The sequence below is a fragment of the Bos mutus genome, chromosome 29 (assembly GCF_027580195.1).
Source record: "Bos mutus isolate GX-2022 chromosome 29, NWIPB_WYAK_1.1, whole genome shotgun sequence".
NCBI classification, from domain to species: domain Eukaryota; kingdom Metazoa; phylum Chordata; class Mammalia; order Artiodactyla; family Bovidae; genus Bos; species Bos mutus.
This window is the reverse complement of record NC_091645.1, coordinates 21729048-21801136: the sequence shown is the minus strand read 5'-3', so window position 1 is coordinate 21801136 and position 72089 is coordinate 21729048. Positions and strand designations below refer to the sequence as shown.

The following is a 72089-nucleotide window of genomic DNA, read 5'->3' as shown; positions in this document are numbered from 1 at the left end:
AATAAAACAATGTCAACAAACTAGTGTATAAGAGAAAGGAAATGAAAGCAAAGTAGCCCTGTGGCTTGGCTGTGAGGGGGGCAAGGTGGAAGGCTTGAGTTGAAATTCCAACTTTGCCATTGAACTGTGATCATATGAGTGTTGCTTGTTATTATTATTTTGATTGTTATGTTCACATTACATTTTGATTTAAATAATATCAATGAGAGGATGGGGGATAGCAAGTGTGTGCAAGTGAGAGGGAGAAAGAGAGGGAGAGATGTGAAGCAGAATTAAATTTAATAATTCCTCATCTTCCAAAGGAGAATGTCAAAGGACAAGTCAAAAGTTGAAAATCAGCCAACAGCAGTGTAATGATTTTAGTAGCTGACACATACAGTGCTTACTTATTCTGTATGAGGATTATCCTTTAACACACATGCACACACAGTCACTCATTTAATCTTCTCCATAAAAGTGGTGTCGGCTAGTAGCAAGAATTGTCAGTAGGTGAAATGAGTCAAAGATGGTGGTGGTGGTTTAGTCACTAAGTTGTGCCAACTTAAAAAATATAGTCACAATCTGAAAGTTAGAGAGTTGTTCTATTCAGTAGGAATGTTTAGGACTTCAAGCCTGGGAGATAGCTTCTCAAGTAGCCCTGAGAAACTGCTCTAAGAAGATAGGGGAAGGAGTCAGGTTTTATAGAAGTTTGCAACAAAGGGGTTGATAGTCAATATCAAAAGTAGAAAGTGTTAGTTGTTAAGTCGTGTCTGGTTCTTTGTGACCCCCGGGCCTGTCCATGGAATTCTCTCCACAAGAATACTGGAGCGGGTTGCCATTGCTTTCTCCAGGGTATCTTCCTGACTCAGGGATTGAGGTCTCCTGCATTGCAGGCAGATTCTTTACCATCTGAGCTACCAGGGAAGCAGTATCAAAGAATATCAAAGATTATTGTTAATTAAGGAAAATCAGATATCTCAAAGAATTTAGCATTTTGTGTATGGAAAATTTAGAATTTTGTGTATGGAAAGATCCAAGCTTCTGGGCTCACTGAAATCATTTCCTTCATAGGCATGTCAGCTCCCTGGGGCCAGCATCCTGCTTTTTCACATCCCCCATCTACAGGGAGTGGCTGTAGTCTGAGGGCTATTAGATAGCAGATATTTTCCTTCCTGAATTCTTTTAGGGCTTACTAGCTCACACCAGAGGGCTGCAATCCCTAATAACTGTGACGTCTTTGGTAACTGATTTTGGCAGGAAATACTCCATGACAGTCTTGTTGACTTATTGCAACCCCATGGACTCTATGTCCATGGGATTTCCCAAGGAAGAATACTGGATTGGGTTGCCATTTCCTTCTCAAGGGCATCTTCCCAATCCAGGGATCAAATCCAGGTCTCCTGCATTATAGGCGGCTTCTTTAACCAAAGCTAGACTAAATATAAAATGTATACTGCATTAGAGACATTTTTGTATTGTCTTACTTGCTATGATAGAAAAGTTCTTTAATTTCTGTTATTATCAAAATTTTGCTTTCCATGGGATCGCAGAGTCAGACACGACTGAGCAACTGAACAACAACAAGGATAGGAAATCATGAGCTGTTGAAAATTGCTCTCCTTTTACCACCTCTCCTCTTACCCTCTTCTGATCTATAGACTCTGAGGTAGGAAGTGCTGTTAGAAAGCTGAGTTCCAGTCAAATGGGGGAAACTTCTTTTACACACAACTTGTGTGTTCTGACATTGTTTCAAGATTCATTTCAATCCTGAGGACCTTCCCCAAAGGAAAAAGTACAAGTGGCCAATGAATGGGGGTTCATTTGTTCCCGAGTCATCTCAGTCTGAAAGGAATCAGCCACTTCAGATCCACTGTTAGCTACTTCTGTCCTGAGGATGAATTCTGTATATTGTCACCTTGCTTATTTAAATTATATGCGGAGTACATCATGAGAAATATCGGGCTGGATGAAGCCCAAGCTGGAACCAAGATTGCCAGGAGAAAGATCAATAACCTCAGATATACAGATGACAGCACCCTTATGGCAGAAAGTGAAGAAGAACTGAAGAGCCTCCTGATGAAAGTGAAAGAGAAAAGTGAAAAAGTTGGCTTAAAACTCAGCATTCAAAAAACTAAGATCATGGCATCCAGTCCCATCACTTCATGGCAACTAGATGGGGAAATAATGGAAACAGTGACAGACTTTATTTTTTTGGGCTCCATAATTACTGCAGATGGTGACTGCAGCCATGAAATTTAAAGACGTTTGCTTCTTGGAAGAAAAGCAATGACCAACCTCTACAGTATATTAAAAAGCAGAAACATTACTTTGCCGATAAAAGTCTACCTAGTCAAGGCTATGGTTCTTCCAGTAGTCACGTAAGGATGTGAGAGTTGGACTATAAAGAAAGCTGAGCACCTAAGAATTGATGCTTTTGAACTATACTGTTGGATAAGACTCTTGAGAGTCCCTTGGACTGCAAGGAGATCCAACCAGTCCATCCTAAAGGAGATCAGTCCTGGGTGTTCTTTGAAAGGACTGATGCTGAAGCTGAAACTCCAGTCCTTTGGCCACCTGATGTGAAGAACTGACTTATTTTCAAGACCCTGATGCTGGGAAAGATTGAAGGCAGGAGGAGAAGTGGACAACAGAAGATGAGCTGGTTGGATGGCATCACCAACTCGATGGGCATGAGTTTGAGCAAGTCCCGGGAGTTGGTGATGGACAGGGAAGCCTGGCAAGCTGCAGTCCATGGGGTCACAATGAGTCGGACATGACTAAGCAATTGAACTGAACTGAACTGACAAGGGTAGAAAAGTAAGAATGTTAATGGAAGGCATTTTACTTTGACATTTCCCTTTTCTCCACTCACTAAATAAAAGTGCTAATTTTTCTTTTTAATGTCTGGGATCATGCCGGGGTTGAAACAGGAGAGTGGGCTAGGGAGAAATAGAATATACTTTTTAGAAATTAAGTTATCTTACAGAAGCAATCTCCCAATGCCATTTGAGTCCACAATTTTCAAACTGATCTAAGCAAGTGTTCTAATGATAGCTGTTGTGTACTATATCCATGTGTCTATGGGTAATTTTTCCTCAATCCCTGAATGAGTTAAAAATCTGATGATAAAAGGGAAAAGAAGATTATTATTTTTTAATATTTTATTGGCTCACACACAACTATTACAGCAGTTACTTTCTGACCCTTTTGCTTTATCTTCTATCCATATACAATTCATCCTACCATTGCCTGATAAACTTCTAAGAAGATTACTGTGCTTGATAAAATCATAAATTTTTTCCAATTATTCATAAGGAAAAAAAATCTAAATTTCTTAATTAAAATCTGAGGTCTCTGAAAGAGACTAAGTATGTGTCTTATTTATTTCTTCTTCTGTAGTATCCAGCAAATGATTGAGCATGTAATTAAGACAGCAATATTAACAAAGATTTCATTGAATTAACTTGAAATTTAAGGCTTTCTTTTGTCTTACCCCATTCTGCTTTTCTAGTATTTTGTTCTATAATTACTCTTACATGACTCTTCCCTCTTTCTAGGGTTTTTAATTTGTATTCTAAACTTCAGGTTTGTCTGTCCATCCTTTTTTCATTCATCTGATTTTTCCATTCATAGATATTTTCAAAGATGATAAATCAAAATACTCTCAGTTGCAAGTAATGGAAAATCTAACTCCAACTGGCTTGAGTATTAATTAAACGGCATTGTTACCGAGTCCAAACTCCCTCTGCTCACCTCAAGATAAGTCAGTGAATCTCAGATGAGGTGTTGGGGTCATTAAGGGAGCTGGCTGACCCAGAAGATGGCAGCTAGCACCTCACAATAACCATCTTGTAGGGGCTGGGTTACCAGTTTATTTTATGGGTCAGAGATAGGGAGAGGTTGAGGGAACAAAAGACTATTCAAGGGCAAGCCTCAGGCAGGGGAAGATGTTAGTTTCATCTCCTTACAGTCCTTCACTGGTGGGAGGCTCAGATTATCTCCCTGAGGCAGGCCATTATGTATGCCTACAGTAACAACAACAATAACAAAAACAGCAGATGAGGGTGAAGTCACAGAAGCAGATCTAGCATAAATTCAAAATTAACCCTTCCCGATTACAGGATTCACTGACTCAAAAATTTGGAAAATCATTCTTGTCAGTCAGAGCAAAATGAATGACCGAAGGTATTGACACTCAGGACCTCAGTGAATGATCACAGTCTCTCCAATTTACACAGTAAAACCTACCCATTATGGTTCTCACCACACTGTAATGGTGAATCCATAGTTAAGTCATGTCCAGTCACTAAGTCATGTCCAGTTTCTAAGTCATGTCCAACTCCTTGCAACCCCATGGACTGCAGCCTACCAGGCTCTTCTGTCCATGGGATTTTCCAGGCAAGAGGACTGGAGTGGGTTGCCATTTCCTTCTCCAGGGAATCCTCTTGACCCAGGGATTGAACCTGTGCCTCTCATGTCTCCTTCATCTCCACACAGGTTCTTTACCACAGAGCCACCAATGGTATTTTTACTATTATTATAATCCAACTAGCAGGCACAAAAAATTGTGTAGATGGCATAGGATTATTTAACTATGATTTATCAGTGCCCTGCTATTCTTTGTACTAAGAGAAAAACCACACATATAAATATTTGAAAGACGTTTTCCTATTGACTTTCAAAGAATTAAAATTAACCTCCTGGTGTATGCCAGTTGCTCAGTCATGCCCGGCTCTCTGCGACCCCGTGACTGCAGCCTGGCAAGCTCTTCTGTCCACGGGATTTTCCAGGCAAGAATACTGGAGTTGAAGGAGGAAACAGAACAGGCTCTATCTTGAAAGCAGGAGTCCATCTTGGGCCGGACTGTGGCCTTTGAGCTATATGCCCAGTATCTATGGAAATAACATACCAACTGGAAAACTAGGCCCCAGGAAGGAAGAGCCCCAGGACTCCTACCTAGACTCCCTAATTATCTCCAATCTGTCTAACCGAATAGAATCATACATTCATTCTATTATGCTTATTGGGGTATGACCACAGGCCTATTGATAACTGTCCACTGTTAACTACCTAGGCTTAAAGCATATGAATCTCGGGTTAACTTTTATTGTATCTTTCTTTTTCTTTGTTCAGACTAGTTTCAGGAAATTTGGGGAGGTGGATTTGGGCACATAACTTAGGGTATATAAGATTTTCACAAAAACTGGTGAGGGTCCTTGGCTAAGAGGAGACTCTTCCTTGGGCCCGCTGGTGTAATAAACTGCACTCCACTCTCTGCAGTCTCTTTCTAAGTGAGTTTGTTTCCCAGAACGCGTGGTTACAACAGAGTAGGTTGCCATTTCCTTCTCCAACCTGCTGTTAGGTTAGCCCTTTTAGCGCAAAGAAAATTATCTATTTCAACACTAGAGGGCGGCAGTTAGAAAACATTAATAGACACCATTGCATTTCACTACATTTTTTGTTGTTTTTTCTCCAAAATTATGACCAGAGTATGCTTACAGCAGTTAAATATTGTATATTTTAAATATTCTACACCATTACCAAACTGTGTATTCATAATATTTACTTTGTAAAGTGTCACTTTAAATATTCTAAAAATGAAAGCTTTTCACCTTCTGCCACTCATAACTTACGTATCTTAGAAAGCAGAGTGAAGAAGTCAACTTGACAATCTCTAGTGTGTGTAGTCAAGTGGGAGATTTCAATAATGTTATATGCTTTCCTTCAAGGAATATAATGTCCCATAATCTGGAATGATGATGAAAGCAAAATAGCATCCCTATAGGACAGAGAGATTTCAATTAGGTAATATTTCATCAGATCACAAAAATATTCCATATTATAATACTTGTCAGTCTGTTTATTAGTCTGTAAAATACATTAAGGCAGGGTGTTCTCTGTTTTAGGCTTCTTCATGTTGAAGTATTTATTTTATTCTCTTTACAAGTGGCACCTCTTATCTACTAATTTTTCCCCAATTTTTTAAATTCAATCATACCTTTTACTTTAAGAAAAAAATGTTGAGAGTTTAAAGAAGCTAATGTTTTCAAAATCGTTTTGTAATATATCCCATTGCTCTATGTATATAGTATGGGATTCAAAACAAGGAATATGTTTCTGGAATTAGAAGAGCAATAGTTGGTCTTCATTCACTTTAACACTTGGATTTTTCCAAGGCACAATGCTGTGAAAGTGAATGAGGATTTTTTCCCCTTGGGTACACAAAGAAAGAAATGGCATAAAATGTGTATATCTTTCTAATGGTGAGTTATTTATAGAGAGTAAGATGCACATAGAAAAGACTAATATGTATTTTGGTAGTTTTTATATATATATATATATATATATATACTTGATTACAGTGTACATTTATTTAAAACTTCCTACTTCCAAATTTTTTATCAGACAGACCACAGGTAAATAAAAAAATAATTCATATTAGGCCATTAAATATAAAAGTGCAGAGTAGTTATATACACAGATGTGAGTAAGACAAACTAAATTATTTCTTCTATCTCTGGTTCTCAAGAAATTGTACCATAACTTACTGGTAATTTCTCTAAAGCTAACACTGCAAAGTAAAGTCAAATAAAGCTGAACTAAAAACTGTCCATTTAAAAACCCTTAGTAAGAAAAAGGTCACAGATGAATCCTAGAGCTTATTTGCATCACTTCAGCCTGAAAGAAGTATGTAATTAGAATGAACATGGATTAAAGAATGCAAAGTCAAATAAAGTCATACTATAAAAAAGCTTCTCAAAGCAGTTTTCTCTTTAAGAATATGCAAGCTGTACAACCTGCATAGAAAGCTATAAACTATACTAAGTCCACTAGTTTACTATACCCCAGGAAAGCACCTATCCCACAGTGGGTGCAATATTTGTTGGGTGAATATTTGTTGATAGTAAATAGAAACTATTGCATTCAAAACAGCCTCAGAATTAGTCTCCTTGAAATATTTTTCAAAATAAATTTGCTTTAAAAACACGTTACCAGTGATTGATAAATAATATTAATTATGATAAAAAGGAAACTTCTCAAACATTACTATTTCAAAAAACTTATAGTTATTACAACTTATTCTATTGTGAGTGAAAACATTAGCCCATTTTTACCCCCATGATTGCCATGTCATTTCTAAATCTTAACTGAGTGAAGTATAATGGCTCTTTCATTAACTGAAGGATTCCCAGACAACCAAATTATTTCTAAGGACTTAAGTACTTGGTCAGACAATTGCAAACATATTGCCCACAAAGGATTCTTCATATTTGTAGGTATAGATTTTAACAAGTACCAAAAAAGAAGAAGGACATGGGAAAGGAAGAGTAGAGAAGAAGAAGGGACTTCCCTGGTGATTAAGATTTTGTGCTCCCAAAGCAGGGAGCTGGGGTTTGGTCCCTGGTCAGGGATTCCCTGGTGGCTCAGACAGTAAAGTGTCTCCCTGCAATGCAGGAGACCTGGGTTCGATCCCTGGGTAGGGAAGATCCCCTGGAGAAGGAAATGGCAACCCACTCCACTACTCTTGCCTGGAAAATCCTATGGACGGAGGAGCCTGGTAGGCTATAATCCATGTGGCTGAGGCTGCAAAGAGTCTGACAAGACTGAGTAACTTCACTTTCACTTTTCTTTCAGGGAATTAGAACCCACATGCTGCCACTAAGACCTGCTGCAACCAAATAAATACATTTTTAAAAAAGGAAAGAAAGAAAGAAGGAGGAGAGAAAAAAGAAAGGAAGGAAAGAAAGAAAACAGTTTTAATTATTAATACATAAAGACAGTTGCTTCTAAATTGATAACATATCCTTCCACCAGAGGGCAACATTTGCAAGACATTTAAATGATCTCTCAAAAGCATTTCCTAACACAAAAATATAAACAAATGCAAACTTATAACACTGCTATTGGGTAACATCTTATGTAATTTTGAAGAATACAAAATTTGATGATGATGATAATTATTTAAACAGTTGCTTATAAAACACTACTTAGTAAAACACAAGCAATAAATTGACTTCTTTAAAATATAAGAAGATAGAACTTTCAGAAAGGAATATATTGCTCTATGTCATTGGACTTTTTTTTCAGTTCATTATTAGCCATGTAACTCAAATATAATACAAAAATTTTAGGGTAGAAGAAATGAAAAAATACTGTTCTACATCAATGAATAAATTAATGAAAAAGTCATAGAATTTTACATGTGGAACGGACGATAGAGATTACGTGCAAGCCTTCATTTTTTACAAATAAGAAATCAGTTTATTAAAACTAAGTAACTGATTCAAAGTTGCAGGGATGATAATCAGCAGAACCAGGATCCAAACACAGTCAGCTGATTTCACATTTTTTATTCTACACCATTGATATTCAAATTATGATCCAGGGGTGCAGCCCTGGAAACTTGTTAGAATTGCTGCACCTTGGTCTCCACTGCACAACTATTGAGTCAGAATCTGTATTTTAAACAAGGCCTTAAATGGTGAAAAACTACTCTAATCCATGCTGCTTCTTCATCACTGGTCTCATGACTTCAGGCAAATCATTAACTCTCATTTCCCTCCTCAGTAAACTGGAAATAAATTAAAAAAAAAAAGAAACTGGGAATGAAATTAGTTTGAAGAATCATTATAAAGAGTAAATGAGATCATGTAAATGAAATGAAAGTCATTATAAATTATAACACTACACACATTAGTTATAGTCAATGAAACCTCCTTTTATTGATAACAGTGCTTAGAAAAAGGGGACAATTCTCTTAGAAGAATTGTCTAATAATGCAATTCAAAGGCTAAAATTGGATGGAATATTAAGGGTAAGGGAAGGTGTCCAGAGAATGGAAGACTTTTTCAGTATTCCTAAATTAATACCATTTGTATAACTATGAACATTTCCTTGCATAAAATGAAAGCTGGTGATATTAAGATCACAAAGGTACATATTTAATGTTTGGATTTGGGGAGCACGAATGAAGAAAATATGTCATTTTCTTCAGATTAGTAAGTAATATCTGAATATATGTCTCTTATATTGGGTGTAGCTATTAACCTAAGAATAGCCTAAATGGTAGTCTAATACAATTCTTGTAATTTTTCACATACAACATTTTCCCCTTGTTTATGAATTTGCTCAAGATATCCCCTCAGCTGAGATCTAAGTGCCATCATCTTTCCCCACCCAATTTCCTGGACTGTCATCATTTTTATAGGACTAAATTTCTCTTCAAGTATTAAGACAGACAAGGAAACATCACTTCCTGAACTATTTTCTGTACACTTTCACTTCCAGGCTGGGTTACTTAACTTGTCCAATTTCACCCATAAATGGTTGTAATTGTATTTATGTGTCTATTTCCCATGCAGTTTGTGAGATCTTTCAGGGAACAGTCCCAGAACCTAGTGAAATTTTGAGCACTAATAATTATCTTTAAAATGAATAAATGAATATTAGCAGTAATTCTGATTCAAACACTTACCCTTTCATCAAGAGAATGGAGAAGAGAATCAAATGACAAAGATTTCAATGAGGTGAATGTAATTATTTTACACTACAAGCAATGCTTTTGTGTTGGATGTGTCTCATATATATGACACTCAGCAATCAGGCTTGCCAGTGATTTAGATCTCTAGTCATTTGGGCTGAAACTTAGGCAGGAATTCTTAGAAAAATCATTTTTTATATCACCATCTTAACTTCACAGATATTTATCTGACTTCTGTTTTGTATATAATTTTCTGGAACTTCAAGATCACTGAAATCTCTAAATGAATTAAATTTTATGAATTTGGTCATGAAAGATTTGAAAAACAGATACTTTGAAAAGCACTAGATGAGTTAAGTCCTGATGAGCTGGAAGAAGGTAGCTTGTTTGGAAGAAGGTAGTCTAATGTTTCTCCCCTTCTTTTTATAGTTGATCACCTTTGGGGATGGATACTGTTTTGAGGCATTTCAGAGTTTTAGGAAAATCTTGTTTGGTATACAATAAGTATACTTATTTTGATGTATATATATATATATATACTTAGTATCAAAATAAGAGAAAGATGCCCCCAGTATCCTTTTCTTTACTATAATTCTTAATAAAATATAATTTGATAAAGGTTAAATTTAATAATAGCAGATGGCTTCAGCTACTTTTGAAATTTTTCCACTATCCATTCAGTACATGCATATTCATTGTATTATTTGGCCTATTTGGGGAATATTCTTACATGATTCTGTATTTAGATCCATATTTCTGAGATTTGGTACCAAAATCCCTAAGAAAAATCTACTCCCCCTGTTGGTTTAAAGGAAATTCAAGGATTTTGACTTTGAGAATATAGTTCAAGGACAATCTGTTTTGTAACTATTTGCTTGAATTACATCTAAGAAGTTTGTGATTCATGTCAAATGCATTAATAATTAACATTAATCTTGCATAGTTTCCTCACTTTGCTTAATGAAGTAGATTCATTGGTGCCATACTTACATACCTGAGAGCAAATGTCTTTCATGAATGTCTCTGTAATTCTGCTTTAGAAGAAGATGTTACAAGATAAAAAATTTATATTTGAAAAGATTATAATTAATTTAAAATAAATATTGAAAATATAATCAGCAATAATTTGTTAAAAAGCACAAGGTATAGCCACAAATGTCCTCAATATATTGATATTTTTGTAGTGTGTGTGCTGAAAATTAGTTAAAAGTGAAGAAGCATACAATTCCAAGGAATTTATATTAAACTGCTTGTCTTTTATTTAGCCAGGATCACTGAGGAACAACTATTCTTTTTAAAAAAAAAATATTTCTCTACCCTCTCTCTCCCCCTCTCTCTGCCTTCTTCTGTCTCTATTATTCCTCTTTCTTGCTTCCTCCTTCTCTTTCTTCCTTTCTACCTTTTTTCCCCCCTCTTACCTATCAGGGGTTAAAACAAAATACATGAACAATATAATTATGCAGTTTGTATACATATAATTTATATTAAAGGGAGCCCAGGTGCCCCAAATTCCACAAACATAAGTAAAATATGTTGTAATCGTCCTTCCCCGAAACAGTCAGAGTTGGCATCAGCATGCTGGGCAAAATGTAGCAAACTAGAAGTAACTTGTCAATTTTTAATAAAATCCTTCTCCCTTGCAGAGCTAAATGCACCATTCTCCCTGCAAACCCTGGCGATGATGACATCTTCTCACTTGGTTTCCATAGCATCCATTCCTGAATCCCCAGTATGGTCCTTGGTCAGGGCCATCCTTCCAGTTCCCCTAGAAAGTTGGCAACCTGACTAGCCAAAAGAAACCGCCCCTTTTCCGAAGACTTACTCTGTCCGTGGTGCTGAACCATTTTGCCAAGAAGCGCCCAGACGGGCGCTGTCAGCGGTGCTGAAAAAAATCTTCCCTGACGCTGCCCAAATCAGAACAGTGTATCTGTTATTTACTCACGTCCTCAAAGAGCAGCAAGCTTTCTCCATCTTAATTCGACTCTACCGCAGAGCAGAGTTTGCGCTGGCGTGATGGGAGGAGATCATGGGCAAGAAGGAAAAACTAACAGCAGCATCGCTCACCTGAGACCTAAGATGCTCCCATGAGTTTCGGAAGTGCTCTGCTCCTTACAGCAAAGGTACCATTTTAAAAAGTACTATTCTTTTGACTTCGTCCTTACACAAGGGTTCTGTGATATTTCCACCCGCGTTAGAGAGGCCGAGGGTTTGTCAGCAACAAGGCTTTTAAAACCGAGGACTTATATTGTTTTCGAGTGGACTGACTTCCAGGACAAGGATTCATCTGCACCCGCTCAAATACCATGGCACTGCGTGCGCCCTTTGCCACCGGATCCTCCCCTTCCAATGAGACTTTCTGATTGTGTCTACCAACTCTCCTATTAGGAAACCCGTGGGTTGCATGCAGCTATTCTGTTGTATTCTCGTTCTCACTCTCCCTCCCCTCTCTCACTCGCACTCTAGCAAGAGGCACACCGATACCATTCTGCTGAGGAGGGGAAAAAAAAAAAAACCTACAACTACCTTAAGCGATTAAGACAATATGCGCAACTCTCGCCTTTCATAGCGATCTCTATGTAAATCTGGCAAGAGCCGACACCAAGCTTTGCAAGAATGGAGTCGGTAAAACAAAGGATTTTGACCCCAGGAAAAGAGGGGCTAAAGAATTTTGCTGGAAAATCCCTCGGCCAGATCTACAGGTAAGGGAAAGCAAACCTATGTTTGCCTGGGACTCAGCAGGAAAAAAAATCTGCAGAGCTATTTCCTTAAACCCTGGTTGCTTAGAGATTGTAATACGATCAGAAAATCTTTCTTTTTGCTCATTGCTGAAGTGAGGCTGCTCTGGAAACCTACTTATTAATTCAGGAATGTTGCACTAAATTAACCTGTCTGCTGTTTGTGTGTGTGTGTGTGTGATTTTTGCTTTGGTACCTGCAGATTCTTGTCCTTTCCTACTGAGGATTTATCCTTTTTACAATTGAGAAATGACCTGCACCTGTTCAAAGAGCCTTTCTTTTGTTGCTTATAGTGACACCAAATTAAATTCCTTTAATGCAGAAAAAGGAATAAAGAACACACCACCTAAAAAATTAATAAAATTCTGAAGAGTAGTGGCAGAAAGAAAGCTGGGTCTTAGTTGCAAAACCACTTGAGTGGAGAATCCCCCAGTGAAATCTTCCTTCTGTACTGAAGGAATAATCAAAATATATCAATAATTGATAGCAGAAGCAGTTCCTCTTTTTAAATCTGAAACAATGTATGTGTATTTTTAATTATTTGATCTCTCTTAGATGTCTATTTCTTGTGTGGGAAATATCACAGTGCTTTTAAGAAGAGCCATAATAATAATCAGCCAAATGACTTTGGAAGTATTAGAAATGATTTAAAAATTTAAATCCTCTCTGTAGTCACTGTACTATTCTGTAAATTTTATAACTTTAAATCTGTTCAAGAATATGTAACAAATGCACCTTTTATTAATAATAGGAGCAAAATCAAGAAGAAAGGGCAGAAACAAAAGGAGAAACGATTCTAAGAGAGTGCTAATCTTCAAACTTGATAAATTGAAGCCTTTGGAAATGTATAGGAAATGTAAAGAAAATGACCAATGCACGTCCCAGTTTTCCCAATCTCTCCAGCTCTGGTGGGCTTCTTGTAGGCACCATCATGCACCTATGCGGCAGTAAATACTGCAAGGGCCCTGCAGTTCCACAGATGCCCTGGAAAGAGCTATTCTTTCCCAGCCCAACTGCCATCAGTGGGGAGTTCAGGTGCAGAGTTTAACTTTGCATATATGAGCATATGAAGCCAATGTGAAAAAAAATTTCATTAATGAAACTTTACTCTCCCAAAATAAATACATTGCCATATGCTCTAATGCTGGAATTAGACTTTAGGAATAAGTACTAACATAGCTACAGTTAGCTTTATGATCTATTCCCCAGTTTATATTTTGTAGAATTTGCAAGTCTGATTTTTTTTCCTGGTAGCCTCAAATTGCTTAACAGCTGTCTCCCAAGCTAGGTATTCTTGAAATTGATCTATTTTGCTTTCTCCATGTGTATGAAAATGATTCTGTGTGGCAAGATACATGGTGGATTGGAAAATATCTGCAAATTGTAAACGGAGAGGTTCTTTGTTTAAATATCCATCTCAAAGGTTCACGATGTGTTACCCTTCACATTCCTCTTCTTTTTAATAGAAATTTCACGGATATACTGTGGACCAGAACAGCACTCTCAGCTTCTAGTTAAACCATTCCATCACTCTACTTTCCCCTTCCCCCAAGGACAAAGCCCAGAGCGATTGAATCAGAGGGGTGAAATCTTGTGAAACACTAAACAAGTTAAAAAAAAAAACACACAAACAGAAACATAAATCTGGTGTCTTCTACCTTGATGTGGGACATCTTCCTGGAGTTGATTTGGGGGCGCGTTCGTGTATCTGGGAGTCGCATTGTCTTTGGAAATGGGCCCAGGACATTTTTGGTGTTTGTAACTGAGATAGTAATGACGCAAGATTGTGAATAATTAATTATTCATGTTCTGGCAGTAGGAAGCTTTGGTGTCGGCCATATGCGGCGGAGGCCTTTGTTTCAAACTCGAGTAAAAAGAGGGAAAAGAGTAAGCTGTGTCACAGGAGAGTAAACGTTGAACTGGCATCCTGGGGTTAGAGGAACGGGAAGGGAGAGGGCATGACACTCACGGAGCGTTCGCAGACCTCCCCGTGGACACTGGACGGGACGGGCCTTGGTCCCCGGGGGCTCCCGGGCTCAGCCGGGACGGTATCCCGGCGTCCTCCGTCCGGGGGGGTTTAACTTAGCAGGAAAGGAAGGGGTACGCGGGTGCAGGAGTGTGCCTGGGCCCGCCGCCGCGGAGCAGCCCTCGGGAGACTGGAGGCTGTATGAAAGCGACTCGGGTAGAGCGCTGCAGTTGGGAGGCGTCTACACAGGTGCTGAGAAGGCACCGTTCGGGTCACTCTTCTTTTCCAAACTGCAGACCCCACAGGAAAGTCAGGCCCAGGCGATGGATATGAATCAAGGCACTGTGGGGTGAATCCCCGAGGGAAGGGGCATTGGCTGCCAGAGAAGATAAAATATTGAAAGTTGAAGAGATGCGGCCGCAGGGAGGGAGCTTGGGAGTCCCTGAAGTCTGGTGTGACCCCAGCTCCCTAATTCCTGAGGGTGGGGAAGGCGGTCCGGGCCCTCCTCCCCCAGATATGACGGGTTCCGGGAACTGGGAATGGTCCCGGCGTAGGGGGGGTGGGATGGGGTGCCTAACCCCCAGCGTCCTTGCCTCCCCACGCTGTGCCGCGCAGGGTGCTGGAGAAGAAGCAGGACGCCGGGGAGACCATCGAGCTGACGGAGGATGGCAAGCCCCTGGAGGTGCCTGAGAAGAAGGCGCCGCTGTGCGACTGCACGTGCTTTGGCCTGCCGCGTCGCTACATCATCGCCATCATGAGCGGCCTGGGCTTCTGCATCTCCTTCGGCATCCGCTGCAACCTGGGCGTGGCCATCGTGGACATGGTCAACAACAGCACCATCCACCGCGGGGGCAAGGTGATCAAGGAGGTACGCGACGGCTGGCCCGGTGGTGTCGCAGACCCACTTCACCTGTTTGAGCCTCGCTGTCCCCGCCGAATGCGGAGGGCGTGGTTGCCCCTTCAAGGCCCCCTCTAGCCCTGCCCTTCTAGATGGGGCCGCGGCAATGTTATCGATCCCTGTTTACGTTGGAGCACGCCGCTTCTGTTCTCTGGGCCTTCTTTTTCTCCCCAGCAAAGTGGAAAATAGTAAAGTGGAAAAAGCTCAATAGCTTTTTGAGGATAGAGATTTCATACAAAGAGTTGATCCTTAATACCGTCCGCAAAATCTAAATCGAACTATTTTTCTTTTACCCGGAGGAATAGAGCAGCAGATCAGTTATTATTTCCCCCAACTCCCTACAATTCTCGACCAACATTCTTAATCACCACAATGAAACAAAACCGAAAAACAAATCAAAGCAACTGTGCACACATATGGGCAGTTTTAGCCGAGAGGTCTTTAGGAGCCGCCCTGACTGGCGGACAAAGAAGAGCTTGATAGGCTCAGGGTCACCGGGAATCCAGTCCCGCCCGCCCGTAATCTTACAATGTGCGTTGAGTGGTGCCTAGAGAGAGGGTGGCGGGAGGTCAAAGTCAAGGTCACAGAAAGCCGCGGGTCCGGAGACTTCCTGTAAAGAGACCTGAGAGAATTTAAGTCTGGCAGAGCAAGGGCTGGGGGTTGGGATGATAAATTCGGGATGGGCTGTGGATGGGATACTGTGAGTGCTGATGGGCCCTGGGTTATTCTTGGAGATCCTGCGAAGGGCGTTTGGTTTCAGAATTTTATTCAAAGGGGCAGAAACAGGGTCTCCAGTTTCCCACGCCGAAAAAGGACCTTTTCACCTTTCCTGTGCGGATAGTTAGCCCCGGTTTACTGTAAGGTTCACCTTGGATGGCAAGCCACGCTGGCGAGGGCGGAGTTAGGCTCGGACCTTCAGACACACCCCTCTCCTGCTCTGCAGACTACCCCTGAGCGCCACCTCCGTCTCCACTGATTTCCCCGGTTTCCCTGGGCTTTTCCAAATCTTTCTGGCCCAGGCCCATCCCCACTTTACAGGGACCACCATCCTTCCCACTAGCTCTTCCGACTTCCGCGCGTTTCATCCCAAGCTCCCCACCCCCTCTTCCCTAGCTTTTTCCCAGTTGGGTTCCATTCTCCCAGCGATTCCACCGCTGCAGCCGAATACGTCGGCCTGGGCTACATGGACCCCCGTCAGATGTCTCCGTCCCCCGCCAGCGAACAGAATCTCCTCGTGGAGAGTCATTTCCCAAATTCAAGCCCTGCCGGGTCGTCGTTCATAGAGGGGATCCGACCTGCCAGACAGTTGTCGGGGAGCAAAATCAAGGCGCCCAGATTCGCTATGAATCCATTTCAAACGAGCACGTTTTTCAGTGAAAAGAGGCGTTTCTTCTCTGTAAGAAGGTATAGATTTAATTTTGTTAGGAAACGAACATTAAGCCATCTCCACGACCAGAAGTCAGGGAGTATCTCGGGCGGTGAGGGCCGTTACGCAGAGAACTCCTGATCGTGAATTTCTAGCCCAAAGCCCTGACTAAACGATCTCCCTCCACTTGTTTCTTTTTTCCCTACTCCATAGAAAGCCAAATTCAACTGGGACCCGGAAACCGTAGGGATGATCCACGGTTCTTTCTTTTGGGGCTATATCATCACACAGATTCCAGGCGGCTACATCGCTTCTCGGCTGGCAGCCAACAGGTAAAGCTCCGGGGCCCGACGGGGGCGCAGAGAGGTGGGATTTATACCCCCCGAGGGGTAGCGGAAGCTGGGGCCGGGGCGAGAGCTCCGCGGGACTGGGGAACTCCCGGACGAGGTCTCCTAGTCCCCTGGAATCCACTATCGGGGCTGGAACATGGTGCCTCCTTCCAGAATAAGGCGCCCTCAAGGATGTGGGTGCAGGTTACCGCCGCCCCCTCCCAGCGCGGGTGTAACCGGCTTCTGGTGAAATGGTCGACGTGCCCCGAGGCCTGGTAGGTGCTGAGGCCGGCCGGGGAGCCGGGCAGCTGAGACAGTGCCGCCCGGTGCACAAAGGGTGGGGGCGTCATTGCGCGCCTCTCCTCTCATCCCTCGGGTACCACGGCTCCGTGTGATGCTGACCTCCTGGCAGGGCGCATCGAAAGCCCGCCCAGATGGTGCTCTGGGTCTGCCGGATTTGTTTCTATGGAGCCAGGCGGGATTTCAGGCGCCCCGGGTGCGATTCCACCTGTTAATGAGCTCGGCGGAGTAGGGGCGGGGTGGGGAAGGCGCTCAGCTGCGTCCAGCGCCCTCCAGCCTGGCTGCGGTGGTGACGGCGGCCGGGGTCCTAGCGCCAGCCCTCAAGAGTGCCCCTGCCGGCACCTGCAGAGGCACCCTGAAATGCGAGGCAAAACGACTGATGGGGTGGGGGTGTCAAGGAGCATAGCCTGGCCCTCCGACGGTGAGAATCAGCTTCATTTGCTTCATTGTGTTCATTATGATAAATAAAACTAAGTACTCCTTAAATCTAAGTGTTAAGCTGAGAAAGAACAGATGCTCCTGCCTTTGCTGGTATTGCTGCATAGTGGTTGGTGGTTTAGTCGCCAAGTCTTGTCGGACTCTTGCAACTCCGTGGGGGATAGCCCGCTAGGCTTCTCCATCCATGGCATTTCCCAGGCAAGAATACTGGAGTGGGTTGCCATGCCCTTCTCCAGGGAATCTTCCCAATCAGGGATCGAATCCGGGTCTCTCATATTGCAGGCAGATTCTTTACCCTCTGAGCCAACAGGGAAGCCCATTCGCTGCATAGAGACCCCAAATAAAGATTTTGGGTCATGTTTCAGAGCCTATACCTAGGACTTCACCTCTCTCTCTCCCCACCAAAGTTTAAGTTTTCCTGGGAAGTAATCTAGAACTGGGCACCTCTCTAGTCTTGATCTCCTCTCTGCTTCCCTACACTGGTCTCTCATCCCTCAGTGACATCTCCCAAGCCCCTTCCCTGGCTTTTGTCACCTACGGTCCCATCCAGGAGAGGTGTTTTCCTGCCCCAAATTTCTCAGTCATCTCCAAGACCTAGGGAGAGATTCTTGGGAATTTATTTTCAGCTTAATGCCCCTAGGGTGAGGATTTTTGTTCTCAAAATGTTAAGAGGAGAGTGCAATAGACTAGAAATAATGCCTCTTGAATACTGTCTTTACCCTAACATTGTGATGGCTAATACAGGCTCAACAGGATAAAAAAAAATATACTTTTAAAAATGATATGAGTTTAAACTGAAAATTATTAACTGTGTAGAGAACCCTATTTTATGGATGGGATAAATTTTAAAAATTGACATAAGGCAGAAAAATTTAAAGGAATATTTTCTTAAATATTACTGGCAATAGATATGTTACATTTTGACTTTTATATCCCTAATGCAGTGCCAATAATTTTTTCCTAAAACTATTTTCCAAAACAAAATAAATTTCCCAGAAAGATACCCCAAACATACATATGTAAAATATTTTTCACTTCAGTGGAAAACCATGCATAAATTCACCAAAAAAAAAAAAAAAAAGGAAAGGAAACTCAATAAAAGGTGAAATAAAAATATAATGACTATGCCTTTAAGTTTTTTTTCAGAGTCAAAACCTTCAGCTTGCCAAATGTTAAAATGCTAACATTTTCCTGCCAGGAAAAAACATCAGGGATGCTTTAGCTTTCACTCTTTCTAACACTGGGAGGTCAGTAAACAGGTTTTTCTAGGTTTAAAAAAAATGCAAGCTCATTGCTATCACTTGTGTCATGTCTAGTAAAGAAAAGACTGATGCTGACTCAGGTTCTAATTTATTTGAAGATTTTCCTCAAGAGAAAATGTCCTGAAGTTTAGAATTTTTATTTGGATCCAAAACCACAGTATCTTTAAGTAGATATTTAGGAGAGAGGAACAATATTTTCGTATACAATGTTTTGTGTTCTCCAAGGCACAGAAAACAGTCAAAATTTTTTGTAAAATATTGTGAACAGATAAGAATGTGAACCTGCTCACTTTTTAAGATTTTGATTATCTGCTTTATTTTTAATATTTTTTAAAATATTATTAAAAGCATACAATGAGAAATATACACTGGAAACCTCTTGTGAAAACAGGTTTTAAAATGTATAACATTTTCTTTTCTGATTATAAAAGTGTTACATATCAAATAGGAAAAATATACTAAAAAGAAAGGACAATAAAAATCATACATAACTTAATCACCCAGAGACACTTTCATTGACTAGTTGGTAAATGTCCATTACTCCTGTACATGCTACATAGAATTTTATCTTAGAAGACTTTTTTTAACATAAAGTTTTAGAAATTTTTAGAATTGGCTTGAAAGATGTATGTTTCCATTTTCAAAACAGCAAAAGCAGCATACCAAGACCCATTTTCCACCTACAAGCATTGTGCACCCATTCTGCCTTCCCTACAGATCATTTAATAATAGAACAAGCTTTCCCTTGAGTGGGATGCTGGGGACAGAGTCCTTTCCCTCTTGGTGTACAAAAAGCTCTCTTTGGAAGTGTTTGCCATCACTGTTGTGGGTGGAACTGGAGTAGAGGAACTGACACATGTGGAGACAGCTCCCCTAGAGAGAAGTGCTTCTGGTTACACCTCCTGGCAGATTTCTCAATGAAAAACAAACAGCAATGATTTGGCTTCTCCATTTTATGAATTAAGCAAAAACAGCCCCACTCTTGGTCAGAATACAGATTTCTTGTTTGTTTTTTTTTCTGGTCCAATTCTCAGTTCTTGCTTTTCTGCTCATTGAGAAGAAGAGGTAGGGGAGTTGTGGGGGGAAGGAAACTGAGTCTCCAGGAAAGCTCCTGAATCATTATTTTCTTTACCTTTCCTCAAACAGCTATTGCACACCCTGGACAGAAGAATTTCATCAACTCCCTCTACAGAGGGTTTTAAAATGGGGAATCAAAGGAAGATTTCTTACAAAATCTGTAATGTTTTTAGATGAGAACATATTTAATACAGTGATTACAAAGTATTGGGGGCAAATTAATTTTGTCTTTAAACAATAAGACCGTAGGGCTCATGGTAACTCAGATACTTACAAATGTGAAATTACTAAAAACGATCTTTATCTTGTATTTAGAGAGTGATGAGGAGCGTGGTCAATGACTTAGTGGAAGAAACAACAAAATTTTTGCAAAGGCATAACCAAAGAAGGTCAGATTTATCAAAGAAAGTTTGGTCAACATTATGTTTTTAGTGGATGATGTTGTATTCACAGAGACTATTCTTGCCTCTGTCTAGGTGGAAATATTACTTAAGCTCTATTTAAAAACATTCCCTCTTCTGCTCCTGTCCTCCTGATTTCCCAACTCTGCTTTAATTTTTTATGTAGCACCACTGCCAGCTATCATACCAGTATTTTTCTTAGTGATCTATAACTAAGAAATAACTGCTTTTCTACAATAAAATGTAAGCTCCATGAGTGCAAGTAATTTTGTCATGTATTAACACCACTATATCTCTAGCATCTCAAAGAGTGCCTGGCTTATGATAGATACTTGTTGAGTAAATGAAATAACATCTCAACAAAGTGTTTCACACTTTAACTATAGATTTTAAAGCCAATAGGGTTGTGTTCAGACTCCTGAATATACTACTTAATAACCGAATGGCATGAAACATTATTTAAACTCTCTGAGCCTCGGTTTGTATTTCTGTAAAAGGAGTTAGTTAAACTATTTACCTGCTGGGACTATCATGATGCCTAAATAAGAGAATATGTGTAAAATTATTAAGCATGCCTGGTACTTAATAATTGCTGACTGTTACTTATTTCTAATAGCATTTTATATTCAGAAAAAAATGAAAGAAAAAAGCCCTGATCATTCAGTATCACTTGTGTTTAAATTTGCCTTAAGAATTAGTAATGCAAAAAGATTATTTCTCTTGTGGTAAAAATAGCTCTTTTCTCATATCAGATTTCTGCCTTTAAAATTATTTTCCCATACATATTATTCATAGTTAAAATTATTGTTTGCTGAAAGTGCCATAAGTCTCATGTAAAGGCTTGTAAACAGCTGTCTTAAAAAACACATTTAGCCAACAGTATATGGATTATAGAATTTTGGTATATGGAATCTTTGAATTCTAGCCAGGCATTATAAATGTGCTTAGATAAATCCATAAAAGTTTGAGGTTAGACTTCTCTGATAAAAATTAAAGATTATTTCCCATACCCCTATCCTTTATTCAAAGAGAGTTCAGTTCCTAGTGGAACATTTTATCTTTTCAGGTATTCTTGGGTTTCTAACTTGACTTTTGCTAAAGAGAAAACAGTTCTTTATTCAGATAACAAACTGACCATCACATGTATCTGTAGCATATAGTGAACTCCTGGTAACAGAAAGAACAGCAAGTGAAGAAGAACTAAAGAGCCTCTTGATGAAAGTGAAAGAGGAGAGCAAAAAAGTTGGCTTAAAACTCAACATTCAGAAAACTAAGAGCATGGCATCCAGTCCTATCACTTCATGGCAACTAGATAGGGAAACAATGGAAACTGTGAGAGACTTTATTTTGGGGGGCTCCAAAATCACAGCAGATGGTGACTTCAGCCATGAAATTAAAAGACACTTGCTCCTTGGAAGAAAAGCTATGACAGACCTAGACAGCATATTAAAAAGCAGAGACATCACTTTACCGACAAAAGTCCATCTAGTCAAAGCTATGGTCTTTCCAGTAGTCATGTATCAATGTGAGAACTGGACTATAAAGAAAGCTGAGCACCAAAGAATTGATGCTTTTGAATTATGGTGTTGGAGAAGACTCTTGAAAGTCCTTTGGACTGCAAAGAGATCTAACCAATCCATCCTAAAGGAAATCAGTCCTGAATATTCATTGGAAGGACTGATGCTGAAGCTGAAGCTCCAATACTTTGGCCACCTGATTCAAAGAACTCTCATTTGAAAAGTCCCGGATGCTGGGAAAGATTACAGGCAGGAGGAGAAAGGGATGACAGAGGATGAGATAGTTGGATGCCCTCACCGACGCGATGGACATGAGTTTGAGTATGCTCTGGAAGTTGGTGATGGACAGGGAGGCCTGGCATGCTGTAGTCCATTGGGTCGCAGAGAGTCAGACACGACTGAGTGACTGAACTGAACTGAGGGTTCAACTCATTTGATCCTCTCATTGGGAAAGGAAATAGAAAATCAGGGAGGTGGTGACTTGTTCAAAGTCACAAAGAGATTGTGACTAAAACTCAGATGTCCAGTAATACATGACTGCAACCTCTCTCTGCATTGAAAGTTGACATCTCTGCCTGATATTATATGGTTTATTGCAATATTCACTTTCAGTAGCAAGTTGAGCCCTCTACTCTCTGAATGAGTGCCTATAATCTATCATACCCTAAATCCAGGACAGAAATCCATGAATTAGAGAGAGAAGCCTTTAGCAAGCCCCAGGGATTCTTAGATTTCTGTGGCAGGAGAAACATACTATATCTGTGTGTGTGTGTACTGGCTCCCAAATGATTTAGCCATAACACAGTGATTCTGTTCTTTTCCCTGCAAAAGGCAAATACGTAATAATGACTTAGACAAATAGTGTGATTTTTCTGGAGGAAAAAGCCACGGTATTTGGAAGTTTTTCTACTGACCCAGCCCTTTGGCAGTTTGAGCTTCTAGAAGATTGTAGAGATTTGAGCATGACTGGGATAGTTTAGACCCTTTGTCTAGAAGAAAGAGGTTCTTGCTTGCAACTCTAATTGATACAGCTCAATTTGTACTACTGCTATAAAGAAGAGAGGATTAATACTTAAAAATTAACAAATTCTAATGTATGGATTATAGAACTGTTTACTAATGTGCATTTGCATTTATAAAAGTGGAATTTGATATACTTTAGGTAAATATTCTGGCTTGCCTGATTATGAAAACTCCTTTTGTGAGAATGATTTTCAGAAAGAGGAACAAAGATACTTTAAACACAATGCCTTCATACTTCAAGCCCAGAAATAAATAATGTTACTGGTACTATTCTGTCATTTTCTTTCACAAAAATAAAATGATGAAGATATTTATTATAATAAGCATTGGAAATAGATTCTTAAGTCTCATCACCTAACTCTCTCTGTCTCTCACCTGTCTATCATCTTTTGTTTTCTACACTTACTTAGCCATTGCAACACTGATTGCATGCAGGAGTTTCTTAACTCTTCCAGTGAGAAGCATCTACAAATTCCTTTTGGTGAGAAAATAATTCAGACTGTGACTATAAAGCCTGCTGCAAAATACCACCATCTTGCTATGAGGGAACTAGTTCATAGTGATCCAGTCCTTTAGGGCCAGAGGTGACTATCTCTATTTCAGTCATCTGGCTGCCTATCAAACATCTAGCCATTTCCCCATTGTGGGCTCTATAGGTTTGGTATCTGGGGCAATGCAGAAAAGGCCTTCTTTTCTTCTGACAAAAGAAATACCCTTTCCAGGAGATGAATAGATGTATTGGGGAGGAGGGGTCCCTAAGGGTTTGCACGTGGTTTGCTGACACGGGCTTCTCTCGCCTTCCAGTCTCCTCTCCTCCCGCCCTTACTAGGTCTGGTTTCCACTGCGGCTGCCACATTCTACTACTGCAGTGCAGAAGCAGCCTCTGGGGGGAGGGACATGATTTTGAAGGAGGAGAGTCAGGTGGGCAGCTGGTAGAATGATTCTCCCGCTGCCATATGCCACTGTTGGGGCTGTCTAATTTCTCTGTCATGAGTGATGAAGTCATTTTTACAACATAATGAGGTACCAAGGGACCCAGAGGGCTGGCTTGTGCTTGTGTATTCCTTTTTTAATTTGGGAATGGGAGCATCAGATGTGACAAAGGGAGGCACCCAAGCCCTGATTTGATTAGATTAAATCCATTAAACAGCCTGGCTCAGTCTATTCCTACAGATCCTCTCCAAGAGGATTAGTGCCCCACCTGGGGTGAGAAACACTAGATCCTTGTTAAGTGACAAGCCCCTGCCCAAATGGAAACTGATTGATTGATTCCAGGAAAATAGATATCATCTGTAGAAATGACAAGTCACCAGTGTTCCTGTCACCTCTTCCAGGCAAATACTTGTCAGGTGGGCTTGATATGTGAGGTTGTTTGTGACTATGGGTCATAGAAAAAAAGATGACGACTGGGAATTTCACAGCGAACTCACTCTGGGTCACGCTGAATGTTAATCATCAGGCAGGTTGTGATGCTGGTTTTCAGCAACTGCATTTGCTTTTTCAGATGTTTCTGTATCAGGGATACTGTATGTTTCTCAGTTCTGGTAATCTGTTTGTAATATAGAGCATCCTCTCTCTCTCACTCACACTTACACAGACACACACACCTTTCCTCTTTTTTTGTCTTACGGTATGAAGTGATTGTATTCTCTTACATATAATCACTTTAAGAACACTGGAGGGTGTGTGTGTGTGTGTGTGTGTGTACATGTGTGTATAACAGAGGAGAAACAAGTAAAATGAGGTTTTAACTTGAAAATAAGCAAATCAAATTCATCTTAATATGTCATTTACTGCAAAGGAAATCATGAGGAAAACAATTTTAAGTAGCTTTCAAGTAGTTCATCATTTTGAAAAGCAATCTTAATAAGCAAATGGCTGTTATTTCATTTCACAGATATTGTAATGATGCTCTTTGATACATTTAGAGCATGAATTAGTTTCTAATCCTGTTCTTCAGGCATAGAAAAGTTAAGATTTTTTTTTTATATTTACTTTTGCATATTTCTTTGTTTTTTCCCTCAACCAAAATTTACACCAGGAGTGGATTTTTTTTAGGTAGCACCTTAGTTGCCAACTATAAGGACAAAGGCTTTAAACAGAATAAATATAATTTTAGCTGAAGTCCTCTTACTACTTGGAACTTCAAGTTCATCAATATTTATCTAATTAATGATTACATATATTGACTTTTTTTCAGATAAAGCAATATTTTAGTTTAGTTCATTGCTAAAAAATTAGTATAATTTGCTAGAATTTGCATTGATTGCTTGTTTTTATATATAATACTAATATAAATATACTGCCTGATATTACATATACTAATATAAATATTGTCTGATATTATTGATAATGTACATTTACAAGTCAGAAAATTAAGCAAGTTATTTTAAAATTAAAATATGTTTATTTGGGGAAATTTATTTCTACAAAATATTTTTATGTAAAATATAATATTTATTTTTCTTCACATTATTCACCTTTATTTGGAAGAAGCTGTCATCAGACCTTACATGAGTTTCTTAATTGAAATGGATTATAAAGCAAAAAACAAAACAAATGGAAAACTCAGGCTATGGATCAGAAATTGGATTAATTTTACAAATGTGTAATTGGTTAATTATATTGAATAATATCTTAAATGTATATTCTATAATCATCAATTCATTAAAATATTATCAGATGAAATACATTAGTATTTACAGTTTACAGTTTAACATTTAACCTATGATGAGACATTGAAAACCCACCTGCAGAAAGCTACAGTGGAATTTCAAAAGACGAAAGTGTTATAAAAATTGAACCTGAAAAATAAATATTTCCTTTGAGCTCCTGAAGTCAAGCAGTAGCATGGCTGTTTAACTCATATGATACTGTAGAGTACAACCTTCTCCTAACTCATAGTTAAAATGAATCCAGAAATCTAGCTCTTATATTAAAATGGGGGAAAATAGAAAGCCAGCTCTATTGCATAGCAACACAGAAGAGACAGTCTAATCATGTAAAGTGGAGAGGGGGTGAATGAATATCAGAAGAGCTTTTCAATCAATGTGAGGTAGATCATTCAGGTATAAAATCTCTTCTTTTCCCTAAACAGTACAAACAGTACATTTGTATTGGGGGTGGGAAGAGAGCAGATATGAAATATAAATTGTCTTCATAATTTTCTTAGTTCTCCATTTCAGGAGGCAGATGCAATTGCAATTAGAATTAAATTAATAAATATACATATCACTAAACTTTTTATATATCATCATTCTTCCTTACAGCAACTCTATAAGGCAGGCATTCTTATATATTCAAAGACATTGTGTTCCTGATCAGAGAACTGAACAGAATAGCAGAGTAACTTTCCCAAAGATCACTACCTGGTAAAAGGAAGAGAAGTCTTTTGATCAGAGGATAAACTTGAAAAACAGATGATGGTGGGTATTATTTTCAAATGCAGTTGTGTGTCAAAGTCGAGACTAGTGCTGGGGAAATAAAACACACACAAGTGGTAAATGTTTCTTAATACATAATCTATTTATTATTTCTTCAACTTCTTATGTTCATGCTTATATTTGTTTGTTTCGGTAACATCAAGCCAAACAAAAATGATGACTGTTAAGCATAATACAACAAGCACAACTACATTAAGCACTGGTAAATGGAGAAATTCTTTAGGAGGACAGTATATCACCTCTGAAACATTACCACCTAATTTGATTTTGAAAGTAGAGCTTAAAGAGAGTCGTTTCAGAAGCTGATGAAGATGTGCTGAATAGAAAGTGTAATGGCAGTTGATTGTAGTATATCCCACAATGTTGTTTGGAATATTTAAGGATGAGGCCAGACTGGGCCATGCATTTGCTATTTCAAGTGCAGATTTATCCACAGGAATAGTCTCAATTCTATTAGTCCAGAACTACTATCCTACAGTTATTCTAGGGAGTAACTCAGCTTTCTAGGATTATTAGAATACCCAGAACAGTAGTTTGTGCCCATCAAAGACTCAGGAACAAATAAATGGTCAATTGATCTTAAAGGCTATTGGGATAAAGAAGGCTCAAGAAAGAAAGACCTGTTATCACCTACATATAGGGAAGGGAAGATATCACTTCCCTGGATTTAAAATCTTTATACAAAAGGAGCTGGTGGTTATTTCTTAAGCACATGCCACATGCAAAGTATTCTGCTACCATCTAGGAATTTGAAGAAATAAAAGATCTAGACTGTGTTGTCCAAGAGACACAAATAATATGGAGGATCTTGGGGTAAGTCTTTTGAAAGTGATCTACAGTGCTTTAGAAATATCTGAGAGAGACAGTTGGAAAAGAAAAGTGTGCATGTGTGTGTGTATGGTGGGTAGGTATTGAAGGCAAGTGTGTAGGAGATACCAAGACAACAAACTGATCTGAAGAAGACTGTCAATTTTTGTTTGCTTGTTTCCTGTCAGATATTTTAAATAGACTATTGAGGCACAGATTGACGGACTGATGTATTTCAGTCCATACTGTGTGCCCTCAGAATGAGAGCTAAGATTCAGGCACTTTAAGCTTCTAGAATTTCAGGATGACACAGGACAACTTTGAATCCATGGTCACAGAAATAGCATTATTAATTAGAACAAAAACATTCTGGAGGAAAAAGATAGATAATAACAGTTCTCTGGAGAACTCTGTTGAATGTTAGGGAGTTTCTATATCATGATAGCTGATATTATAAACCACTTACTGTTAACCAGATACTGTCTCCTTTCATAATTGATTCATTTAATCTTCATGATAATCCCTTAAAGTATAAAGATACATTATCTCCATTTAACAAATGGAGAAGGTAAGGCTTAGAGAATTCAAGTAGTAACAACTGCACAAGATCAGATCTAGTAAGAAATTAGAGTTGGAAGTTGAATTCATACAGTGTAACCATAGAATGTGTATTCTTAGCTAATGTTATGTTCTACTGTTTATATGTCCCAAAGGAAAATATGGCAGCCACTCAATCAGTTTGGTTAATGAACTGAAGTGAAAATTGCTGTCATATCCAACTCTTTGCGACCCCATGGACTATAGAGACCATGCAATTCTCTAGGCCAGAATACTGGAGTGGGTACCATTCCCTTCTCCAGGGGTTCTTCCCAACCCAGGGATCAAACCAGGTCTCCTGCACTGCAGGTGATTCTTTACCAGCTGAGCCAAAAGGGAAGCCCAGGAATACTGGAGTAGTCGTCTATCCTTTCTCCAGAGGATCTTCCTGACTCGGGAATTGAACTGGGGACTCCTGCATTGCAGGCGGATTCTTTACCAACTGAGCTTTCAGGGAAGCCCCCAATTTGGTTAATGAGGACAATCAAAACCAGGTCAGAGGACCTTCTCTTGTGGCCTTGACTGAATGATCTCCTTATAATCTATATTTTATAAAGGAGATTGTCCTTTTCAGCGGGTGTTTCCACTTCACCCTTGCTGCTCCCCTCTACAATAAAAGGCAAGGCTCTTATTTCAGCTATGACAAGCTCCGTTCTCTCTGGGCCTTTCCCTTGCCCCAGATCTGTCTCGTTTGTGAAGGCTGGGGGGAATATCCAGCATAATACTGCTAAATCAGTTATTCTCATATCAGGAAAAGCAACATCAACACCACCAGGGTACTTGTTAGAAATACAAACTCTCAGGCACCATACCAAGCTAGGAAATCAGAAGTTCTGGCCCAGCCCTCTGTGTTTGAACATGCTCCTTAAGGTGATGTTCATACATGAGGAACTCTGGAAATCATAGTGCTAAACTATGTTACATTCCAGAGCTTTTTTTTTCCATACTCAGTTTTCCTATTTCTTTGACTTCTTTTCTGAAGCTTAGATTTTGTTCATAAAAGGACAAAACCCCCCTCAAATGAGCTCTCTATTTAACTACTTTGAACTACTAGGTATACATTAAATGTTACAAGGATGTAAAACACATCACAGGAAATATGGGTATTGGTTTATAATGACTTTGCATGAATTTTAATCTATAAAGATATTTAATCACTGTGTTGTACACTTGAAGCTAGTATAATGTTGTAAGTCAACTACACAAAATAAATAAGCGGACAAACCATAGGAGGGACAGAATAGAATTCTTCTCTCACTCCCCACTGCTGTGACCATTCATCTTTCAATAACATTTTGGTCTTTCAGAGTTTTTGTTATTTTATCTGCTGCTGCTGGCACTGTTAGGGCTAGTATTCGTTCTGCCCCTATTAAAGTACAATATAGCTTCGGGGTTAAGTATTTAGAATCTACAACCAGACTTGAGTCATTATAAGACACAGTTCTCCACTTAAAGTGTCTATGTGACTTCAGCAACTTATTTAACTCACCGGGACTTGGTTATTTTATCCATGAAATAAGAATGGTAGTAGTAGCCCTCCAATATAGTTTTTAGTTTAAAATGAGAATCTGGAACAGTGACTGGCACACAACTAGCACAATACCATTGGCTGTGATTATTTCTCCCTGACTGACTCACATTTACGGATTTATTTTTATGTGCCAGGCACCAGTCTAAGCCTTTTAGGTATATTGTTTCTTTTAGCCTCACAACAATCCTATGAAGCATGATAGACTAATACAATCATTGACCAACTCCTAACACCTTTTAAATGCTTAGGATATGTCAGACATTCTTCTGGGTCCTTAACTGGTAATAAATCATAGGTTCTATAAATATCCCTGTTTTGTAGATGAGGAATGAAGCATAGACAGTAGAGTACACTGTTCAAGATCACTCAAGTAGTAAGCGACAGGAACGGACTTTGAATCTCAGATGTCTGGCCCTGGTAAACATGATCTAGACCATTGCATTCCTTTTTATAGACAAGAAATCAGAAGCCAAATGAGGTTAAGTAGCTTTCCAGTCACGTAGTTATTAACCAACAGAGCTAGAATCTTATCAAAATTTCTGTACAATATTGATGTCATCTTTTTTCCCTCTCCCACTTTAGTGACTTTGACCGCTTTACTCCCCTGCAAGCCTTCCTCTTATCTGAACTTACATGTATGCTTCTCACCTTCTGACTCCCTGACTTCATCACTTCCTACCCCCTCAATTTCAGTAAGCTTTTCATGTTTACTTAACTTTAGGGGCATAATTGCATTCCCTCTGGGGTCACCCTAAACGCTATCATCTCCAAGATGCCATGGACTTATGATTTCTTCTCTTGCCTTCCCTGTTGTATCTACACCTGCTTAAACCCTCCTTACAATTTCCCTGTTCATCTCACTCCTGATGTTCTCCTACTCACGTGTATCACTGTGTTCAGCCGTTTTCAATTCTGCCTTTGTTTCGGATATGTAATGCAATCTCTTCCATGTTTTGAAACTTTGCTGATTCATTTCCTCTTTGGAATTTCTTCATCCTTTTTCATACTAATCTTCCAAAGCCCAACTTTAAAGGTTCCTCCTGAAGGACTTGTTTCCTTGTCACACCAGCTGGAATGGACTTTTCCCTCCTTTGCTTTCCATTTGCACTCTGGTTATGGCCTTTAGTGTATGTTGTTTTTGGCTAGTTGTCTTTCTTTTGCTCTTCTACTACACATAGAGCATCCTTGTCTTTTTCTAGGTGCCTAGTTGCAACATGTGGGCTCCCCCGGTGGGTCAGCAGTAAATAATCTACCTGCCAATGCAGGAGATGCAGATTTGATCCTTGGGTTGGGAAGATTCCCCTGGAGAAGGAAATGGTAATGCACGCCAGTATTCTTGCCTGGGAAATCTCAAGGACAGAGGAGCCCGGTGGGCTGCAGGCCATGGGGTCACAGAGTCAGACATGATTTAGCCACTAAACAGCAATAACAACAAGTTGCATCTTGTAGATAAAAGAGCAGAGATTTACAGATTTCCATGTCGGAGAGTTTGGAATTCAGATATCAGGTCTATTGCTTGCTTTTTTTCTCTTACACAGTCTGTCTCTAGTCTCTGATTTGTAAAATGAAAGTGTAACTCAGAGTTGTTGTGAGGATTAAATGAATTAATGTAGGTGGAGAGAGTATAGCAAGTGCTCTGTAAATTTGGCTCCCGTTTCCTCCTCAACATAGTACCCTAAATATAGTCTCATAGAGGTTTGGAGTGTGAAAGCATAAATCAATGTTGAATGAAGTGGCTGTTTCAATTTTGACTATCTGTAGTACATTAAGAAAAATGTAAAGACCTTCCATATTGGCCAAGAATTTCTATGATCATTATTTTAATTACTTGGATATTGATTTAGATATCATTTTCATAAAATTAGAAAAAACTGGATTCTGAAGTGTTTTATGAATTATATTCTTAAGTAGTTGGAAAAAGTCAATCCATTTTTATAATGCAATGGCCACTAATAATAAAAAGGATAGCTAAACAAATTAAGAAACTTAAAACTAGGAATCATTTGGAAATGTCACAGATTATATAATTAGAAACAACTATTCAGGGTAAGAATGGAAAGTAAACATTGAAAGTAATCTACTGACATTTTTAATCTCAGGAATAGTGTGATTTCAAGTAACTTTGTGAAAAACGAGTATTTAAATTTTCAGTTTTAATTCTGAAACACATTACTGACTACATATTATGTGCACAATTAGATGTAAATCCCAGCAACAAAACCCACTGACCTTGGAATTATATGGACTAGATTTGAAACAAGATTCCTCTACTTAGAGCTGCTTAACAACTTGGGCAAGTGATATCACTTACTTCAGGCTTAGTTTCTTCATCTAGAAAATGGGTGTCTTAATAATGTCATGTCATTGCGTTGTTAGATTTTTGGTATGTGAAGTATAAGCATGATGTCTTACCAGTTGAATAATCACTTATTAAATTTAGTTCTGACTACAATATGAGTTGAGTAACAAATAGTTCATGATTGATTCAGCTTTACTGGCAGATGATTTTGTCCCCCAAGGGATAGTTTGTGATTTCTGGGGACATTTTTGGTTGTCACCATTTGCAGGCATGTGCTACGGGCATCTAGTGCATAAAGGTTGGGGTGCTGTTTACATCATCATATAATGCACAGGACTACATCCCACAATAAAGAATTTTGTTCATCTCAGAATATCAACGGTGTAGAGGCTGAGAAACCCTAAACTAAAAAAAGATAAAATTAATCTCTCTCCAGTTTATCTAGAGATAGCAATGTTTTCAAATAGGCAGAAAGAAACTGATGATTGAAAGATATAAAATAAATGTCATGCATCATTCTTTCAAAATAAGTATTAGAAAAGAAGACACATATTAGATGAACCTGTTTAAAAACTATATATATATATATATATATACATATATTTGTAAACCTTAGGATGCACATGCAAAATTATCACCTGGACTGCTTATTACAACCAATTTCCAGGCTTCACTCTTAGCACATTCTGTTTTGGAAAGTCTGGAGTAAGAAGTCTGCATTTTTAATAAACACTCCAGGGAATTCTAATGCATCTGGTTCATGGACAACAATTTGAAGGAATTCTTCCAAAGAGCTGAATGGAGTAGTTGGATGTATAACTCATATAAACACTTTTGAAACTCCTTTAGCATTATGTAGCTCTGGCTCTCTTTATCCTTGATGTTGTAAATAGCCTCAGTCTCATTTTTATTGAGCATAAGAAATAAAGTAAGATGGATATACAGAAACAACAGTAGTTTTCCAGTATACAGAAACCTACCCATAAGCCCAAAACTCCTGTGTCATTTTCTCTCTCTGCTTTCACCTTTTCTGCACAGGTTTAACATTCAAACTCCCAGAACGGGAAAGACATTGGCCTTTGGGACGGGTACCATTTACCACTAGGTCCAGGAAGCTTGCTTCATACACTCCCTTGTATCTAGTTCCTCTCAGCCCTAAACGAAACCTCCAAAATGTTCTGGAGTTTGCACATAAGAGCATGTGGATTTCAGTCTTGAGACAGGTGAAAAGTCAACTGAAAATAATCAAGCATGAAAATACATTTTTAAACAATTTTAATAACAATTTTGAGTTTTTATATTTTAAAGACAGGATATGGGATTTTTGCATTTAATTTCTGGAAAATAAATCCATAGTCGGCAGAAGTTTAATATCGCTGGGCATTTTAATGGGGATAATCATTTCTAGAAATAAAAAGTTTCTATTTTGCACCAAGCATTTAGGAAATAAGTTACTTTGACTCAGAGCCAAAGATACCTATTCAGGAAATAGCACACAGGAAGAACAGAAGAGAATATTCACCTCTTGAGTGACTGTTTACCTGTGTGAAGAGAAGCCACTGAGAACAGGTGGATTATTAGGCTATAGCAAGTAAACAAAAGTTTGTGTCCAAGTCTAAGATTCATAGAAAAAAGCTGATCTACTTCATCCTTTCATAAAGTCATTTATCAAATTTCAGTAGCAGATTAATCATGATCAAGGCTCTTTCAGAAACTCCCGTCTTTAACAGTTACATTTAAACATGCTCCTGGAAAAATGAGAACTTCTATGAGGCAGCCAATTTTGACTGAATTCAAGGTTCAGTGTTTGCCTTGAAAAAATTTACTGAGAACACACAGCTTAGCCCACTAGAGACAATGTGTCCCCAGATTTCTCTGCAAGAGAAATTTCTAAAGTTACCTGGTTAAGGGGATATTTTTCTTCCTTAGTATTACATTATGAGAGATTTTTTTTGTTAATAATGGAATATAATTTTTACTTGTAGATGGATAAAGGTGTTAGCAATTCTATTTTGAATTGTTTATATGTATGCAAAAAGAAGGGTATCTAAAACCCCTCCACTCAACCACCTACACAGAAAGACAAACCTGAGGTAGATATATGAAGTATTAATTTTTTCTATTTTAAAAATATGTCCTATGGGAGCTGATCATTAGATCTGGGGAGCATTTACATATGATTCCCTTCATAAAATTTTATGAATGGAGTTATAATTTCCATACTTCAAGGTATCACACTAGACACAACTTCATTTAGGCACTTACTATTTCTTTAGCAGCTCTTCAGTGAGTATCTCCTATGTATCAGGCACTGTGCTAGGCATTAGGGATACAACAGTGTATCTGAAAAGCAAGCTCTTGCCCTTCAGCAGCTTACATTGTAGATATATAGACTCAAACCATATACAGTGCTTAATTAACTATTTAAAATTTGTAATTATATCTATGAAGAAAGTGACTAAAATTATGTATAAACAGATTTATTCAGTTTAGTTCAGTTGCTCAGTTGTGTCCGACTCTTTGTGACCCCATGGACTGCAGCACACCATGCTTCCTGTCCATCACCAACTCCCAGAGCTTGCTCAAACTCATGTCCATTGAGTTGGTGATGCCATCCAACCATCTCATCCTCTGTCGTCCCCTTCTCCTCCTGCCTTCAATCTTTTCCAGCATCAGGGTCTTTTCCAAGAAGTCAATTCTTTGCATCAGGTGGCCAAAGTATTGGAGTTTCAGCTTCAGCATCAGGTGGCCAAAGTGTTGGAGTTTCAGCTTTAGCATCAGCCTTTCCAGTGAATATTCAGGACTGATTTCCTTTAGGATGGACTGGTTGGATCTCCTTGCAGTCCAAGGGACTCTCAAGAGTCTTCTCCAACACCACAGTTCAAAAGCATCACTTCTTTGGTGCTCAGCTTTCTTTATAGTCCAACTCTCACATCCATACATGACTACTGGAAAAACCATTGCTTTGACTAGATGGACTTTTGTCGACAAAGTAATGTCTCTACTTTTTAGTATGCTGTCTAGGTTGGTCATAGCTTTTCATCCAAGGAGCAAATGTCTTTTTATTTCATGGCTGCAATCACCATCTGCAGTGATTTTGGAGCCCCCCCTCCGCCCCCAAAATAAAGTTTGTCACTGTTTCCATTGTTTTCCCATCTATTTGCCATGAAGTGATGGGACCAGATGCCATGATCTTTGTTTTCTGAATGTTGAGTTTTGTGCTTCAAATGATGTAGCAATTCAAGATAGTCCAATATCTATTTGCAATGGCTAGCCAATCCAGTTCAGAACATTCTTATTCTTTTAGGAAAAAAAAAAATTCTGTCTTGAAATTGCTTGTAATTAACCTGATCTGAGAAATGTAGACCTGTTAACTCCTTTTATTTTTCAGAGTTTTCGGAGCTGCCATACTTCTTACCTCTACCCTGAATATGCTAATCCCATCAGCAGCCAGAGTGCATTATGGGTGTGTCATCTTTGTTAGGATACTGCAGGGACTTGTTGAGGTATGGAACTACAGGATGACATCATTTTAAGGTTGGCATGCTAACAAGAATCAGAAGATTATCTTTGTTTTGACCTACAAATAAATATATTGTATTAGGCTGTGTCTAGTGAAAGTGAAGTCGCTCAGTCGTGTCCGACTCTTAGCGACCCCATGGACTGTAGCCTACCAGGCTCCTCCGTCCATGGGATTTTCCAGGCAAGAGTACTGGAGTGGGGTGCCATTGCCTTCTCCTCCTTTAGCTACTGACGTGTAATGCCCTCTGTGTTATAAACCAGATATGTTTAAATGATGACAGACTACCACTGTGACTGTTTATCCCCACTTATCTGGAATTGAGTGATGATGAAGTGTTTAGTGAATAACATAAAAAAAAAAAAGAACAGACAGTTTTGTTAATGTGCTGTGATAAAAATTTTGAGTCCATCCTCTGAATTAATATGTTTGGAGAGTTTTTTAACAAGTCTCTGTTGGCTTTACATCATGATCTGAATTTTCACTAAAAAAAAAACATTTCATTGAATGTATTCTTTGGGCATCAACTCTAATGATTGACTTTTGCTCCATCAACCTGTTGTCTTTGAAGGAATATCATTTAAAAACTTGAGAATGGTATACATATTGCCCTTTCTCTTTCCATGAAATACGGTGGGAGTAGGTAAGTTAGATAAAGTATCAAGGCACTGAAAACAGTTTCTTGTCTTTCCAAAAAGAAAGAAAAAATGATAGGATCAAAACAATACAAAAAAGAATATTTTAAAGATTTTAAGTTTTAGACACGCATTTCAGGAAGTATAACAACCTTCAAGGATCTAAACTGCACATTCTTCTGTAGGGATTTGGGAATCACTAAGTTTAACTCTTTACAAAATTGTCTCTCAAACTGTTCAGAATTGCAGATGAACTGAATAATAGAGGATCTTTTCTTCAGCCTTAATCAGAAGAAAGCTGAGGTTAGAAGGAAGTCTTAAAGGGCGGGAATAATTTGAACATGTGACTAAAAAGAGGTCATGTCTTACCTGGTCTGGGCTGAAAGTTTTTAAAATGGAATTTTATGGAATCAGCAAAGAAAGGCCCTCACATGGCAACTGGGGACCCTGTGCCCATTCTAAGAAAACAGCATCACATCAGAGAAGTGAATGTGCTTATTTTCCTAAGATCCAAGATTCTAAACAGTGCTGATATATTTCTTTCCATCACAGGGTGTCACCTACCCAGCATGTCATGGGATATGGAGCAAATGGGCTCCCCCTTTAGAGAGAAGTCGATTGGCAACCACCTCCTTTTGTGGTGAGCATTATGTGCAGATACAGTTATGTGCATAAAAGCTTAGGAACAACTTTTGTAAGAATTGAAAGTTGCTAAAACTCATCTGTAAGACCATTTGAGGTGTGTCTGTATGTGTACATGAGGAAAGGTTTTTGACCCACGATCTCAATTTCTTTAATTATTACTAGTCTACTCAAATCTTCTACTCCCTCTTACATTTTGTATTTTTCTGGGAGTTTATTCATTTCTTCTGGATTTTCAAATATATTCATTAATTATTTTTATTATAGTTTTTTGAATTTTATTTTTATTATAGTGTTGTACTATTTTTATATCTCTGACTTGGGTGTGTAGGTTATATTCACTTGTGTAGTCTTGTACTCCTGGATATGTGTTTGAAGTATGTGGATAAGAGTGCATATACATCCAAGTGTGCAAGGATGTGTTTGTAAGATCCAGTCAAGGAAAATGAGATGAAGTCAAGAGTTTCTATTGATTTCACCTACTTTTCTCTCATTTTCTCTTCTACTTTAGGTTCCTATGCTGGAGCTGTGATTGCAATGCCTTTAGCTGGCATTCTTGTGCAGTATACCGGCTGGTCTTCCGTATTCTATGTCTATGGTATGTTGCATTTCTGTATAATAGAATTAAAAGAAATGTGCATAAACTAAAGCCGTATGATAGATCAATGAATATACTTCTGTGTTTACTCACTATTGTTTTTTCGTTGATTCTTTTCTTTATAATCTAAGATCAAGGGCAATATTCTATATCTGCAATTTTCTCTGTAATATTATTTATTATTTTTAAAAGCAATCACATTGCTGATGGAAACTTTGTAATGTACAGTATGTGTTGCCCTTGATTATGAAACATTTAATTTAGCTCTTGATTCAAAGCTGATTAAAAGGAAGAAGCTAGGCAGCACCAACTTCTCTTTTTGATTCTTGCTTTCTTGGTCATTTCCCTGATTCTATTTCCTTGAGACTCAATGGGATAGGAAGCTTAAAGGCCATATTAGTGTTAATGCAAACATTCGATCTTGTGATGAAATATTAGCAGTTGCTGCAGGGGCAGTACATTTTAGTCCACATTTCCCCAGGATTAAAGAAGATTAAGCCCCCAAGTGGAAATAAAAATGACAGGAAGCCCAAAGTCCAAACTCCCTTTCTGTTCACTTTCTAACCAGAATATGGAATCTTACTTCTTGAAAGTATCCCATAGTCTTTCGCTAAGATACACTTTTTTAATAAAGAGAAAAGAAGAAAGATAAGAGATCTGGATTCCAACTGATGTTGTCACTAATTAATACCAGTTTTGGACATGGGCAGGAGAAGCTGAAAGATTAATGAAGTCATGTGGGAGAATAGAACAGAATTTGGCTGCTTCCAAATGTGCTATGATCCATTTTCATTTTGAAATGTTCTCATCAAAGCAAATTCTTATATTTATAGAATGTAAATAGTGGAGGATCTTATCCTGGTTTAAAAGCCATGGTTGGGTTTTGGATTCATGAATACCCTAAATGGTGAGCTATGTATGCAGTTGAACATATTTTTGTTTTCTAGGGAAATTTTTTTAACAGATTTTAATCCATAGCTTTTGTTTGATTTTATTTTAAAGCCCATAATTCAAAGATATTTAAAGCACTTACTTACAAGGTATATAGTAAATTTGGTGTGCTGCTGCTGCTGCTGCTAAATTGCTTCAGTCGTGTCCGACTCTGTGTGACCCCATAAACTGCAGCCCACCAGGCTCCCCTGTCCCTAGGATTCTCCAGGCAAGAACACTGGAGTGGGCTGCCATTTCCTTCTCCAAAGCATGAAAGTGAAAAGTGAAAGTGAAGTCACTCAGTCATGTCTGACTCTTCGAGACCCCATGGACTACAGCCTACCAGGCTCCTCCACCCATGGGATTTTCCAGGCAAGAGCACTGGAGTGGGGTGCCATTGCCTTTTCCGAAAGTTGGTATAGCCATCCATTAAATTCTCTGATTTGTGCCTTAGTCCATTATTTAATTGAAGATGTGATGTGACTTTTAAGAATATGAATTTCCCACAAAGGACCCAAGAAAAACCTACCTTGTTATTTCAAGCTATATCCCATTTCATACTTATCATTGAATGGCTTCCCAGGTGGCACCGTGGTAAAGAACCTGCCTGTTAATGCAGGAGACATTAGAGATGCCAGTTCAATCCCTGAGTCAGGAAGATCCTCTGCAGGAGGGCATGGCAACCCACTCCAGCATTCTTGCCTGGAGAATCCCATGGACAGCGGAGCCTGGTGGGCTACAGTCCATAGCGTCGCAGAGTCGTATACAATGACTGAAGTGACTTAACACATGTGCACAATCTGAAAATATCATAATAATAGTACTTGCTTACTTGCTGTATATGACAAAAGCTTGGTCTTTGAGCCACATGTTAAATATTCATTTTTTTTTAATTAATGAGATAAGACCCATATGGCAGCTTAAGTTTTAAAAAGATAACGCATATACAGCAATTAGCTGAGTGTCTAGCACTTCAGATGTATTCAGTTAGTGGAAATTATAATTATTACTCAATTACAAGAGTTCTCATTTATTGAGTACTTATCTTGTGCCATCCACTATGCTAGTTTCTTTATGTATTGCCTTCTTTAACTTCTGTTTGCAAAAATCTTATTAAAAAATGAATTATCTCATTTGGTAGTAGAGATTTTCAGAGATTTAGTTACTGATTAGAAGATGTAGCTAGTGAGTGACACAGCCGCAATTTGAATACGGGAGAACCATATTCCACAACCACTACACTCTACCAAGCTGTCACACACCATCTGATTCCAAATTGTGTTTGCTATCATATTCAGTAATTAAAAGGGCACAGTACATCAGAAGTTATGATATTAAGAAGCACTTAGAGACTGACTAGCCCCCCACCCCCAAAAAAAAAAAAATATATATAGTATTATAGCGATCAGAGATTAGATTGTTACCCAAGGGAGAAATAGAACAGTATGAGGAAAAAATGAAATGACCAGTTGATGAGAATCAGGATACATTATGTGATTTTTTTCTGTTATTGATGCTTCAGATTTATATTGCACAATAAGGGCATATTTTAGTGGTGAAAGTGCTGAATAAAGGGATGAAATAGAGCTTGCAGTAGCATGGTTATTGTATTGGAATTTATAACTTTCATCTGTCCAAACAATGATCAATAGGCATATGCTGTGGTATACAGTCACATAAACTGTTAAATATTACCACATTAATTATAGAAGCTCATGTTTCATGTACAGTATCTATTCAGGCTAAAATATTCTTCGGAAAATTGAAAGTGAAAGTCGCTCAGTTGTGTCCAACTCTTTGCGACCCCATGGACTAGTCCGTGGACTTCTCCAGGCCAGAATACTGGAGTGAGTAGCCTTTCCCTTCTCCAGGGGATCTTCCCAACCCAAGGATCAAACCCAGGTCTGCCACATGGCCAGCGGATTCTTTACCAGCTGAATCACAAGGGAAGCTCACCAATACTGGAGTGGGTAGCCTATCCCTTCTCCAGGGAATCTTCCCAACCCAGGAACTGAACTGGGGTCTCCTGCATTGCAGGCCAATTCCTTACCAACTGAACTATGAGAGAAGCCCAAGAATATTCTTTTGGATTTTATTTAATAGTCTGTTTACTAGAGCTGGGAATTGCATGGACAGAGGAGCCTAGTGGGCTATCATCTATGGGGCTGCAAAGAGTCGGACACGACTGAGCGACTAACACACGCACATTATTAGATCTGCACGTGCTAACAGGAGAGGGGAAAAAGCATTTCTTTCCCCTGGAAATGCAGACCACTACCCATATTAAAGACAGACACAAATAAAAGGATTTACTTCCAGCGAAATTTTTTGAGGACAGGAGTGTTTTCTTGTTTATCATATTTCTCTCATTCAGCAGAGTACCTGGAAAAGTAACTGTTCAGTAAATATTTGTTGAATGTATGAACATGTTCCAAACTATACCATTCAATATTTATTGTGAGTTTCCTGTGTTTCAGCATTGTTTAACAGTGACAAAGATTAAATTACAGCACCAGTCTTCAGATTGTGTGAAGTCTAGTGATAAAAGACAAGTAGAGATGGCTAGGTTCATTTGGAGAAGCATAAGCTCAAATTCACATTTTATAATCCTGTTACAAGATTACTGTAATTTTATCCCAGCTACTGACTGTTAAATGGAAATAGTTAGGTGAGTATGCCTTTCCTTGACTTCCTCCTTTTGAACTCTTACTTTCAGGAAGCTTTGGAATGATCTGGTACATGTTTTGGCTTTTGGTGTCCTACGAGAGTCCTGCAAAGCATCCTACTATTACAGATGAAGAACGTAGGTACATAGAAGAAAGCATTGGAGAGAGTGCAAATCTTTTAGGTGCAATGGAAGTAAGAACTTTATTATGGTGTATATTCCTATTCTTGTTCTCCATCTCACCTCTCTTCGACCAAGCAGATTGTTTTATGTGTCCCTATTCAGCAAAACTAATTTAGTATCAGTCATGATTGCTTTTTTTTTTTTTAACTCCATGCATATTCCCTGACTTAGAAATGATTGTTCCTTCTTCCATCTATGATTTCTTTTTTTCTTTAACTTTTCTTAAGCACCTTCAAATTTTAACTGGATTATAGCTATAATACTGGAGCTGTAAACCTCAGTAAATTTTTTAAAATAGCTCAACATAGCTAATTGAAACAAAATTCAACTAGTATTTGTTAAATTTAGATTACAGGAAATGTCAAATCACCTAACACAGTCATGAAAGGAGATATTTTTATTCACTGAATATTCTAAATCTAAGTTTTATACATGTGTATTTCTATATAATTTAGTAAATACTAAAACATTAGTATGCCAACCATAGGTAGCTAATCTGAAAAATATTCTTATATAATATAACCCTTTTATTGATAAAACATTACCATTTTAGGATTATCATATGAAGATCAAGTGTTATAATATTGTAAAGGCTTTTTCTGATTATAATTTAGTTTCTTGGGCAGGATTTGCTGATAGAGAAAGAAATGCAGTTCTATATCAGTAATACAAATATTTTAGTACACATATTAATACATCATAAATAGCAACTAATGAATACCCATCTGATGCTATAAAAATAAAATAAAACCCTTAAGCAAAAATATTGTAGACAGTCTCAGTAATTCAGGACCTAATCAACTCAATTTCTTTATGCTAGGAGTTGAAAGTTACTGTGCATAACCAAGGACTCTTATGCATTATGCTTCCCCCCAACTTCAGTTGTATTTGATTTCAGCTCTGATTCTCTGCTTCATTTGTTAGGGAAGGCCTGTCCTTGGCATCTCATTCTAGGAAAAAAGGTCTGTCACTGATTGTTGCTGAGGGCATCATGGTCTTTAATGAATAAGAAAAGGCCATATTGGGTAACATTCAAAATTAAGCCGGTTCTTTAAAAAAAAATCTTACATTGTAGTTGTTCCATTAGCTAAATAGTCTGGTATTAGAATGCACCCCTTTCCTGTTTTCTTCTGTAAATAGACTGATAATTTTTTTTTTCTGATGGTAGCTACTCAAGAAACAAGTGATGGTGTGGAGGCGGGTTCATACTTAGCTTCCTGTTCTAGTCCAAAATACTCTGATTAGCCCATATCATCATTGATAAAATATGCTTCTTCTATTTACCAGTTCTTGAGAGATTGTGTGGTGTTGAAGTGAGGTATATATTTTTTAAAACAGCAAGAAATTTAGTCTAAGTGAAAACTAATTTCTGGAAATGACTCACAAGAGAGTAATCAGTAGATTGATAAAACAGTATAGGTAAGTTCAAACTCTCCATTTCTTAGACTTAACTATTTTTCCAAACACAATATTTTACTTCTTACTGATTTTTCTTTTTTTTTACTTTCCTGAAGTAAATTTAAAAATGAGATCAAGTGGGAATAGAACTTGTATTTTAGTTATTTTGAACTTTTTATTGTGATCAAGTTCAACATATAACAGAAAGAATAAGTAACAGGAATATCTATATATCCACTGCATAGAAACAAAAGTTTTTAACATCTTGCCTTATTTATTTCACTTTTCTTTTTGTTGAGCAATTTTAAAGTAAATGAGACGTCATAATACTTTACCCACAAATACATGCTTCTCTAGAAAAATAATATTCTCCTTTATAATCTAAGTACTATCATCATACTTAACACAACTAAAAGTAATTCTCTAACATTATCCAATACTAGATCATACTGAAATTTCAGATGCCCAGTTCAATCCTAATATCTAATCAATATTCATGTCTTTTGTAGCCATTGTTTGTGAAGTTTAGATCAAATTAAGGATCATATATTGTAGTTTATTCTTATGTCTTTTAAATCTGTTATTTTTCTCTACAAAATGATTAAATATGCAAACAGAAAAATGTACAAATATAAGCAAATAGCTTGCTGAATTTTTACAAACTAAACACACCTATGAAGCAAGCAACCAGTTCAGTAAATAGAATATTATCAAAATATCATAAGTCCCCCTACAGCCACCAATAGTTTTTAAGAGAGATGACTAGACACTTTCTCATGCATTTGATGAAGTGCTTTGTGGCCTGAAGAAAAAGTACTTAATAAAGATGATCCTGATATAAATTGAAAACAACACCTTCTCTGCAAGAAAAATATTTTCTTCTTAAAATCTTCTGAAGTTATTACTTATTAAAACACAATGCTATAATAGACATTCCTGTATTTGGCCATTTTTATTATCTTTGAAATAAGTATATTCATCTGGCACCATTTTTCTAGAACTTGTTAGGAAAAAATTCTTTTAAATTTGCACTTTTTGAATCCATCTATGATGGTGTCACTAGAAACTTTTACCTAAAGCAAAAATACTCACTATTTATTGTTACGACAGGTTTTTGTTTTTTGATTTGTTCCCTGTGATCACCACAATGTATCTTCCTACTATATCACTTTAAAGTGATCTGTAAAAAGTTTCATTAGATTCACAACCACTGCTAGTAATTATGAGGCTCTACACCCAGCAATCATGACTAAATCTTGTAAAAAACTGTTTGCCACCTCTTTTACTAACTTGTTAGGTTGAGAATCCAAGATAGGGCTTCCCTAGTCGCTCAGAGGGAAAGAATTCACCTTCCAATGCAGGAGACACGGATTCGATCCCTGATCCGGGAAGATCCTGCGTGCTGGGGAGCAGCTAAGCTCCTCCTCCTCCCCAAGAGAAGCTGTCTCAATGAGAAGCCTGTGCACTGCAACTGGAGAGTAAGCCCTACTCGTCACAACTAGAGAAAAGCCTGCACAACAATGAAGACCCAGCACAGCCTAAACAAACAAATAGTGTTAAAATAAATAAAGCCTAAATAAATAAATAATACTAAAAAAAAATCCCAAAACTAGTGATAAACATTTATATTAGGCTATTGCCCCTTCACCAAAGAGTATTTCTGTGTTCAAAATAAAGAATTGAGAAAGTGTTTGGAACTATGAGAGATTTTTTAAGGTCTAAAAAATATTAGTCTTGAGGGAAGATAATTGCTTTGTATTTGGGCATACACAGCATCTTTAAATATACCAGGTATAATTTTTTAATGAGTGTCATAAGCAAAGCTAATCATATTTAAGTTAATTTTTAATGTCTTGAATATCTTAAATAGCTAGTTATGGTGTGCTGGGTGGCCAAATGCTTAACCCAGATGTATACCATGTGAATTTTAAAGACTCTTGCACTCCAGTGTCACAGAATTTATACTGATATCCACTGGCTACCAAGAGAATTTGTAGTTAGGTAATGAAGTTATTAACTTTTGATGGGGTCTAGAATACTGCACATTTTTCTTATTTTTCTTTTCCTAACTGCGTTGAATTTTCAACATTTTATATAAAATATGTCAGATACCAACAAGGTCATTGATTTGGCAGTGAGTTTCAGCTGAGGCCTGATCTATCACTGCCAAAACAAAACAAAAATCTTGGAAACTAGGATCTATGCATTTGGAATTACTTTTTGAGGAAAACAGAATCTTATCTATTTCTAAAACTGAAACAATTTAATCAGGACAGCCATATCTTCTTTTCTTCTTCCAACAATTATTTATGCCGCTAAGGTTAACTGGACTGGTGCAATTAACAACTCACTACCTCCTGCCTATCTCCTACTCATGCTTCAGCATACACATCCTAAAAATGCAAAAGTATCTATGATTCTCATTTAAGTTAGGAAATATTTAAAATGATCCGAATGGCTCTTTTTTTGGAATTTCAGAAATTCAAGACTCCATGGAGAAAATTTTTTACATCTATGCCAGTCTATGCAATAATTGTTGCAAACTTCTGCAGAAGCTGGACTTTTTATTTATTGCTTATTAGTCAGCCAGCATATTTTGAGGAAGTCTTTGGATTTGAAATCAGCAAGGTATGTAAAAATTATCCTTCTTTAAAAAGAGCATTACTTTTGTACTTTAGTGACTATTAAGTTTCTTTGCCAATATTTTATCTCCTAATTTTATCTTGAAAATTAGAATTACAAATGAATAGAACAGTCTTCTGGACTCTGTGGGAGAGGGAGAGGGTGGGAAGATTTGGGAGAATGGCATTGAAACACGTATAATATCATATATGAAACGAGTCGCCAGTCCAGTTTCGATGCACGATACTGGATGCTTGGGGCTGGTGCACTGGGACGACCCAGAGGGATGGTATGGGGAGAGAGGAGGGTTCAGGATAGGGAACACGTGTATACCTGTGGCGGATTCATTTTGATATATGGCAAAACCAATACAATATTGTAAAGTTAAAAAATAAAATGAAAAAAAACAAAACAAAACAAATTAATTCTAGTAAACAAAGACTAAGTTAGGCATCTGAGTGTCTGTTAACATTTAAATGCCTGCTAAAAACTGTTGCTGGGATATAAACAAAACAGACCTAGTCTTTGCCCTCAGAGAGTTTACCTCTTGGTTGGGACGGGCAACAACATAGCCTTTTTTCTTGTAAACAAGCATAATTCCCTTTAAGTTTCAGGTCAAAGGCAATACATCAGTGAACAAAAAAATATTTCATTTAAATGAAATCGTATTTATATAATTATCAATCTAACTCTGCTTCGACACCCTCAGAAATCTGTCTGGCTAAAAGATTTAAGGATAGCAAAAATATCTGAAAACATTCTTGTATCTTATTTATCCAGTTTAATCATTTGGCAAGCATTTATATGTGAAGATTTATGTGTTATATTGAGAAATAAAAATGTGGTTCCTCAAGTGTTCACAGCTTGGTGGTGTAGACAAAAATAAAACATTTCCAACTACAGCACAGCATGCTCAATGCTACATTTATTTGTAGGTATGAAAATGTAATCATTTTAAGATTCTTGTAAGGATTAAATGAACATAAAATACTACAATATATTGAAATTTACAAGGTCTTCTCATATTCATGAATAACCTGTCCACCAACTGAATAACTATCATCATTTCTATTGAAATGATGGAGAAACAGAAGCTAGGGAAAGTATTTAAATTATCAAAGGCCAAGCTAACAATAAGCGACAGAATTAAGTTTAAGCCCATATCCTTCGATTTATGTTTCAATTCCCTTTACTATGCCATTCAAATTCAGGTAAACCATAATTCATTTAAACATGAAGCAAGTATTTGCTCAATGCCATCTCAGTGACAAGTGCTTTGCTGAATACATTTGTCTGCTTTGGCCATGGACTTGCCATTTCTCTTCATGTCATTACATAAGTCCAGCTGGGCTCGCTATTCATATTATGCCTCTTTGAATGACTATCTGAGGCCTGAAACTGAAGAAAACCCGAGTTTAGGAGTAGCTATTCTAAGAGCTCTTTTGTAATCCCTGTTTCTAAGGAAACTGCTTCCTCCATGCCTGAGAAGAATGACTGTTTTAGACAGGGCTCTTCTCTTTGGAGCTGATCAAACATTGCAGGGTAGCCTTCGTGAGCTCTGAGAGGTGTTATACGTCTCAACAAAGGCTGCTGGAGGTGTGAGTCCATTTTCACAATCTAGGACGAGTATGACACTGAGAGGCTATTAATAAAGTCTAGTCTCATCGGGGAGAGTGAGGGAACCAACTGATGTTAATGAAACTGTGTGGTCATTCTGGCCCTTAGCTCCAATTAACAGAAAGTGCCTGAGTGCACGATATTCTGCAAAACCTAAATGTAATCAGCATCTATGTTGATTAATTCACTTATTATATTTTAATTAAAATTTTGATAAATTCTACACATACAAATCGGCCTGAAGATTTTGATTATACTGGTTTAAAAAAATTACTGACTTATCTAAAGTATGTGAAAAGGAGATGATGGAGGCAATAAAATATGAGATTTGGATCCAGGCTGACATGGTCCTAAATCTAAGCTCCGCAAGAGAGTATTAATACATAACCTTGGTCCTGTTCTTGAATAATTGTGTCCTCGGTTTTCTGACCTGTAAATAACAGTATTAAGATTGTCTTTCACCACAGTGCATTAAGTAGAGTTCCCTGTGCTATACAGTAACACAATATTGTAAAGCAACTATACCCCAATAAAAATTAATTTTAAAAAATGACCATGCTTCAAAAGTGCAGGAAAATTTAAGTGAACTAAAGTATTTATACAGAGGATTGTTTTAATCAACCTTAGTTAAACTGAGTATCCTACAGATAAAACCACAAGTGCAATGACTTTTTCATATGTGTATATACACACACACACATACACACACATACAGAGTCTCAGCCTATACTCATATATAAATCTTCTCAACCTCTTGAGAATGGCATAATCTTTTTAAGTCATAGTTTCTTCATCATTGCAATGAAGATAATAATATTAAAAGTTTCTGTCTGGAGTGAAAGAAAGAATAAAATTGCTTGGATATTTAAGCTATTTAGAGTCATTTAGTATCTCAATTGGAGAAGGAAATGGCAACCCACTCCAGTATTCTTGCCTGGAGAATCCCATGGACAGAGAAGCCTGGTAGGCTGCAGTCCATGGGGTCGCACAGAGTCAGACACGACTGAAGCGACTTGGCGGCAGCAGCAGCAGCAGCAGTATCTCAATTAGTCATTAATCATTCCAAGTCCATGGTCGTGATACCACAGTATACAGCATTGTAAAATAAAACAGAATCTTTTCTTAATCCTTCAGTAATCTAGTTTGGAAGGACACATCTATACAAATAATGAACATTTATCTAATATTTACTATTTTCTAGGAATTGTTCTTCAAAGTATGCTTAGTAAAAATCTTCCTTATATATTGATGTGTATGAAATTTACTAAGTCCATATGTGTGGTAATACACAATTAAAATATATTTTATTCACAATTTCTGCCTCTGTGATGCCCAGAGGACAGTGTTTTACACATAATTGTTGATCAAAAAAATGTATGTTGAATTGATGCTGGCAGGTTAGGTTTTAAATTGGGCCATTTAGTATGAAATTAGTTCAGAAACTAAGTATGCTATATGACAGTGTAACCAAATATTGCTATTTGACATGGAAAATGCCTAAAACTGAGAATTGATCTGTATTTTCTGAGCTCTTAATCTATAGAAACTAAATATAAAATATATTTAACATGCAATTAAGGTTTTATCTTTATTATGAATTAAAAACAAATTTTAAAATAGTCTCTTCAAGGTTTGTCAAACGTATTTCTCTTCTCTCTGATTTTGTCTCTCTTTCTCTTTTCCTCTGTTGCTAATGATGAATTTCTACAAACATATTTAAGACTATAAAATAGGCACATAAATGTGAATCATTCTGTGATAAAATTCAGGATAGTTTACTCAGAAACTCAAGATTTACTGACACATAGCAGAAAAGAAGTGTTCTCATCTAGAAGAGAAACAAGAATCAAAGTAAATGTACTTCGCTTTTCTCATTTATTCTGTGGAAGTTATTGCTTACTCTGAGAATGAGTAAGTGGTCATTTGCAGACAGTAGTTTTTTCCTTCCTTTGTCCATAAAGAGCTTACAAGACCATTAAATTGCCCACATTGCTTATTTCTCTCCTTTTCGTTTCTCATCAGGTTGGCATGCTATCTGCTGTGCCACACTTAGTAATGACAATTATTGTACCTATTGGAGGGCAGATTGCAGATTTTCTAAGAAGCAAACAAATTCTTTCAACTACTACAGTAAGGAAGATCATGAATTGTGGTGGTAAGTATGCTAAGAACACGTTTTTACTTCACAAAGTTCAAATCGACATGATTCAGCTTTTTCTATGCATATCACATATGCTATTAAATTTGTACCTTTAATGTTCATTCAGAATCATTCTCCCATCTTCAAATATTTATAACTTCTAGTTTTAGATAATTGCGTAACTGACTTGACCCTTCCCACTATTGAAACTTAAAGTTGTTTTTGTTGTTTTTCTTAAAACACAAAGAAGGCTTCAGTAACTTCTGTGAATAAATGACTGTTATTATTATTTTGAAGATAGAATCCCTGAAGTGTTTTTCTAGGTCAAATAAGTGTGATCATTTTTAATAGTTTTGACTCACTGGAAACTGACATAAATTTCTGAAGTATTTTCATGTGTCTGTTTCTGAAGGTTTTGGCATGGAGGCAACGCTGCTTCTGGTTGTTGGTTATTCTCACACTAGAGGGGTCGCAATCTCATTCTTGGTACTTGCCGTGGGATTCAGTGGATTTGCTATTTCTGGTAAGATACTTTTTTTAAAAAAATGTACTTGTAACATTCTGATTTTAAAGAAATTTATATTCTACTTTCCTCTAACATTTTGACTGTTGATAAAGTTTACTCAACATGTTTCCACTAGAAAATAACAACGATGAAAGTAGCTCAGACGGTAAAGCATCTGCCTGCAATACAGGAGACCTGGGTTTGATCCCTGGGTTGGGAAGATCCCCTGGAGAAGGAAATGGCAACCCAATCCAGTATTCTTGCCTGGAAAATCCCATGGACAGAGGAGCCTGGTGGGCTATCGTCTATGGGGTCGCAAAGAGTTGGACATGACTGAGTGACTAACACATTGGTGTTTGTTACTATTCACTACTTACTTACCCCTGATTATCCCCTCTCTTTTTTTTTTTTTAATGAGCATCTCCTCTTCTCTATGGAGTAAATATCACATGTTAAGTATTGGATAACAAATCATACCTCTTTCTATTCTCATTATATCTCTGAGCTAAATTATCAAAAATAGTTAAGCACATGCTATGAACCTGGTGTCTTTTAAGGAGGTTGGTGAGGGTGGTGGAGAAAATTCTGTAGTCACCTACTTCTGTAAGGTTTGGGATTCTCTGAGTCACACCTTCTGTGTGTTTCAGGTTTCAATGTCAACCACTTGGATATTGCTCCAAGATATGCCAGTATCTTAATGGGCATTTCGAATGGTGTTGGCACATTGTCAGGAATGGTTTGCCCTATTATTGTTGGTGCAATGACAAAGAATAAGGTAAGACAGAGCAAGAGATGTTCATTTGTAGAATACTCTCTCTCATGATTAGGAAAAGCATCTGTATGTTCTCTGTGGCATTCTGCTTGTGGTCCAGTCACCACATCTCTGAGTAGGGGAGATAACTGAGGCTCAGAAGTAAATCTCTTTCTGAACTCTGAGGGAGCCTGCTTCTCCAGCCGATAAAGGTTATACTTTCAACACCTTCTAATACTTCTAGTATCCCTGGTGTGGCAAAACAACAACATCCTAGCTCATTTGAACAGACAAATGGAAATCTTCACAGCTTTATTTGTAAACATCAATTTAGACTTCTCTGTAGTAATTGATGGACGAATATTGCTATCAGTATTTGTCTTTATAGGTAGAGTTTCTAAATTAGGGCTTCTCTGGTGACAAGAATATTGCTATCAGTATTTATCTTTATAGGTAGACCTTTTAAATTATGGTTTACTAAAAGGAAATAAAAGAAGTGGGAGAAAAAACTAAGTAACTCAATGGAATTTACAGAAAGATTATGAAATTTAAAAAATGAGCAGACCATAGACATCTTTGGAGTTCTATTTCAGAACTTTAGACTAAAAAGTTTTGAATAATGAGAGTCACAGTAATATAGAACATTTCACTGACAGTGTTTGTTAACTAGACACAGAACAAGGATTTCCCCTGAAGATAGCATTTTAGGAAACGCTTAATGGTGGAACTTTCAGAGAAGATGTTAGGCTTTTCAAACCCAGGGAGTTTGTTCTCACAATGCCGCTTTTTGTCACCGCAGTCACGTGAAGAGTGGCAGTATGTCTTCCTGATCGCTGCCCTAGTCCACTATGGTGGAGTTATATTTTATGCAATATTCGCCTCAGGAGAGAAGCAGCCCTGGGCAGACCCTGAGGAAACAAGTGAAGAGAAATGTGGATTTATCCATGAAGATGAGCTCGATGAAGAAACAGGGGACATTACTCAAAATTATATAAATTATGGTACCACTAAGTCTTACGGTGCCACAACACAGGCCAATGGAGGTTGGCCCAATGGTTGGGAAAAGAAAGAGGAATTTGTACAAGAAGAAGTACAAAACTCATACAACTATAAGGACCGAGATGATTATTCATAACAAAGTTAATTGCTGGATTTATTTTTAGTGTTTGTGATTAAATTAATTGTGATTGCACAAAAATTTTACAAGATGTGGTGTAAACATGTACACATATCAACCAGGCAAGTCTTGTTGTAAAAATGAAATCAAAACAAACTCATAAAGTTACCATCAAGTGCAATCTATAGAAGTTGTGAAACTCCATCATTTCCATTCAAGTCATCCATTCTTGCATTTGTGATTTAAAGGTTGACTGGTCAAAATTGTAGAAGTAAGGAGTTATTCATTAGATTCATATGAGTTAAAACTCATCACCACTTACTAAAGCACAACTAAAACAGTTGGCACATCCCATCCTACAAAGGTTAGGAAGCCAAAGCTACTTGATCATGCAAAATGCACTTACGTATTTGTTACACCGTATTGCAAGATATCGTGCAGAAGTCCTGTTAAAAAAAGGTGAAGTTGTCATGTTGGCTGCATCGGGTGTTGGCAACATTTATTGAGTATAAATCATAGAGTTGAGATATCTCTCATGTAGAGAAGAATGTTGTGGGCTAGCAACTAGCAAGGTGTACTAAATAATTATTGTTATTACACAATGTAGACTATTTTGTTGATTCTCAAGAGGAATATCTTGCAGCGTTTTATATGAAATGCTTGGGCACAAACACTTTTATCTGTGAAAAGGAAGTTGTAGAGTGAGGGGATGCTTCATGTTCTTCCATTCATTTACCTAACGTATAAAACACTTCACACTTCAATAAAATCTGACTTTTCATGTAGCGTATCACATAACTTTTTTGCAAAAATATTAAAAATAAATAGACTTCAATGTATTTTTTATTACAACTTTGTACTGGTTGTAACTTGCATTAGGAAAAAAAAAAAGATGCATACACCATAAAGAATCTAATAAGAAATTTACTATGGAGATATAGCCCTTAAAATGCAATATTAACAGCAAAAGAAATAGACATGATAGAGGTATCTTTGTTCCTTACTGATTAAACATATATGAAACTTGTGCCACAGAGCTATATATAATATGAAAAGGTAAACTTAATAGAGATATTATAAGTAGATGATTTTATTATTTAAATTCCCACTAAAATATTTGTCTTAAATATATAGGACAATAAATTATATTAAAACTATATCTATGTATATCTGTATATCTTATACATATCCATACACATATACATAATAAACGATCTTCACAAGAAACCAAAAATAGCATACACCTAATGTTGGGTTAGGGGACTGCAATTTCTACTTTCATAGAGTCATAGAATTTTAGATGGGGCAGAGGCATTTTGCTTGTCATTTCTTAATATAACTCAACAGAAATTGCAACATTTGTGTACCGAGCAATAAGTGCAATGCATAAAATTTCCTGTCTGTATATTTATCTTCATTTTGCTTCTGGTAGCTGTTCGGGTGGTTGGAATGATTTTCTTCCTTTAAAAAGTTAACATCAGACCTCTTTATGATGTTTGAAAATGACAATGATACATTTCCCAATTCAACTTAAAATATTATTGGTGTGTTTGTCTGTTCTGGATATTTGATCTGCTCATTGTATTGTGCTAGTGACTGGAGGCCCTGCTACTGCAAATATAAAACATAAAGTTTGTTTTAAAAACGCAAACCATTCTTGACCTTAAGATAATAAAATTATCTTTTGCTTTGTGTCTCAAAGTGATGTAATGTGATCATCGCTTTTACTGTGTTGAATGAAAAGATATGGACTATCATTTTGTTGCTGCAAAAAAAAAAAAGTGTTAATAAAATGCTCTATTTATCCTTTTGCACAAAAACAGTACATTAATTTGGGGTCATTTTTTTTGTTGTTGTAGCTTAACTTTGTACAGTTTAGCCTGCGTACACCCCAATGAAGTCAAATGTAGGGTCAGGAAAATTAGCCTTTTCAACCACTTGAGATTTAATGGAAGTATATGGCATTCTTTAGATTGTGTGGGATGTGATTCTGCAAAAAGAGTTTTATATCAAGAAATAGGTCTCTAAGTCAAATTCTATCTTTCAATGCCTAGTTTCTCATCACTAGTGCTAAGCTTTAAAACATTAGGAAAAAAACTCAAAACTTGTTGGGTCAATGATACTACTGAATTTTCATTGTGCATGTACCTTGTGCTGGGACTGCTTTAATCATTTTGTGTTGAGTATTTTATGTAACGCCACAAGGACCCTCCAAACTGGGTACTCTTTATTCCCAGGTTACAAATGAAGGAACCGAAGCTCAGAAAGTTTAAATATCTTTCCCAAAGTTAAATTGAATAATGACATGTTAGTATAATGTGTCAGCCAAATCAGCAAACGCGGAGCAAGGTTTCTCAGTGAAGCCAGAGGAATGTCTGCGTCACTGGAAAGATGATCATTCGCTCTGACTCCCTCTTTTACAGATATGTAGGAAGGGATGACCATCATTTTTACAGATATGTAGGAGGTGATGATCATCATTACATAAAATTGGTAACTGAGACTCATAGAACTTACTATTTAAAGAGACTTATGGGATGACTTAGCTGATACCTCTTATTTAACAAATGAGGACCCTGAAGGTCAACAAGGAAACAGATGTGATCAAGAGGACACAGAGGATATTATGGATTTGGAAAGAAGTTGTTATGATTAGTTATGCTTTTACCTTTATTTTTTTAGGCAGGTTTTTATTTAAGGAATTAAATAAGAATATTTTTTGGTTCAACCACTACCTCGTATTCACTACTCACATAACCTCTGAGTGGGAGGTGAGGGAGTGTATTTTCTCTTCCTGTAATCTTGTACATAATGAAACAACAGGCAGAGACCTAGTTTAATTTTTAAGGAGGCCCACATGCCATCTTTATACAACTTGATGGCAGGAATGAAAATGTCATAATCTAACACTCTATATAATTTTTTCAGTTCCCATAAGAAAATTGTTCTAATGATGCCTCTAAATGCTACCATGGGCTACACTCATTTACTTTGATCTCAAACCTGTGAAGTCATCTTCCCTTTCATTTTCCTCCTCATCCCAATGCCCTTCCCCATCTATACTGTTCTATGCATCTAGTATTTTGCAACTTGCAAAATGGCTTTCCATGCATTCTCTCATTCCATCCACACATCTGCTTGTAAAGTTGAAAGGCCACATATCAGTATTAATATTTCTACTCTCCAAGTAAGGTAACTGGCTCTAAGCTGTATAATTAACTTCCTAAAGAGTCCCCAGGCAGAATTAGAACAAAAATACATACTATCTGACTATAGCAGGAGAGTAATTTACTTTTAGCTCTTAAGTGTTATTACTCTTCTGATTATGAATACAGGATAAGGGGAGGGCATCTTCATTAAGGGAAGGACAATATTAAAAACAATGAAAATAAGAGTAATCAAAGCACTGTTAACATTTTAGGCTATTTTCTGTGAAAAATACATAGGAAACACCCATATACTTTGTGATTTGCAAATTTGAAGTCATACTTGATCTACTGTTGCCAACTATTTTTTTCATTTAATTGTATGGCATGCATATTTTCCTATTTGAATACTAGAGTTCTATAGTTAATATTCTATTACATAACATGGGCTATACTTACTCTATTTATGCCTTCATTATTATGAATATTTCATTTTTGTACCTCTTTACCTTTGTCTCCCTGCTCCAGTGGTGTTTTGGGGAAACATGAAATACTATACACCAAAAAAAAAAAAAAAAAGAAATACTATACACCTATATTAAGACCTTTAACTTCTCTAAGTGTGATATTGTTTCTGTGTCTAGATATAGATATAGAAATAACAATAAAGATATTGTTCCTAGAGCTACTGGCAATTAGCTTTTCTGGGGTTCATTTACTAGTTCACTTATTTACTCAATAAATATCTATTAAGCAGCTACACTGTGCAGTCAGGGTAGGACACGATGGGGAGAAAACTGGACCTCTCTCTTGGACTCTAAAATCCAGTTCCCATTCTGGAGGTATCGGTGGTACCCCAGTTGCCCAGTCTGACCACACAGAAGCTCCTGGATACCAGAAACTCACTAACCTCCCTCAGGTTTTTTCTTAAACTCTCAAAGACCTAAAGTGAGCTGCTTTCAATGTGCTCCCCATGTCATTTTTTTTTAAGTTTCCAGTAAGAAAGATTTTTCTCATCCTTTTGTTCTCCAAATTTCTTTGTTTGTGCTTCTCCCCTGGGTTTCTAAGGACCTATGTATTTTATCTTTTCATTTTTTTCTCTTCATTAACATAGTGCTTCTCTAATTTTTAATGGCACAGAATGACTATTGACATTTATTTCTGCTGTAGTGGTATAGTTAGCAGGTTTTTCTGCTTTTCTCTCCATCCTCATGCAAGACCTCAAACCTCAGTTTTCATTCAGCAGCTGTCAAAAGCACTTTATTTGTGAAGGTTGGTCGATGCTATACAGTCCCTTACAATGCTCCAGCTTCTCCAACCTTTCCCCTGAGTGCAGCAGGCACCTGAAAGCCACATCACCTGGACTGTCACCCTGACCCTTGTCCAAATTCAGCAGCTTTTATTGAATAAAATCCTAGACTTTCACCAAGAGCAAACAAAGTGAAGAAACCTCTCCAGTTTTGTTAAATCACTTTCTCGAGCACGTTTTATTACCCTGCTTAATGTGCTTTAGATAAATATCCTTGCATTTCTAAGAGTTTGAGGTATTCCTTTCCGGATGCATGAGAGGACTGTCAACATTTAGATAGGAAAGAACCTGGGACCCCTCTTCCCACCCCCATGGAGCCTTTGTCTGCTTCTCAAGGAACTTAAAGACATATTTTTTGGCTCAATTGCTGCTTGTATCTCCCTTCCTCATTTTCATTTGGTTTTCATCTTTTACTGTTTGTTGGTTTGTTTTGGTGTTATTACCTTTGATTATATTTTGAAGGAGGAGGTGAATGAGTGATCAAATATAATAATTATGATACACATGCCTGTGTGCTCAGCTATGTCTGACTCTTCGCAACCCCATGGACTGTAGCTCGCCAGGCTCTTCTGTCCATGAAATTTTTCAGGCAAGAATACTGAAGTGGGTTGCCATTTCCTACTCCAGGGGGATCTTCCCAACTCAGGAATTGAACCCTGTCTCTTGCATCTCCTGTATTGGCAGGTGGATTCTTAATCCCTGTGCCACCTGGGAAGCCCAATAATTCTAGTAGGAATTATTTATAGTTCATGAAATGCCAGACACTAATCTCAGGGGTTTATGTATTAAAACCCTGCGAACATTACTACATAATGTTCACAATACCCTTTTATGGTAGATACTACTATCAACCCCATATATAAATGAGGGAACTTTGGCACAGAGAAGTTAAGTGACTTATCTGTGGTCATACAACTAATGGAGTGAAGTCGGAAAGTGAACTCAAGCCATATGGCTCCAGATTTGTGCTCTTCATCACTTCTGTCCATTGTCTCTGAAGAGTTGTATGACTTTGGAAAGTTACTTGACTCCTCTGAGGCTCAATTTTTCATTTGTAAAATGACAATTTAATACCTTATTAGTAGCTGGTTTTCCAATCTAATCAAATAACAGAGCTTATTAGTACAGCAAGCCGCACATGTAGAGTTTAACAAATATCCTTTCCCCTTCCTCATTATACTAAGTAAATACTAGATATTAACTCTTCAAGTGTAACTTCAATTCCAGCTTCATCAAAATGGACCGTTTTGGAAACTATCTCTAGAGAAATTTTTTTTGACTACAACTAAATTACTCAGAGTTGTTCCCTAAATTATTTTTTTTGTATTTGTATTTATCAATTATGTGACACAAAACAAGTGCAGAAAACTAAGCACCATTGCTATTTATGTAAAATATAATGTATACTTATACAAATTTAGGAAACTATACACTGTGTATAGTAAAAGATTAAATACATAGATTGGAAAGATACAGAAATAGTCATTAAGTTTGTATCTGGAGAGCAAGAAAGAAAATGGATCTGGGAAAAGCATGAAAGAAATTTATAATTGTCATCCTTTAATTTCAAAGAAGATCTGAAGCATATATGAGAAAATATCAATATCTGTTTATTTTCAGAATTCATGTGTGGCTTATTATATTTTTCATGGTAATTTTCTTTATTTTGAAGTACTAAAGCAAGAAAACCAGATAGGATATAATTCCCAGAGAACACTAGTCTTATTTCTCTCCAGTTTTTTTTTTTTTTTCTCTCATATCTGAGCTGCCAATGAAGATATTGTCATGATCTTCAAGTGCATTTGACAATTTTCTGAAGCGACAGAATTTAATACAATAGCTTTGGGAGAATGTTTTTATTTTATAAAGTCAAGGTAAAGGTAGAATTATACACATTTATGAACAGATTTATGAATCCAAATGAAGTTCTTCTGCACAAAGCCAACAAAAATGTGCATGAGAATAAATGTCACAGATGAAAGCCATCATTCTGACAGATCTCATCATATTCTACTGGACTGCTTCTCAAAGATTAAAAAAAGGAGTGTGGTGGGTGGAGGAGCATGTCTCTCTTCATGAATTCAGGGTGGAAATTAATATATCTCCATTCAAAAGGTTCATTAACCCTTTCAATTCCAGTTGTAATGGGATCACAGCAAAAAACCAAAACAAACAAACAAACAAAAAAACCCACAGTTGTTTGGATTCAAACTCTTTACCACTGCCCCCTTTATATAACCCAAGGCAAGTCATATTGGTTCAATGAGCTTGGGCTTTCTCATCTGGAGGATAAAGGGATTGGTTATCTTGAATGGTTTTTGAAGATCCTCCCAGCTCTGAAATTTTCTGACTTCATTCTCACTGATAAACAGCTGAGTTCCTCAAATTAACTTGGTGAAATATTATAATTGTTCTCAAAATTCTGCTAAATAGAAGACCAAATGTTTATTTTCTGCTTACTTTTCTAGTAACTTAAAAAAAAAATTAGCCACCCATCTCAATAGCCAAAAGGAGGGACACTATTGAAAGTTTGCTTTATCCTGGTGCCCTTGATTCTGTGGTTCTTCTTTCATCCTGACCTGAGATTTGAGAATTTCATGAAACCACTTATTAACTAAAAGCCCTGCAGCGAGCTGAAATATTTGTTTGAAAAACATGAGTTGAGTTGAAGTTCCCATAACAGGTCATACTCACCTTTTACTGGTTTAATGAGATATGTTATAGAGTCCTGGCACTGGAAAAGATGGAAATGCATGTTCAAACCTCTTCTTTCTATAGTTAGGAAAGTTGGGAGTAGAAAAGTAAAAAGAAAGGTTCAAGTCTATCTAACTAGTTAGTGGTAGAAGGGTAACTTGGACTCATATCTTGAACTCATAACTGGGCTCTTGAGATTAAAAAAAACACTTTCATTAAGTTAGTATTTCCAGCAATAAATATTTATTGATACCGTATTACATGGCTGGTCCTAGGAATATAGGGAGTGGGGGGAAATGACTAAATGAATCTTGTCTTCATAGACCCTAAAACAGTGGGTGACAGATGGTAAAAATGATGAACAGAAAAACCTATTACAATTGTGATAGCTGTTATGCAATAGAAGTATAGGTGCTCTGAGGGTTTCAAATGAGGGACTTGATCGATCTAGTCAATGCGTTGAGGAAAATTTCTTCAGCGATGTGACATACAGGGTGAGACATCAGAGGTGAGATGAAGTTAGCCTGGCAGAGCAGTATTGGAAGAGAGATTCAAAAATGGTATGTGCAAAGACACCAAGAAGGAAAGATCTTGGTAAGTATTTTAATATTTAGTGTTACCACTCCCCAAATGTTAATGAGTGTACCTGGAATTTAATTAATATGTAGAAATGCTAATCAACTAAAGGTTAAATCTAGCATGCTAAAACATGTTTTTTCAAGAGCTACAGTGCCTGTTCATTGCCTATTCATTACCTCTGCTGCTAAGTCACTTCAGTCATGTCCAACTCTGTGCAACTCCATGGACAACAGCCCACCAGGCTCCCCTGTCCCTGGGATTCTCCAGGCAAGAACACTGGAGTGGGTTGCCATTTCCTTCTCCAATACATGAAAGTGAAAAGTGAAAGTGAAGTCACTCAGTTGTGTCCGACTGCTAGCGACCCCATGGACTGCAGCCTACCAAGCTCCTCCGTCCACGGGATTTGCCAGGCAAGAGTACTGGAGTGGGGTGCCATTGCCTTCTCCGATTCATTACCTCATCCAACATCTATTAAGCTATGTACAGGCCTATATTACACTATGAGGACACAAGAATAAATTAAACATGGTTTAGAGGTTAAGAATGATACACATAGAAATAAGTGTAGAATGTCTTCAGAGCAAATGAAAGAGAACTTGTGTATGTATATCATTTGGGCAGCAAATCCTGCATATCAAAAGATATTCACAATTATTCCTTATACCATTTAAAATTTTCAGAACACTTTTATGTATGATTTATCACAATTTGCTTTAGACATGTGTTTGTTTATAACTTTAGTATGTATGTCTACTAAGCCATTACTGCTATAAAGTATATCTTTTGTTCTCTATACTATATCCAAGTTTAACAAAAATAAAGAACTCAATAATGAATGGAAAAATGAATGACCATATTTGATATGCACAGAAAATTATATAGGTAGGCAGATTATTGGGCTCATTAAATTAATTCTCCTTTCCAGAAAGGAAGTTGGGGAGACCAGACATAGAACTGGACTTTGCAAGTGGAATAGTTATTTGCCCACCTTATAAGGGGCTTCCCGGGTGATTCAGTGGTAAAGAATTTGCCTGCCAACACAGGAGATGCAAGAGATGTGGGTTTGATCCCTGATTCCGGAAAATGCCCTGGAGTAGGAAATGGCTACCCACTCCAGTATTCTTGCCTGGGAAAGTCCAAGTAAGTAATTTGGACAGAGGAGCCTAGCAGGCTACAGTTTGTGGTGTCACAAAGAGTTGGACACGACTGAGTGACTGAACACGCACACACACAACCATATAAATGGAGAACAGGCGTAGAGGCAGAGGCCGCAACAGTAGCAGATGCTGGGGGTGTATCTACCATGGCATGTGTCTGGAGGAATGAGTATGATTGGACCACCAAGTGTACATAGGAGATATAAAGATAGATAGGGCATTAAGCTAGCTGGCTCTGCAGTGCCATAGATGCTGGGGTATGGTGTTCAGATGCTATCTTATAGTTGAGGGAATTTTAAGTGGCGCCTGAGTGATTAGTGATTATTCCATCTGGCAAGATGTTGCAGAGGAGAGGGGAGAGACTGGAAGCAGGTTCCATACAAGAGTGCCAAGGAAGATATGGGAGGGAGGTGGTGTGGAGAGACGGCATGACCGGGGGATTGTGGCATAGTTACAGATATCAAGACAAAAGCCTGGTATATTCATCTCCATATCTATCCACTCACAACTCAAACCACAGAGCAAGAGGTGGATAATGAAAATATATTAACAAATACGCAATTCATGCTTTCTGCACCTTGAATGATGTTTCCGGGCCAGGGTGATCCACTTGTCTCTGGCTTCCACAACTTTAGATAGAAAGAAGCATGCACAATATTTTTGAGAAAATACTCTCTTGTTCTTCTTTTTCAGAATTCTGTATGAAACTAAAGATTTATACACATTCTCTCTCATTTCAAGGGGCATATTTATTCCAGAAGTTTCTCAAGTTAGTCTCTTTCCTCAAGGAAATTGATGCATTCAACCAAGGGAACGATAGACTCACTCACTTTAAGGGTAGATTCACCTTAAGCTTTGGCTGTATCCCCATAATTTTGTTGTGCTTTTTTCCCTGTCATACATCTTCCTTTTTCTCTTGATAAAGCACAGTTATTTATGATGTGTCTAGAAACATAAATGAAAACTTGATGTATCACTAGAGAGCTTTCAAGGTCAAAATCACATTTCTTCTTCAGTAACGGTGGACGTTATTGTTGCCTGTATTGGGGTTTACTTTAAAAAAAAAAAAAAAGCATAGGAAGGGCTGGGTGATCCAAAATATCCCCTTACTAGGGGTTGCCAAGTACAACAAGGCAGGTATTGAACTTGTCTCCACATCATACCTCTAATCGCTTATAAGCAAACCACTTCATTTCTCTGAACTCAGTATCCTCATTTGCAAAATGGGTATCACAATGCATATTTCACTGAACTCTAATAAATGTTATGAGAGGTGGTTTGATTTGCATGTTTTGTAAATTTTTATAAGGTTCAAGCAAAGGCAGGAATTTCAAGTTTCTCCATTTGAATGATGGTAACACCCAGAAGCTCCCAGTAAAAGGAAAGTACTAACTGGATGCAAATATATCTATTTGCATTCATAGTAACTATGAATATTTTATGGTATATTAACCGGTGTTCCAAGTGTTTCCAGATAGTCTCTCTTATTGATCCTCACTCCAGTGATGTAAGGTAGAATGGAGAAGGATCGTTATCCCCCTTCCCCACTTTCTTTCCAAATTTAAAAAAAGAAATTAAGACTCAGAGAGTATTTGATTTATCCATCTGGGATTAGAACCCTGGGCTAGTACTAATTCAGATACACCACAGTACTCATTCTTAGACGGAACAGATTCAAGTGAAATAAGTTCCAGGAGGGGTGGTAATTGGGAAGAGCTGCTCTCCAGGAAAGGTAGATTCAGTAGGGAGACCCTTGAGTGGGGGTGGGCAGGAGCAGCCACGTGACTGCATGGGATCCCCGTGTGGCACGAGGAGAAAAGGAGCCCGGAGAAGGAAGGGAATTGGGCTAGTGCATCCCGCTTTCCTCTGCCCACTGACGGCAAGTTACTTTTATTTCCATGTCGCCCTTATTTATCATTGTCTCATTGTTTGTGCCTAAATGAGTGTTCCTCAGTGAACTCACTGAAGGTAGGAATCATGTTTTATTTCTTTTCATATATTCCCACATTATGCAAAACTATGCCTCCCACCTAATAAATACAGAATTGAGATGCATGGAGCTCAGAACACCTCTGTACTCGTTTCTGTGGGCTCTTATAATGAAGTACCACAAGCTGGGTGGCTCAGAACAGCAGAAGTTTATTGGCTCACAGTTCTGGAGGTCAGAAATCTGAAATCAAGGTGTTTTTGAAGTCAGTAGGACCATGTGCTTCCTGAAGGCACTAGGGGATGATCTGTTCCAGGCTTCTCTCCTAGTCTGGGCTATTTCCTGTGCTTATTGGCAGCATAACTCCAGTCTTCACATGGCATTCTTTTCCCTGTGTGTTTGTCTCTTCATGGGAATTTCTTTTCTAAAGATACCAGTCACATTGGATTGGAGACCCACCCTAGTCCAGTATGATCTCATCTTTATTCAACTAGTTACATCAGCAATGGTCCTATTTCCCAATAAACTCACATTCTGAAGTACCAGAGGTTAGGACTTTTGCCTATGAATTCAATCTATAACAACCTCTCCCTGGTCTTAAGAGAGTCTACCAGGCTCTTTGTTTTTCAGAGCTTGTTCAATTAGTGATCACAAAGCAGTTATTTTTAATACTCTCTTTCCTATGGGTAACATGTCTTTTGCAAAATGTTGTTACCGTTGGCTTCTTGTGGTCATTGATTTCCCAGCATTTTCTCCAAGATATGCAGGACTATGACCATCTGATCCCACCGCTACAATGGCCAGAAATGGGAGAGTGAACACACATCCTGAACAGCGAGGAAAACATCACAGAGACACTGCATGGCCATTCTGCTGACAAGGAATCCGTCTGACAAGACATGTTGTCGATCCTCTCAAGGATCAGATGGCAGATGTCCTAGATGAAAGGGCAAGAAATAAAATGAGCACCGAAGACAAGGGCATGAAACAAGTGTACTTGGCTGTGTGACTTGTATTTCAAATCACTTGAGACGCCGGTTTCTTCCATTTGGCAGTATGTGTCTTACTCTATGCTTAACCTCGCTCAGAAAATTCAGTAAAGCTACTCAATGGCAACAGCAGTCACTGCAGGAGTGGAGGAATTATTTGGTGCAAGTATTTATTTAAGAATCAACATCTGTGTATATCTCAGTGTGAGACATCTAGGATACATGAAACTGAAAAGCTACCTGAAAATCAAATAAAACCAAAATACCTATAGGTCGTTCTCTTTCTGGGGTCGAATGAGGTCACATAACAGTTAAACCTGAAGTTCCCTTTTGACTCAGCATCCAACTTTTTTGAGGGGAGCTTCTCTTTGGCTCCCATTTGTATCTGAGTCACTGAAAGGACATCTACTACTTTTGGTACCAGGGAGCTGATCCACCACCCATGGGTCACTGGCGGTGTTCTTCTGGAAGTTTCAGCAGAAGTTTCAGCATGCTACCCCATGCTGGCCTGAGGGGTATGGCTCTCCTTCACACATAGCTTCCATCTATGGCTTGCCCATGGGGAATGGATTACAAAAGGGCTGATGAGATTTGAAAGGGACATTGTTCCTATTAGTTTAGGTGGATTGATGTCAGGAGAGATTGCTTGGCACACAGGAGTCTTGCCTTTGTGCAGACTACACCTTGCATGACGTTATGAGATGGTTCTACAAGCTCCTATTTACCACTCTAATCCTCCATACAGTCATGCACAGCACAGTACAAGACAAACTAAAGGTTTTGTTATACAAAAATTTCATCCAAGAAAGGATCCAAGACTATAGATGAAATTTTAGTACAGAGATTTTCAATGGCCCACTACTTGGATTAGAAACTAAATAGGGACCAAGCATATAATGCAAAAGAAAGACCATATCCTAGTGTGGATATGGCGACAGCGAAAACTCATGCCCAGCCGAAAAGGCGTAGCAGATCCTTAGTTGCAGTAGACAGTGGTCACGTGGGAATGATGCCGTTTTTTTTCAAGAGGCTGAAAATCCAGATATTTTTGTGACGTGTCAATTGAAAAAAAAAGAAGTGCAACCTAAAAGTTGAGAGTTATATTTTATTTGGCAGAAACTTGGAGGACTTAAGTCCAGAAGGCAGGTACCTCTAATAAACCTGAGAGAACTGGTCCTAGGAGGCAAGGGAGGGAGCCAGTTTATACAGAAGTTTTACAACAAAGAACAGGTGGTCTTAATGTTAAAAGATTACTGTAAATTAAAGAAAACCAAATATCAAGTAAAGGAATTTAGGGCTTTTTTTTTTCTGTATGAGAAGATGCAAGAGTATGGGGTCACTGAATTCATTCCTTTTATATGTGCCTCAGCTCTCTGGGGCCAGTATCCTGTGTTTTCACATTCTGAGTTTCCTCAGGGTTTGACCTTGGGGAGTAGTTGCAGTCTGATAGCTTGGAGGAGGCAATGGCACCCCACTCCAGTACTCTTGCCTGGAAAATCCTGTGGACGGAGGAGCCTGGTAGGCTGCAGTCCATGGGGTCGCTAGGAGTCAAACACGACTGAGCGACTTCACTTTGACTTTTCACTTTCATGCATTGGAGAAGGAAATGGCAACCCACTCCAGTATTCTTGCCTGGAAAATCCCAGGGATGGGGGAGCCTGGTGGGCTGCTGTCTCTGGGGTCGCACAGAGTCGGACACGACTGAAGCGACTTAGCAGCAGCAGCAGCAGCTGCTGCTAGAGGACAGGTATTCTTTTCCTTCCTGAGTTCCCTCAGGGCTCATCAGATCACCTTCCATGGTGGCTGTAATTGCTGATGACTGACCATCCTTTGTTTACTGCTGTGGCTGGAAACGTTCCATTTCTCAGAAATCTCATAATTTTTTCTAATGTTGGCAATCATAATGGCAGCTTAACAATCAGTGTTAGCTCAGCAAAATATCTCCAGATCAATTTGGCCCTCAGGCTCCCAGTTGGAAATTTCTGGGCTCATAGTTTTATTAGAGGCTACATGGCTCAGAAATTCCTCAGGCCTCTTCTAGGGTGCCCCACACTCATTATAAGCCTGATTTGCTGGCAATAGCTAAGAATAACTCCCTGGCTTCCTCTTAGCTGATGTCCCTATGCAAAGATCACCTTTTCCCTTCAACTTCTTAAAAGTATCTACCCATCTCAGAAGCCAGGTTTGAGAGATCAAAGTCCAGAAAGAGAAAGTATTTCCCTCCTCATCTAAGTCTAAAGGCCTGAATTCCATTTATCCAATAAATATTGACTATGTGGCCACACACCAGCAGATATTTTTCCAAACATAGATAGGTATATCATGGAGTTACATGTCTAGGTGACCAGATTTTTCTAAGTAAATGAATAAAAACAGATACTTTAAGAATGGCATGTGTTAGGGCAAAAATTAAGGAGGGTAATGAGATGGAGAATGGTGGGAAGGTGTCTAGCTGTCAAGAAAACCTCTGAGTTGTGTGAGTGAAAGTCGCTCAGTCATGTCCAACTCTTTGCGAACCTCTGGACTCTAGTCTGCCAGGCTCTTCTGTCCATAGGATTCTCCAGGCAAGAATACTGGAGTGGATAGCCATTTCCTTCTCCAGGGGATCTTCCCGATCCAGGAATTGAACCCAGGTCCCCTGCATTGTAGGCAGGTTCTTTACCATCTGAGCCACCAGGGAAGCCCAAAGCTTCTGAGGAGAAATCTTAAATAGGGTTTTTTTTTTTTTTTTTTTTTTTAAGTAAAGCCTGTGATGGGGATTCTTGGGTGATTTCTTGGAAGTATACTTTCCCCCAAGGCAAGATCTCATCTAGTAGGTGACAGTACTCAAAGAAGGATTCAGATCCTTTTCTGGCAGGATCTTTTCCTGGACCCTAAGAAAACCCTCTTTGGAGGGCCTGTGCTTTGGACCTGCCCTTTTCCATCCTTCAAATATGGACATTGATGGGAATTAGATTCCTTTCTTCCTTGCATTCATCAACCCTGACTCTCCCCCATTGGGTCAGATGTCTTCCCTCTGGGTCTGCTGTTTCCTTCTGTCGCAAATCCCCACTCCTTCCCCTTGCCATTTCTCCCTTCTACTTGAATTTATCTCGGTGTGACCTTTTGATAAGCTTAAGAATCACAGCAATATGTGCTCTTTAAATACTAGAGAAGAGAATATATTTAAAAGAAAGATTTGATTAAGACAGTTTAAAGTACAGCCATATTTCAAACCCACTTGATAAGAATGATACTGCCTATAAAATCATGATCAAGAGAAGTTTCACAATTAGTCCTTTGGCTTACAAGGTACATTGTCTCTTCTTTGCAAAAACAACTGGAATAAAGAAGAGAAATACAGGCCCTGGTGGAACAGAGACTCTTTTCAAGCCAAAAGTTTCCACAGATTTCTCATTAAGATGAACTGAATTGATATTAGAATAGATGTTATAAACAAATGTGTTGGACACCTTTTTAAGACCACAAAACAACACAGAATTTAAGTGCATTATCTCTCACAGTAAACAGATCTCCTTTACTAGCTCAGTGGTGTGAAATGAAATATTTCCTGCCATATTGGTTGGCAAGAAATGTCACAGCTATCAGTGATTTCTGGCCTCCAAATGTGAGTGAGGGCTCCCAAAAGGGAACACAATGCCTGCATTCCAGCAAATGCCATCCCATCCCCAACCATGATTGCTGAGGATCTGGGAAGGGGGATGCAAGAAGCAGTCATCCACTATACATGTCATCCCTTATGATGAACAAGGAATTAAAGGTGTGAGCAATCAAGAAACAGGATTTGGCTCCAGGTAGCTGAGGTGCTTATAAAAGGAACAAATTCAGTGAACCCAGAGGCTTGCAACTTCCCATACACAGAAGAACACTACATTCCTTAGCTTGATATCTGGTTTTTCTTTACTACTTAACAATAGTCTTTGATGTTCAGACCATCTGTCCCCTTTGATACAAACTTGTGTGTAGCCTGAGCTCATCACTTGCCTACTTGGAACAATTTTCTCAGAGCTACTAAGATACTGCCTCCCGGGATCATAGTCCTTAGCATTCCCACCAAATAAAATAACTATGTACGGATTGTGACTAATATTTTCTAGAGGCAGTGGCTTAAAAGTTGTGAGCTTGAGAAGAAAACCTGTTTGGTGCCTCCTAAACCTTATCTTGGGCTTCCCTGGTGGCTCGGATGGCAAAGAATCCACCTGCAATAGAGGAGACCTAGGTTCGATCCCTGGGTCAGGAAGATCCACTGGAGAAGGGAATGGCTGCCCACTCCAGTATTCTTGCCTGGAGAACCCCATGGACAGAGGAGCCTGGCAGGTTACACAGTCCATGAGGTTGCAAAGAGATGGACGTGACAGACTAACACACTTTCAAACCTTATCCATGAAGCAGAGACAGTCAGAGACGTAGAGATAGTATCTACATACTACATGATGGTATCTACATGATAGCAGTTGTGAAGATTAAATGTGAGAGAAGGCAGAAAAGATTTAGGGCAGATCCTGACATTTAGTAGGTACTCAATAAATGAAGGTTATTGGTATAAAATAGTGCTAAGATGGGAGATTTAGTGATAAGTGTCAAGATTCTTGGCTTCAGGAGTCTTTGATGGGCCACTGTTAAGAGGATTCAAAGACATAGGGAAGAATACTGAAATCAACGGGGCTTCCCAGGTGGCACTAGTGGTAAAGAACCTGCCTGCCAATGCAGGAGACGTGAGAGACTCGTCGATCCCTGGGTTGGGAAGATCCCCTGGAGGAGGGCATGGCAACCCACTCCAGTATTGCTGCTTGGAGAATCCCATGCACAGAGGAGCCTGGTGGGTTACAGTCCATAGGGTCACAGAGATTCGGACACAACTGAAATGACTTAGCATGCATTGAAATAAATTGTTCAAGGTGGAATTTCAAGTTTTATCAGTTAATGAAATGTGAATGAGAAGCAAAGAACTGAGAGAAGATTTTGAGAAGAAAGCAGGATGTTAGGCATGTGATGGAAAGGTGGTTAAGTCTGAGTTGAGAAGACCTTGTCAAACTCACAATGTTTCTGAGGGACACACGTAGCTTGAATACAACACAGATTTTCTTGTCTTTTCCTTTCCCTGTTTTTCTGTAAAATTCTAGGTGTGCAGTGGCGCAAATAATGAAATTCAACTATATATATTTTTAATTATTTATGGGGAAAGTACTTAATTTACAAAAACAGCAGTTTTATAAAGCAGATATTCTACACATGGCAATATAGTGAGATAAAATATTTAAGCGTGTGAGCATGTTTACTGTTCTGAACAGTCCTTCTGATTAACAAGATGATGTATACACCATAACCTAGTGCTTAGTCTCTTAAAATGTCAGGACTAACCACAGATTGGCTTACTATTTGACTTTATTACAAATGGAAAGTATTTCTTGATAGTTGAATAATCGGTTTAAAATTTTGAGTTTATCCCTTACAATGTGGAAAGTTAAACTAATATCTGCATTTATTTAAGCAATAATTTCTAGATGATTCTATTTATTGCTTTAAATATATGTATACATACATGTCGGAGAAGGCAATGGCACCCCACTCCAGTACTCTTGCCTGGAAAATCCCATGGACGGAGGAGCCTGGTGGGCTGCAGTACATGGGGTCTCGAAGAGTCGGACACAACTGAGCGACTTCACTTTCACTTTTCACTTTCATGCATTGGAGAAGGAAATGGCAACCCACTCCAGTGTTCTTGCCTGGAGAATCCCAGGGACGGTGGAGCCTGGTGGGCTTCTGTCTATGGGGTCGCACAGAGTCGGACACGACTGAAGCGACTTAGCAGCAGCATACATACATGTTGCTATAGTTTCATCACTAAGTCATGTCCGACTCTGCAACCCCTTGGACTGTAGCCCACCAGGCTTCTCCATTCATGGGATTTCCCAGGCAAGAATACTGGAATGGGATGCCATTGCCTTCTCCAGGAGATCTTCCCGGCCCAAGGAACCTGCATCTCCTGCTTGGCAGGCAGATTTGTTACCACTGAGCCACCTGGGAAGTCGCCCTCCCCTTGCACATGTGTATACCTCAGATATACTGTCAGTTTGGTTCCACACCACAGCAACAAAGTGACTATCACAATAGAGTAACACAGTTTTTTTGGTTTCCCCGTGCATATGAAAGTTGCATTTACAATATTCTGTAGTCTATTAAGTGTGCAATAGCATTGTCTAAAAAACAAAGTTCATATCTTTATTAAGAATACTTCATTGCTAAAAATTGCTAGCCATCACCTGAGCCTTCAGTGAGTTATTATCTTTCTGCCGATGGGGGGTGTGAAACATTACAAGAACTAGGCACAGAGGCACACAGTGAGCAAGTGCTGTTGGGAAAATGGTGCTGATATGCTTACTTGATGTAGGGTTGCCACGGACCTTCAATTTGTTAAAAAAAAAAAAAATTATCTGCCAAGAATAATAAAGCAAATCCATGCCAATTTCACAACAGTAATTCTGCTTAACGAATAACTATATATTCTCAGTGGGATACAACAATAGACATTTATTTCTGGCTCACTGAAGATCCCCTGAAGAAGGAAATGGCAACCCACTCCTGTACTCTTGCCTGGAAAAATCCCATGGATGGAAGAGCCTGGTAGGCTACAGTTCATGGGGTCTCAAAGAGTCAGTCACGACTTCACTTTCACAAGTCTATAAATGAACTGAGGTTGACCTTCTCCTGGTGTCTTTTATGCTTCCTCTGGAAACAACAAGCTCACAGTGCCCATTTAAACCCTATCAGATCTGCTAACAGTTCATTGGCTAAAATAAGTCTTTAGCTGTTGCCAAAGATAAGGAAGATGGTTACTTCAACATCTGTGGGAGGAACTCCAAAGTTACACAACAAAGGACATGAATACAGGAAAAGGGGAAGAATGACAGCCACTGAGTCAATCTACTACATCTTATAATCTTCATCAGCAATATTTTTTTCTTGACATTTTACCAAATCTATGTAAATCTTATATAAGCAGATCAAAACAAATTGTGAACCTTACATGAAAGTCCATTTTATATAGAATTTTGAGTTACTAAGGGCTAGGTGAAAAATTAGGTAAAGTCTATGGTTCAAGTTAAAATGTCGGATTTTATCCTGAATTCAATGGGAACGGTTGAAGGATTTTAAGTAAGATCTATGTTTTAAAATTATCAATGTGGCTACTGCATTTGACATTTGTTTGCATGTTAGTTCTAGAAGGTCTTGTGGGTCTTCATAGAACCATTCAACTTCAGCTTCTTCAGCATTACTGGTCGGGTCATAGACTTGAATTACTGTGATATTGAATGGTTTGCCTTGGAAACAAACAGAGATCATTCTGTCATTTTTGAGATTGCATCCAAGTACTGCATTTCAGACTCTTTTGTTGACTATGATGGCTACTCCCATTTCTTCTAAGGGATTCTTGCCCACAGTAGAAGATATAATGGTCATCTGAGTTAAATTCACCCATTCCAGTCCATTTTATTTCACTGATTCCTAAAATATCAATGTTCACTCTTGCCATCTCCTATTTGACCACTTCCAATTTGCCTTGATTCATGGACCTAACATTCCAGGTTCCTATGCAATATTGCTCTTTATGGCATTGGACTTTATTTCTATCACCAGTCACATTCACAACTGGGTGTTGTTTTTGCTTTGCCTCTGTCTCTTCATTCTTTCTGGGGCTGAAAAAAACTAACATCCAAAAAAGATGTCCTTTTCATTATAGGGGACTGGAATGCAAAAGTAGGAAGTCAAGAAATACCTGGAGTACCAGGTAAATTTGGCCTTGGAGTACAAAATGAAGCAGGGCAAATGCTAAAAGAGTTTTGCCAAGAGAAAGTACTAGTCATAGCTAACACCCTTTTCCAACAACACAAGGGAAGACTTTACACATGGACATCATCAAATGATCCATACCGAAATCAGATTGATTATATTCTATGCAAAAAGATGGAGAAGCTCTATACAGTCAGCAAAAATAAGACCGGGAGCTGAAAGTGGCTCAGATCACTCCTTATTGCCAAATTCAGACTTAAATTGAAGAAAGTAGAGGAAACCACTAGACCATTCAGGTATGACCTAAATCAAATCCCTTATGATTATACAGTGGAAGTGACAAACAGATTCTAAGGATTAGATCTGATAGAGTGCCTGAAGAACTATGGATGGAGGTTAGTGACATTGTACAGGAGGCAGTGATCAAGACCATCCCCAAGAAAAAGAAATTTTCTTTTTCAAAATTTTCAAAAACGCAAAATGGCTGTCTGAGGAGGTCTTACAAATAGCTGTGAAAAGAAGAGAATTGAAAGGCAAAGGAGAAAAAGAAAGATATAATTTGAATGCAGAGTTCCAAAGAATAGCAAGGAGAGATAAGAAAGCCTTCCTCAGTGATCAATTCAAAGAAATAGAGGAAAGCAATAGAGACTAGAGATCTCTTCAAGAAAATTAGAGATACCAAGGGAATATTTCAGGCAAAATGGGCACACTAAAGGACAGAAATGGCATGGACCTAATACAAGCAAGATATTAAGAAGAAGTGGCAAGAATACACAGAAGAACTGTACGAAAAATATCTTTAAGACCCAGATAATCACAATGGTGTGATCACTCACTTAGAGTCAGACATCCTGGAATGCAAAGTTAAGTAGGCCTTAGGAAGCATCACTACAAACAAAGCTAGTGGAGGTGATGGAATTCCAGTTGAGCTACTTCAAATCCTAAAAGATGATGCTGTGAAAGTGCTGTACTCAATATGCCAGCAAATTTGGAAAACTCAGCAGTGGCCACAGCACTGGAAAATGTCAATTTTCATTCTAATCCCAAAGAAAGGCAATGCCAAAGAATGCTCAAACTACCTCACAACTGTACTCATCTCACACAGTAGCAAAGTAATGCTTAACATTCTCCAAGCCAGGCTTCAACAGTATGTGAGCCTTGAACCTCCAGATATTCAAGCTGGATTTAGAAAAGGCAGAGGAACCAGAGATCAAAATACCAACATCCGCTGGATCATCGAAAAAGAGAGTTCCAGAAAAACATCTATTTCTGCTTTATTGACCATGCCAAAGCCTTTGACTGTGTGGATCACAAGAAACTGCGGAAAATTCTGAAAGAGATGGGAATACCAGACTGCCTGACCTGCCTCTTGAGAAATCTGTATGCAGGTCAGGAAGCAACAGTTAGAACTGGACGTGGAACAACAGACTGGTTCCAAATAGGAAAAGGAGTACGTCAAGGCTGTATATCATCCCCCTGTTTATGTAACTTCTATGCAGAGTACATCATGAGAAATGCCAGGCTGGATGAAGCACAAGCTGGAATCAAGATTGCTGGGAGAAATATCAATAACCTCAGATATGCAGATGACACCACCCTCATGGCAGAAAGCAAAGAAGAACTAAAGAGCCTCCTGATGAAAGTGAAAGAGGAGAGTGAAAAAGTAGGCTTAAACTCAACGTTCAGAAAACTAAGATCATGGCATCTGGTCCCATCACTTCATGG

The 72089-nt window shown here is 38.2% G+C and overlaps 1 protein-coding gene across 1 annotated transcript; it reads left to right on the top strand.

Annotated features, from left to right (window-relative positions):
- Positions 1–12073: 12073 nt before the first annotated feature.
- On the top strand, positions 12074–50790 carry SLC17A6 (solute carrier family 17 member 6). The gene is made up of 12 exons (XM_005891267.3): positions 12074–12159; positions 14777–15029; positions 16639–16757; positions 34841–34955; positions 36157–36244; positions 36758–36844; positions 40491–40633; positions 44499–44648; positions 48282–48414; positions 48812–48922; positions 49552–49679; positions 50455–50790. Exons 1-12 carry the CDS (start codon positions 12074–12076, stop codon positions 50788–50790), a joined length of 1749 nt encoding a protein of 582 aa, XP_005891329.1.
- The last annotated feature ends 21299 nt before the right edge of the window (positions 50791–72089 follow it).

Coding starts and splice junctions, on each gene's coding strand:
- SLC17A6 (XM_005891267.3), top strand. CDS start 12,074: ATGGAGTCGGTAAAACAAAGGATTTTGACCCCAGGAAAAGAGGGGCTA. Junction 16,758..34,840: donor TCTCGGCTGGCAGCCAACAG/GTAAAGCTCCGG, acceptor TTTATTTTTCAG/AGTTTTCGGAGCTGCCATAC. Junction 34,956..36,156: donor TACTGCAGGGACTTGTTGAG/GTATGGAACTAC, acceptor TTTCCATCACAG/GGTGTCACCTACCCAGCATG.